The sequence below is a fragment of the Zea mays genome, chromosome 9 (genome assembly GCF_902167145.1).
Source record: "Zea mays cultivar B73 chromosome 9, Zm-B73-REFERENCE-NAM-5.0, whole genome shotgun sequence".
Lineage (NCBI taxonomy): Eukaryota > Viridiplantae > Streptophyta > Magnoliopsida > Poales > Poaceae > Zea > Zea mays.
In genome coordinates, this window is record NC_050104.1 from 132,416,387 (window position 1) to 132,487,636 (window position 71,250).

A 71,250-nucleotide genomic window follows, 5' to 3' on the forward strand; every position below is an offset into this window, starting at 1 on the left:
GCGCCGGCTCCTGTCTTCATCAGCGACCCGTCGAAGAACATGGTCCAGAGCTCCGGTTGGATCGGAGCCGTCGGTAGCTGGGTGTCGACCCATTCAGCTACGAAGTCCGCCAAGACCTGGGACTTGATGGCCTTCCGAGGAGCGAACGGGATCGTCTCGCCCATGATTTCCACCGCCCACTTTGCAATCCTACCCGAGGCCTCTCGGCACTGGATGATCTCCCCCAGGGGGAAGGATGACACCACAGTTACCGGATGAGACTCGAAGTAGTGTCGCAGCTTTCGCCGCGTCAGGATCACCGCGTACAGCAGCTTCTGAACTTGTGGGTAGCAGATCTTGGTTTCGGACAGTACCTCACTGACGAAGTAGACTGGCCTCTGAACGGGCAACACATGCCCCTCTTCTTGCCTCTCGACCACAATCGCGGCGCTAACCACCTGAGTGGTCGCGGCGACGTAGACCAGGAGGGCTTCTCCAGCAGCTGGGGGCACCAAGATAGGCGCCTTTGTGAGGAGCGCCTTCAGGTTCCCGAGGGCTTCCTCGGCCTCGGGGGTCCAAGTGAAGCACTCGGCCTTCCTTAACAGGCGGTACAGAGGTAGACCTCTTTCGCCGAGGCGTGAGATGAAGCGGCTCAGAGCCGCGAGACATCCCATGACCCTCTGTACGCCTTTCAAGTCCTTGATGGGCCCCATGCTGGTGATGGCTGCGATCTTCTCCGGGTTGGCTTCGATGCCCCGCTCGGAGACGATGAATCCCAAGAGCATGCCTCGGGGCACCCCGAAGACACACTTTTCGGGATTAAGCTTGACGCCTTTCGCCTTGAGACATCGGAATGTCACTTCAACGTCGGAAAGGAGGTCGGAGGCTTTCCTCGTCTTGACTACGATGTCATCGACGTAGGCCTCGACCGTGCGGCCAATGTGTTCGCCAAACACATGGTTCATGCACCGCTGGTACGTCACGCCCGCATTCCTCAAGCCGAACGGCATGGTGACATAGCAGTACATGCCGAAGGGTGTGATGAAAGAAGTCGCGAGCTGGTCGGACTCTTTCATCCTGATTTGGTGATACCCTGAGTAGGCATCGAGGAAAGACAGGGTTTCGCACCCAGCAGTGGAATCCACGATTTGATCGATGCGAGGCAGAGGGTAGGGAACCTTCGGACATGCTTTGTTCAGACCAGTGTAGTCTACACACATCCACCATTTCCCCCCTTTCTTTCTCACAAGCACAGGGTTGGCAAGCCATTCGGGATGGAATACCTCTTTGATGAACCCTGTCGCCATTAGCTTGTGGATCTCCTCGCCTATGGCTCTGCGCTTCTCCTCGTCGAATCGGCGCAGTGGCTGCTTGACGGGTCGGGCTCCGGCTCGGATGTCCAGCGAGTGCTCGGAGACATCCCTCGGTATGCCGGGCATGTCCGAGGGACTCCACGCGAAGACGTTGGCGTTCGCGCGGAGAAAGTCGACGAGCACTGCTTCCTATTTGGGATCGAGCCCGAAGCCGATCCGGATCTGCTTGGAGGTGTCGCCTCTAGGGTCGAGGGGGACGGACTTGACCGTCTCCGCTGGTTCAAAGTTGCCGGCATGACGCTTCACGTCTGGCACCTCCTTAGAGAGGCTCTCCAGGTAGGCGATGAGGGCCTCGGACTCGGCGAGGGCCTCGGCGTACTCCACGCACTCCACGTCGCATTCGAACGCGTGTTTGTACGTGGGGCCGACGGTGATGACCCCGTTGGGGCCCGGCATCTTGAGCTTCAGGTAGGTGTAGTTGGGGACGGCCATGAACTTCACGTAGCATGGCCTCCCCAGCACCGCGTGGTAGGTTCCTCGGAACCCAACCACCTCGAACGTCAGGGTCTCCCTTCGGAAGTTGGAGGGTGTTCCGAAGCAGACGGGAAGGTCGAGCTGTCCGAGGGGTTTGACGCGCTTCCCGGGAATGATCCCATGGAAGGGTGTAGCGCCTGCCTGGACAGAGGACAGATCGACACGCAGGAGCCTGAGGGTCTCGGCGTAGATGATGTTGAGGCTGCTGCCTCCGTCCATGAGGACCTTGGTGAGCCTGACGTCGCCGATGACGGGGTCGACGACGAGCGGGTATTTCCCCGGGCTCGGCACATGGTCGGGGTGATCGTCTCGGTCGAAGGTGATGGGCTTGTCGGACCAGTCTAGATAGACTGGCGCCGCCACCTTCACCGAGCAGACCTCCCAGCGCTCTTGCTTGCGGTGCCGAGCCGAGGCGTTCGCCGCTTGCCCACCATAGATCATGAAGCAGTCGCGGACCTCGGGGAACTCTCCTGCCTGGTGATCTTCCTTCTTGTCGTCGTCACGGGCCTTGCCACCCTCCGCGGGTGGCCCGACCCAGTGGAAGTGGCGCCGAAGCATGACGCACTCCTCAAGGGTGTGCCTGACGGGCCCCTGGTGATAGGGGCACGACTCCTTGAGCATCTTGTCGAAGAGGTTGGCACCTCCGGGGGGCTTCCGAGGGTTCTTGTACTCGGCGGCGGCGACAAGGTCCGCGTCGGCGGCGTCACGTTTCGCTTGCGACTTCTTCTTGCCCTTCTTCTTGGCGCCGTGCTGAGTTGACGCCTCAGGAGTATCTTCCGACGGGCGGCCCTGGGGCTGCTTGTCCTTTCGGAAGATAGCCTCGACCGCCTCCTGGCCGGAGGCGAACTTGGTGGCGATGTCCATCAGCTCGCTCGCCCTGGTGGGGGTCTTGCGACCCAGCTTGCTCACCAGGTCGCGGCAGGTGGTGCCAGCGAGGAACGCGCCGATGACATCCGAGTCGGTGATGTTGGGCAGCTCGGTGCGCTGCTTCGAGAATCGCCGGATGTAGTCCCGGAGAGACTCTCCCGGCTGCTGTCGGCAGCTTCGGAGGTCCCAGGAATTCCCGGGGCGCACGTACGTGCCCTGGAAATTGCCGACGAAAGCTTGGACTAGGTCGTCCCAGTTGGAGATCTGCCCCGGAGGCAGGTGCTCCAACCAGGCGCGAGCGGTGTCAGAGAGGAACAGGGGGAGGTTGCGGATGATGAGGTTGTCATCGTCCGTTCCACCCAGTTGGCAGGCCAGACGGTAGTCCGCGAGCCACAGTTCCGGTCTCGTCTCCCCTGAGTACTTTGTGATAGTAGTCGGGGGTCGGAACCGGGTCGGGAACGGCGCCCGTCGGATGGCTCGGCTGAAGGCTTGAGGACCGGGTGGTTCGGGCGAGGGACTCCGATCCTCCCCGCTGTCGTAGCGTCCCCCACGCCTGGGGTGGTAGCCTCGGCGCACCCTCTCATCGAGGTGGGCCCGTGAAAGGGAATTAGGCTTACACCTAGTTCCTATATAATTTTGATGGTTGAATTGCCCAACACAAATCTTTGGACTAACTAGTTTGCCCAAGTGTATAGATTATACAGGTGTAAAAGGTTCACACTCAGCCAATAAAAAGACCAAGTTTTGGATTCAACAAAGGAGCAAAGGGGCAACCGGAGGCACCCCTGGTCCGGCGCACCGGACTGTCCGGTGTGCCACCGGACATGTCCGGTGCACCAGGGGGACTCAGACTCAAACTCGCCACCTTCGGGAATTTCCAGAGGCGACTCGGCTATAATTCACCGGACTGTCCGGTGTACACCGGACAGTGTCCGGTGCGCCAAGGGAGGTCGGCCTCAGGAACTCGCCAGCTTCGGGAAACTCCAACGGCTAGTCCACTATAATTCACCGGACTGTCCGGTGTACACCGGACTGTCCGGTGTGACTCCGGAGCAACGGCTATCTCGACGCCAACGGCTACCTGCTGCGCAATAAATGCGCGCGCAGCGCGCGCAGATGGCAGGCGCGCCCATGCTGGCACACCGGACAGCAAACAGTACCTGTCCGGTGTGCACCGGACACCCAGGCGGGCCCACAAGTCAGAAGCTCCAACGGTCAGAATCCAACGGCAGTGATGACGTGGCAGGGGGCACCGGACTGTCCGGTGCGCCATCGAACAGACAGCCTCCACCAACGGTCATGTTTGGTGGTTGGGGCTATAAATACCCCAACCACCCCACCATTCATGGCATCCAAGTTTCCAGCTTCCAACCACTATACAAGAGCTAGCATTCATTGCAAAGCACACCAAAAAGAGATCAAATCCTCTCTCAACTCCACACAAAGCCCTAGTGACTAGTGAGAGTGATTTGTAGTGTTCATTTGAGCTCTTGCGCTTGGATCGCTTCTTTTCTTTCTTGATTCTTTCTTGTGATCAAACACTCACTTGTAATTGAGGCAAGAGGCACCAATTGTGTGGTGGCCCTTGCGGGAAGTTTGATTCCCAAGTGATTTGAGAAGAGAAGCTCACTCGGTCCGAGGGACCGATTGAGAGAGGGAAGGGTTGAAAGAGACCCGGCCTTTGTGGCCTCCTCAACGGGGAGTAGGTTTGCAAGAACCGAACCTCGGTAAAACAAATCCGCGTGTCACACTCTTCATTTGCTTGCGATTTGTTTTGCTCCCTCTCTCGCGGACTCGTTTATATTTCTAACGCTAACCCGGCTTGTAGTTGTGATTATTTTTGAGAATTTCAGCTTCGCCCTATTCACCCCCCCTCTAGGCGACCTTCAATTGGTATCAGAACCCGGTGCTTCATTAGAGCCTAACCGCTCGAAGTGATGTCGGGAGATCACGCCAAGAAGGAGATGGAGACCGGCGAAAAGCCCACTACAAGCCACGGGAGCACTTCATCGGAAGAGTCCCGCACCAAGAGGAAGGAGAAGAAGAAGAGCTCCTCCAACCAAGGGAAGGAGAAGAAATCTTCTTCGCACCACAAAGAGAAGAAGGAGAGATCTTCCTCCCACAAGCCACATCGGAGAGGGGACAAGCACAAAAGGATGAGGAAAGTGGTCTACTACGAGACCGACACTTCATCAACATCGACCTCCGACTCCGATGCGCCCTCCGTAACTTCTAAACGCCAAGAGCGTAAGAAGTTTAGTAAGGTCCCCCTACATTACCCTCGCATTTCTAAAAATGCACCTTTACTTTCCGTCCCATTAGGCAAACCACCAACTTTTGATGGTGAAGATTATGCTAGGTGGAGTGATTTAATGCGATTTCATCTAACCTCACTCCACAAAAGTATATGGGATGTTGTTGAGTTTGGTGCACAGGTACCATCCGTAGGGGACAAGAATTATGATGAGGATGAAGTGGCCCAAATCGAGCACTTCAACTCTCAAGCGACAACAATACTCCTCGCCTCTCTAAGTAGAGAGGAGTATAACAAAGTACAAGGGTTGAAGAGCGCCAAGGAGGTTTGGGATGTGCTCAAAACCGCGCATGAGGGAGACGAGCTCACCAAGATCACCAAGCGGGAAACGATCGAGGGGGAGCTCGGTCGGTTCCGGCTTCGCAAAGGGGAAGAGCCACAACACATGTACAACCGACTCAAGACCTTGGTGAATCAAGTGCGCAACCTCGAGAGCGTAAAGTGGGATGACCACGAAGTGGTTAAGGTTATTTTAAGATCTCTCATTTTCCTTAACCCCACTCAAGTTCAATTAATTCGTGGTAATCCTAGATATACCAAAATGACCCCCGAGGAAGTTATCGGGAATTTTGTAAGTTTTGAGTGCATGATCGAAGGCTCAAGGAAGATCAACGAGCTTGATGATTCCACCACATCCGAAGCTCAACCCGTCGCATTCAAGGCGACGGAGGAAAAGAAGGAGGAGGCTACACCAAGTCGACAACCAATCGACGCCTCCAAGCTTGACAATGAGGAGATGGCGCTCGTCATCAAGAGCTTCCGCCAAATCCTCAAACAAAGGAGGGGGAAAGACTACAAGTCCCGCTCCAAGAAGGTTTGCTACAAATGTGGTAAGCCCGGTCATTTTATTGCTGAATGTCCTATATCAAGTGACAGTGACCGAGGCAACGACAAGAAGGGGAGAAGAAAGGAGAAAAAGAAGTACTACAAGAAGAAGGGCGGCGATGCCCATGTTTGTCGGGAGTGGGATTCCGACGAAAGCTCAAGCGACTCCTCCGACGACGAGGACGCCGCCAACATCGCCGTCACCAAGGGACTTCTTTTCCCCAACGTCGGCCACAAGTGCCTCATGGCAAAGGATGGCAAACGGAAGAAGGTTAAATCTAACTCCTCCACTAAATATGAGTCTTCTAGTGATGATAATGGTAGTGATGAGGAGGATAATTTGCGTGTTCTCTTTGTCAATCTTAACATGGAGCAAAAAGAAAAATTAAATGAATTGATTAGTGCTATTCATGAAAAGGATGACCTTTTGGACTCCCAAGAGGATTGTCTAATTAAAGAAAACAAGAAACATGTTAAGGTTAAAAAGGCTTATGCTCTAGAAGTAGAAAAATGTGAAAAATTATCTAGTGAGCTAAGCACTTGTCGTGAGATGATTGACAACCTTAGGAATGAAAATGCTAGTTTAAATGCTAAGGTTGATTCTCATGTTTGCATTGTTTCAACTTCCAATCCTAAAGATAATAATGATGATTTGCTTGCTAGGATTGAAGAATTGAATATTTCTCTTGCTAGCCTTAGAGTAGAAAATAAAAATTTAATTGCTAAGGCTAAAGATTATGATGTTTGCAAAGTTACAGTTTCCGATCTTAGAGATAAAAATGATATTCTTCATGCTAAGATTGTTGAAATTAATTCTTGCAAACCCTCTACATCTATTGTTGAGCATGTATCTATTTGTACTAGATGTAGAGATGTTGATGTTAATGCTATTCATGATCATATGGCTTTAATTAAACAACAAAATGATCATATAGCAAAACTAGATGCTAAAATTGCCGAGCACAACTTAGAAAATGAGAAATTTAAATTTGCTCGTAGCATGCTTTATAATGGGAGACGCCCGGGCATCAAGGATGGCATTGGCTTCCAAAAGGGAAACAATGACAAACTTAATGCCCCTCCTAAGAACTTGTCTAACTTTGTTAAGGGCAAGGCTCCCATGCCTCAGGATAACGAGGGCTACATTTTGTACCCTGCCGGCTATCCTGAGAGCAAAATTAGGAGAATTTATTCTAGGAAGTCTCACTCTGGCCCTAATCATGCTTTTATGTATAAGGGTGAGACATCTAGCTCTAGGCAACCAACCCATGCTAAGTTGCCTAGAAAGAAAACTCCTGGTGCATCAAATGATCATAACATTTCATTTAAAACTTTTGATGCATCTTATGTTTTGACTAACAAATCCGGCAAGGTAGTTGCCAAATTTGTTGGGGGCAAACACAAGGGTTCCAAGACTTGTGTTTGGGTACCCAAAGTTCTTGTTTCTAATGCCAAAGGACCCAAAACTGTTTGGGTACCTAAAGTCAAGAACTAAAATTGTTTTGTAGGTTTATGCATCTGGGGGCTCAAGTTGGATACTCGACAGCGGATGCACAAACCACATGACAGGGGAGAAAAGGATGTTCTCCTCATATGAGAAAAACCAAGATCCCCAAAGAGCGATCACATTCGGGGATGGAAATCAAGGTTTGGTCAAAGGACTGGGTAAAATTGCTATATCACCTGACCATTCCATTTCCAATGTTTTTCTTGTTGATTCATTAGATTACAATTTGCTTTCTGTATCCCAATTATGTCAAATGGGCTACAACTGTCTATTCACTGATGTAGGTGTCACTTTCTTTAGAAGAAGTGATGATTCAATAGCATTTAAGGGAGTGTTAGAGGGTCAGCTATACTTGGTAGATTTTGATAGAGCTGAACTCGACACTTGCTTAATTGCTAAGACTAACATGGGTTGGCTCTGGCACCGCCGACTAGCCCATGTTGGGATGAAGAATCTTCATAAGCTTCTAAAGGGAGAACACATTTTAGGATTAACAAATGTTCATTTTGAGAAAGACAGGATTTGTAGCGCATGTCAAGCCGGGAAGCAAGTTGGAACCCAACATCCACACAAGAACATCATGACGACCGACAGGCCGCTTGAGCTACTCCACATGGATCTGTTCGGCCCGATTGCTTACATAAGCATCGGCGGGAGTAAGTATTGTCTTGTTATTGTGGATGATTATTCTCGCTTCACTTGGGTATTCTTTTTGCAGGAAAAATCTCAAACCCAAGAGACCTTAAAGGGATTCTTGAGACGGGCTCAAAATGAGTTCGGCTTAAGGATCAAGAAAATAAGAAGCGACAACGGGACGGAGTTCAAAAACTCTCAAATCGAAGGCTTCCTTGAGGAGGAGGGCATCAAGCATGAGTTCTCTTCTCCCTACACACCACAACAAAATGGTGTAGTGGAGAGGAAGAATCGAACTCTATTGGACATGGCAAGGACCATGCTTGATGAGTACAAGACTTCGGATCGGTTTTGGGCCGAGGCGGTCAACACCGCTTGCTACGCCATCAACCGGTTATATCTTCACCAAATCCTCAAGAAGACATCATATGAACTCCTAACCGGTAAAAAGCCCAATATTTCTTATTTTAGAGTCTTTGGTAGCAAATGTTTTATTCTTGTCAAAAGGGGTAGAAAATCTAAATTTGCTCCTAAGACTGTAGAAGGCTTTTTACTTGGTTATGACTCAAACACAAGGGCATATAGAGTCTTTAACAAGTCCACTGGACTAGTTGAAGTCTCTTGTGACGTTGTGTTTGATGAGACTAACGGCTCTCAAGTAGAGCAAGTTGATCTTGATGAGATAAGTGAAGAACAGGCTCCATGCATAGCGCTAAGGAACATGTCCATTGGGGATGTGTGTCCTAAGGAATCCGAAGAGCCTCCACATGCACAAGATCAACCATCCTCCTCCACGCAAGCATCTCCACCAACACAAGTTGAGGATGAGACTCAAGATGTTGAACAAGAAGACCAAGAAGATGAGCCACCTCAAAATGACGGCAACGATCAAGGGGGAGATGCAAATGATGAAGACAAGAAGGATGAAGAACCAAGACCGCCACACCCAAGAGTCCACCAAGCAATCCAACGAGATCACCCCGTCGACACCATCCTCGGCGACATTCATAAGGGGGTAACCACTAGATCTCGTGTTGCACATTTTTGTGAACATTACTCTTTTGTTTCCTCTATTGAGCCACACAGGGTAGAGGAAGCACTACAAGATTCGAATTGGGTGGTGGCTATGCAAGAGGAGCTCAACAACTTCACTAGAAATGAGGTATGGCATTTGGTTCCACGTCCTAACCAAAATGTTGTAGGAACCAAATGGGTCTTCCGCAACAAGCAAGACGAGCATGGTGTGGTGACAAGGAACAAAGCACGACTTGTGGCCAAGGGATACTCCCAAGTCGAAGGTTTGGATTTCGGTGAAACCTATGCACCCGTAGCTAGGCTTGAGTCAATTCGCATATTATTAGCCTATGCTACTTACCATGGCTTTAAGCTTTATCAAATGGACGTGAAAAGTGCCTTCCTCAATGGACCAATCAAGGAAGAGGTCTATGTTGAGCAACCTCCCGGCTTTGAAGACAGTAAGTATCCTAACCATGTCTATAAGCTCTCTAAGGCGCTTTATGGGCTCAAGCAAGCCCCAAGAGCATGGTATGAATGCCTTAGAGATTTCCTTATTGCTAATGGCTTCAAAGTTGGAAAAGTCGATCCTACACTCTTTACTAAAACTCTTGAAAATGACTTGTTTGTATGCCAAATTTATGTTGATGATATCATATTTGGGTCTACTAACGAGTCTACATGTGAAGAGTTTAGTAGGATTATGACACAGAAATTCGAGATGTCTATGATGGGGGAGTTGAAGTATTTCTTAGGATTCCAAGTAAAGCAACTCCAAGAGGGCACCTTCATTAGCCAAACGAAGTACACTCAAGACATTCTAAACAAGTTTGGGATGAAGGATGCCAAGCCCATCAAGACTCCCATGGGAACAAATGGGCATCTCGACCTCGACACGGGAGGTAAGTCCGTGGATCAAAAGGTATATCGGTCGATGATTGGTTCATTGCTTTATTTATGTGCATCTCGACCGGATATTATGCTTTCCGTTTGCATGTGTGCAAGATTCCAATCCGACCCTAAGGAATCACACCTTACGGCCGTAAAACGAATCTTGAGATACTTGGCTTATACTCCTAAGTTTGGGCTTTGGTACCCTCGGGGATCCACATTTGATTTAATTGGTTATTCGGATGTCGATTGGGCGGGGTGTAAGATTAACAGGAAGAGCACATCGGGGACTTGCTAGTTCTTGGGAAGATCCTTGGTGTCATGGGCTTCAAAGAAACAAAATTCGGTCGCTCTTTCTACCGCCGAAGCCGAGTACATTGCCGCAGGCCATTGTTGCGCGCAACTACTTTGGATGAGGCAAACCCTGCGGGACTATGGTTACAAATTAACCAAAGTCCATTTGCTATGTGATAATGAGAGTGCAATTAAAATGGCCGACAATCCCGTCGAGCATAGCCGCACTAAGCACATAGCCATTCGGTATCATTTTCTTAGGGATCACCAACAAAAGGGAGATATCGAGATTGCATACATTAACACTAAAGATCAATTAGCCGATATTTTCACCAAGCCACTTGATGAACAAACTTTTACCAAACTTAGGCATGAGCTCAATATTCTTGATTCTAGAAATTTCTTTTGCTAGTTTGCACACATAGCACACAAGTATACCTTTGATCATATCTCTTTTGTATATGCTATGACTAATGTGTTTTCAAGAGTATTTCAAACCAAGTCATAGGTATATTGAAAGGGAATTGGAGTCTTCGGCGAAGACAAAGGCTTCCACTCCGTAACTCATACTTCGCCATCACTCCAAGCAACTCTCTATTCTTTGGGGAGAAATGAGCATCAAAGAAAAGGAGTTCGTCTTTGGGAGAGAGTAAGAGCCCAAAGCTAAAGGACCGGACTTCGCCTTTGGTATAATCTTAACACATTTGTTTATGACCAAAGGGGAAGATAGCACTTCGAGGGCTCTAATAATTCCGTTTTTGGCGATTCATGCCAAAAAGGGGGAGAAATGAGCCCAAAGCAAAAGGACCGCACCACCACCAATTTCAAAAAAAATTAGTGTTTTCCAAGAGTATTTTTCATTTGGTATCTTTTTGAGTTCAAAAGGGGGAGAAAATAGTACTTCAATTTGAATCATCAAAACCCTCTTGAACACTAAGAGGATGATTTCATTTAGGGGGAGTTTTGTTTAGTCAAAGGAAAAGTATTTGAAACCGGGGGAGAAAATTTCAAAACTTGAAAATGCTTCTCAAAATCTTATTCATTTGCCTTTGACCATTTGCAAAAGAACTTTGAAAAGGATTTACAAAAGAGTTTGCAAAAACAAAACATGTGGTGCAAGCGTGGTACAAAATGTTAAAAATGAAGAAACGATCCATGCATATCTTGTAAGTATTTATATTGGCTCAATTCCAAGCAACCTTTGCACTTACATCATGCAAACTAGTTCAATTATGCACTTCTATATTTGCTTTGGTTTGTGTTGGCATCAATCACCAAAAAGGGGGAGATTGAAAGGGAATTAGGCTTACACCTAGTTCCTATATAATTTTGATGGTTGAATTGCCCAACACAAATCTTTGGACTAACTAGTTTGCCCAAGTGTATAGATTATACAGGTGTAAAAGGTTCACACTCAGCCAATAAAAAGACCAAGTTTTGGATTCAACAAAGGAGCAAAGGGGCAACCGGAGGCACCCCTGGTCCGGCGCACCGGACTGTCCGGTGTGCCACCGGACATGTCCGGTGCACCAGGGGGACTCAGACTCAAACTCGCCACCTTCGGGAATTTCCAGAGGCGACTCGGCTATAATTCACCGGACTGTCCGGTGTACACCGGACAGTGTCCGGTGCGCCAAGGGAGGTCGGCCTCAGGAACTCGCCAGCTTCGGGAAACTCCAACGGCTAGTCCACTATAATTCACCGGACTGTCCGGTGTACACCGGACTGTCCGGTGTGACTCCGGAGCAACGGCTATCTCGACGCCAACGGCTACCTGCTGCGCAATAAATGCGCGCGCAGCGCGCGCAGATGGCAGGCGCGCCCATGCTGGCACACCGGACAACAAACAGTACATGTCCGGTGTGCACCGGACACCCAGGCGGGCCCACAAGTCAGAAGCTCCAACGGTCAGAATCCAACGACAGTGATGACGTGGCAGGGGGCACCGGACTGTCCGGTGTGCACCGGACTGTCCGGTGCGCCATCGAACAGACAGCCTCCACCAACGGTCATGTTTGGTGGTTGGGGCTATAAATACCCCAACCACCCCACCATTCATGGCATCCAAGTTTCCAGCTTCCAACCACTATACAAGAGCTAGCATTCATTGCAAAGCACACCAAAAAGAGATCAAATCCTCTCTCAACTCCACACAAAGCCCTAGTGACTAGTGAGAGTGATTTGTAGTGTTCGTTTGAGCTCTTGCGCTTGGATCGCTTCTTTTCTTTCTTGATTCTTTCTTGTGATCAAACACTCACTTGTAATTGAGGCAAGAGGCACCAATTGTGTGGTGGCCCTTGCGGGAAGTTTGATTCCCAAGTGATTTGAGAAGAGAAGCTCACTCGGTCCGAGGGACCGATTGAGAGAGGGAAGGGTTGAAAGAGACCCGGCCTTTGTGGCCTCCTCAACGGGGAGTAGGTTTGCAAGAACCGAACCTCGGTAAAACAAATCCGCGTGTCACACTCTTCATTTGCTTGCGATTTGTTTTGCTCCCTCTCTCGCGGACTCGTTTATATTTCTAACGCTAACCCGGCTTGTAGTTGTGATTATTTTTGAGAATTTCAGCTTCGCCCTATTCACCCCCCCCCCCCTCTAGGCGACCTTCAGCCCGACGGTCGCGGTGATGGTGCTCGTTGCTGAGGCGACCCGGGGCCGCAGGCGCGGTGTTGCGCGTGCGCCCGGTGTAGACCGAGGCTTCCCTCGTGAATCGGGAAGTCGCGGCATGAGGTTCCGAGGGGTACCCCTGCCTTCGGGAGGCGGAGCTCTCGGCCCGTCGGACCGCGGCGCCTTCCAGGAGATCCTTGAGCTCTCCCTGGATTCGCCGCCCCTCGGTGGTTGATGGCTCCGGCATCGCGCGAAGAAGCATTGCTGCTGCCGCCAGGTTCTGGCCGACCCCACTGGATGCGGGTGGTGGCCTGACCCTGACGTCGTCGGTGATGCGGTGCTGGAAGCCCTGGGGTAGATGACGTATTTCTCCGGCCAGAGGTTGGCCCGCCCATGCCTGCCCGACGTCCCGACGGATCGGCTCAAGCGCTCCTGCTCCCTCGTCGAGCCTGGCCTGCACCCCGCGGATTTGCTCGAGCTGTGGGTCATGACCCCCCGCCTGAACGGGGACCACAGATAGCTCCCGTGGGATGTCAACGCGAGGCACCGGCCTAGGGAGGTCACCGTCCTCCGGCATGCCGAGATGGTTGCCTTCGGGGGGACCCCCTAGTTCGACGTGGAAGCATTCGCGACTTGGGCCGCAGTCCCCGTCGCCGAGGCTACGGCTACCGTCGGAACAGTTGGAAAGGCAGTAGTCGCATGCGGTCACGAAGTCCCGCATGGCACTGGGATTGCCAAGTCCAGAGAAATCCCAACAGATGCTGGGCTCGTCGTCTCCCTCAGACCCAGAGGGCCCGTAGGTCGAGATGTCCGTCAGTCGGTCCCAAGGTGACCGCATACGAAAGCCCAGAGGGTTTGGACTCGCCATTACAAGAGCGCCCGCCAAAGCGGGGCCGCTAGGCGGGTCGAGGTTGAATCTGAAAGACGTGGGATGGGAATCGGTCGGTACCTTTTGGTCGACGGGCGGTGATAAGGTCACGTCGGGGACTGACTGCGCCATCATCTCAGGTACGAGGGCGACGTCCAGCAAGCTTTTCGCGAGCGTGCTGGCGTCGTCCGCTTGCTCGGGATTGGCGTGTCGCGGGGAGGCGGCGCTCGCCTTCGTCTCAAACGCAAGGTCGACGCCAGGTGCGCCCCCCGTTGGGGCGCTGGGGCCGTCGACTCGCTCGACAGCCGACGAGGCGCTGTCTCCTGCTTGGCCTTGGTTGCCCCGCCTCCTCCTCCGTCGGCGGGGGAGAGGACGGGGTGAGCTCGAATGTTGTTCTTCCACCATGCGGGGAAGACGTCGTCGATTCCGCCGCCGGCGGGCGGGTTGTCGGCCGCCACTGTCGTTGTCGCACGGCGGTGGGAGGAGTATCATGTCGTAGCTGCCGTCGAGGGACATGAACTCAAGACTCCCGAAACGGAGCACCGTCCCGGGTTGGAGAGGTCGCTGGAGACTGCCCATCTGGAGCTTGACGGGAAGCTGTTCGTCAACACGCAGCAGGCCCCTACCTGGCGCGCCAACTGTCGGCGTTTCGAGACCGGGGGGTCCCTAGGCCGACGAGTGAATGTCGCCGCGTGCCCCAGCCCAGATGGGTCGAGCGCGAGGCCGAGCGCGAAGGGGGGAGAGCGAGGCGGCCGGAGACCGGCGTGAGAGAGGTGGGAATCTCGCGGCCTTCGTGTTCGTCCCGCGCCCAGGTCGGGTGCGCTTGCAGTAGGGGGTTACAAGCGTCCACGCGGGAGAGGGAGCGAGCGGCCTCCAGCGAGCGCCTGTCTCGTCCTCGTCCCCGTGCGGCCAACCCTCTCTAAGAGGGCCCTGGTCCTTCCTTTTATAGGCGCAAGGAGAGGATCCAGGTGTACAATGGGGGGTGTAGCAGAGTGCTACGTGTCTAGCGGAGGAGAGCTAGCGCCCTAAATACATGCCGTTGTGGCAGCCGGAGAGATTTTGGCACCCAGCTGGTGTGATGTCGTGGCCGTCGGAGGAGCGATGGAGCCTGGCGGAGGGACAGCTGTCGAAGCGGTTGAATCCTTGCTGACGTCCTCTTGCTTCCGTAAGGGGGCTGAGAGCCGCCGTCGTCACAGAGTATGCAGGGCGCCATCATTGCCTATCTGGCGGGGCGAGCCAGATGGGACGCCGGTCTTGTTCCCTGCGGCCCGAGTCAGCTCGGGGTAGGGTGATGATGGCGCCTCCTGTTGACGTGGCTGGTCTACGCCCTAGGTTGGGCGATGTGGAAGCTCCTCCGAAGCTGAGGTCGAGTCTGTCTTCCGTGGCCGAGATCGGGTCCGAGCCCCAGGTTCGGGCGAGGCGGAGATCGCCGGCTGGTGCCGGGGCAGAGTCCGAACCCTGGGGTCGGGTGAAGCGGAGTTCGTCGTCTTCTGGGGCCGAGCCCAAGTCCGAGCCCTGGGTCGGGCGAGGCGGAGATCGTCGTCTTCTAGGACTTAGCCCGAGTCTGAGCCCTGGGTCGGGCGGAGTTCGCCGTCTTCCGGGACTTAGCCCGAGTCCGAGCCCTAGGTCGGGCGGAGTTCACCGTCTTCCGGGACCTAGCCCGAGTCCGAGCCCTGGGTCGGGCGGAGTTCGTCGTCTTCCGGGTCTTAGCCCGAGTCCGAGCCCTGGGTTGGGCGGAGTTCGCCGTCTTCCGGGACTTAGCCCGAGTCCGAGCCCTGGGTCGGGCGGAGTTCGCCGTTGTCGGCGTTTCGAGACCGGGGGGTCCCTAAGCCGACGAGTGAGTGTGCCGCGTGCCCCAGCCTAGATGGATCGAGCGCGTGGGCGAGCGCGAAGGGGGGAAAGGAGCGAGGAGGCCAGAGTCCGGCGAGAGAGAGGTGGGAATCCCGCGGCCTTCGTGTTCGTCCCGCGCCCAGGTCGGGTGCGCTTGCAGTAGGGGGTTACAAGCGTCCACGCGGGTGAGGGAAGCGAGCGGCCCCAAGAGAGCGCCTGTCCCCGTCCTCGTCCCCGCGCGGCCAACCTTCTCTAAGAAGGCCCTGGTCCTTCCTTTTATAGGCGTAAGGAGAGGATCCAGGTGTACAATGGGGGTGTAGCAGAGTGCTACGTGTCTAGCGGGGGGAGAGCTAGTGCCCTAAGTACATGCCAATGTGGCAGCCGGAGAGATCTTGACACCCTGCTGGCGTGATGTCGTGGCTGTCGGAGGAGCGACGGAGCCTGGCGGAGGGACAGCTGTTGGAACGGTTGTGTCCTTGCTGACGTCGCCCTGCTTCCGTAAGAGAGCTGAGAGCCGCCGTCGTCATGGGGCTAGCGGGGCGCCATCATTGCCTATCTGGCGGAGCTAGCCAGATGGGACACCGGTCTTGTTCTCTGCGGCCCGAGTCGGCTCGGGGTAGGGTGATGATGGCGCTTCCTGTCGACGTGGCTGGCCTGTGCCCTAGGTTGGGCGACATGGAGGCTCCTCCGAAGCCGGGGTCGAGTCTGTCTTCCATGGCCGAGGCCGAGTCCGAGCCCCTGGGTCGGGCGAGGCGGAGGTCGTCAGCAGAGGCCGAGTCCGAGCCCCTGGGTCGGGCGAGGCGGAGGTCGTCAGCAGAGGCCGAGTCCGAGCCCCTGGGTCGGGCGAGGCGGAGGTCGTCAGCAGAGGCCGAGTCCGAGCCCCTGGGTCGGGCGAGGCGGAGGTCGTCCGCAGAGGCCGAGTCCGAGCCCCTGGGGTTGGGCGAAGCGGAGGTCGTCCGCAGAGGCCGAGTCCGAGCCCCTGGGGTTGGGCGAAGCGGAGTTCGTCATCTTCCGGGGCCTTAGCCTGAGTCCGAGCCCTGGGTCGGGTGAAGCGGAGTTCGTCGTCTTCCGGGGCTTAGCCCGAGTCCGAGCCCTGGGTCGGGCGGAGCGGAGTTCGCCGTCTTCTGGGGCTTAGCCCGAGTCCGAGCCCTGGGTCGGGCGGAGCGGAGTTCGCCGTCTTCCGGGGCTTAGCCCGAGTCCGAGCCCTGGGTCGGGCGGAGCGGAGTTCGCCGTCTTCCGGGGCTTAGCCCGAGTCCGAGCCCTGGGTCGGGCAGAGCGGAGTTCGCTGTCTTCCGGGGCTCAGCCCGAGTCCGAGCCCTGGGTCGGGCGGAACTTCCTATGGTGCCTTTGGCAGGGCCTGGCTTCCTTTGCGTTAAATGCTCCTGCGACTTGGCTGGTCGGTGCGGCGATTCAGTCAGGGTTGCTTCTTAGCGAAGGCAAGGCCTCGGGCAAGCCGGAGATGTGTCCGCCGTTGAAGGGGGGCCTCGGGCGAGACGGAAACCCCTTCGGGGTCGGCTGCCCTCGCCCGAGGCTAGGCTCGGGCGAGGCGTGATCGAGTCGCTCGTATGGACTGATCCCTGACTTAATCGCACCCATCAGGCCTCTGCAGCTTTATGCTGATGGGGGTTACCAGCTGAGAATTAGGCGTCTTGAGGGTACCCCTAATTATGGTCCCCGACAGTAGCCCCCGAGCCTCGAAGGGATTGTTAGCACTCGCTTGGAGGCTTTCGTCGCACTTTTTTGCAAGGGGACCAACCTTTCTCGGTTGCATTTGGTTCCGGTGGGTGCGCGCGAGCGCACCCGCCGGGTGTAGCCCCTGAGGCCTCGGAGGAGTGGTTTCACTCCTTCGAGGTCTTAATGCCTTGCGTAATGCTTCAGCTGGTCTGGTTGTTCCCTCATGCGAGCTGGCCGTAGCCTGGGTGTACGGTCGGGGCCCAAGTTCTCGGGCTGGTATGTTGACGCTGTCAACGGTTCGGCCGGAGCCGGGTTTGCGAGAGCAGCCCCCGAGCCTCTGCACAGGGCGAGAGGGCGATCAGGGACAGACTCGGCTTTTTTACATACGCCCCTACGTCGCCTTTCCGCAAGGAGGAGGGGGAGAGCGCCATGTTACCCTCGATGGGCACCGAACATGGTGTCTCCGGTGAGCTGCAAGCGGGTAATCCGAGTGGACGTCCGTGCCCCGTTCATTAGGGGTCGGCTAGGGGCCCAGAGGCACGCCCAAAAGTACCTGCGGGTGATCTGCCGGACCCGGTCCCCTGGCGACGGGGTCCGAGGGCTCGATGCCTCCCTCCGATGGGATTCCGTTACAAGATCGCTCCCGCTGGTCTCGGAAATGTCCTAGGGTACCTCGGGAGCGTAGCCCGAGCCTCGGTTATGTATCGAACGTACCCCTGGTCATCCCTCGCTCGGCGTCTGAGGCGACTGTGAACCCTTCGGGGGCCAGCCTTCGAACCCCTGATCAGTAATGGGCATGGAGCCCGAGTAGCCTGAGGCGGCCGTGGAACCCTTCGGGGGGCCGGCCTTCGAACCTCTGACCAGTAGTGGGTGTAGGGCCCACGCGATCTGAGGCGGCTGTTGAACCCTTCGGGGGGCCAGCCTTCGAACCCCTGATCAGTAAGGAGGCTCGGAGCCTGGTTCCTTCACGGGGAAGGATCCCTTTCGGGGTATCCCCCTTTCCCGGTCCCTATTGCAAGAGATAGAGAAAGAGGAAAAAGGATACGAAACCGAACGACGCGGCGTACCTTTTTTGGTGCGGTTGTTTCGGCGAAGGCGAAGCGTCGCCCGTTGCTCCTGCCAGAAGCGCCACCTGTCCAGCCGCGGAGTTAATGCGACGGGGCGAGTAGTTGGCGGGGCAGCCTTTGCGCGTGCGCGAGCCGTTCGAGGGACGGATCACGGGCGCGTTGTCTTCACGTCGTGAGAGGGGGCTCTCTCGCTGCCCCCGGATGGGACGTGAGCTTGGCTGTCGACGTGCCCGCTGCTCCCGCGCGTCTGCCACTGTCATCACTGCCGGCCCTCCTTTGGCCGCGTTGGCCGCCGTGTCAGGCTGGCGCCGCTAGGTCGCCTCGAGTCGCGGTATTGGTTCCGCAATCGTGGAGGCACGGTGGTGGCGCAGGCGATGCAGTTGCTTGCATGCAGCATTCGGCGCGCCGGTTGCGCGACGCGTGGGCCTGGGCTTCCATGCGGGCGTGTCGGGAGTCGGAGAAGTGCGTCCACTTGGCGCGGTTGCATGCCGCCTGCATGGCTGCCCGCCTCTCTCGCCCGTTGGTCTGGGCAAAGGTGGAGGATCACTTGTAACCGCTGGGCGGTTGCGTGCACCACGCGCGGCGGTTTGGCTTCTTCTGCTCGGAGCCGGTCTGCATGACATGCGGGACCCAGCCCCCGCGCCGCAGGGGAGGGCTTTGAAGCGTGTTGGAGAAGACTCAGCCCGCGACGGTTGGGAGCGCAAGCAGGGAGAGTTGCCTTTAAAAGGAGGGCAACCCCTTTCGTAAGGCGACCATGTCTTCTTCCTCCCTCATGCGCCGCATCTTTCCACCTTCCATGCCCCCGGATGGGGGAAACCGCCGTCTTTTCGCCTCATCGTTGGAGGAACGCAACTCCGTGGGAGTTGGTACCTTTCAGCCATCGTTCGGCTTCAAGGATTTTCATCATGCAGCCCGGCCGCACCCCTCCACCGGCGGTCACCCAAGACGATGACCTCCGGCTTGATGGTGGGGGAAAGCGAGCCGGGCTGCGGCCTCTGCCCCTACCTCGGCCTCAAGGATTTTCGTCGTCCAGGCCAAGATGGAGGATGAGGCGAGTCGGGGGGCTGCCTCCGTGGGGGTCGGTTGCCCTCTTCTTCCCCGGGCGTCTGGGGGAGAACGACATCCTCCAGCTTCACGGAGACTTCCTCCAGCCATGCCGGGAGAGGCGGGCCGCCGTCACTCAGCCAGGGCGCAGCACCACATCCTTCGTCCGGACGACGGTAGCCCCGGGTCTCCGTCAGTAGCCCTGGGGCTCCGTCTCCCGGCCTGAATGGCTGGCTCTCGTCCTCGGTGGGTGAGAGTCCTTCTGCCGCAGCACCCGCCCCGAAGCCGCTGCTGAAGCTGCTTCGTCGCTCGGGGCGAGGGTGGTTATCGCTGTCGCCGGATCGGGTGGCGGCGGGCCACCTGTCGGCCCGCGATCGTTCCGCGGGCTCCCCAATCTTGTGGGGTTGTTCGTGCCCATGGGGACGGGACCGGAGTTCCGTTTGAGACGGCACTTCGAATGCCGGTATTTTCGTTCATTACGGCTTTCGGAGCCTGAACATGTATGTAACGTCGGCACGGAGCCGTGTTTTTTCTTCATCTTTGAGCGCTAAGACTCGTCTGTTGATTATCTGAACCGCTTCACCAAGCGTGAGTCGCCCCGTGTCAAGGTGACGAGTGAGGTATCCGTATCCCGGAGGCGTAGGAGTCCCTCGGCTCGGTCGGCCTTGCTGTCCGAGGCTCCTCTAGCTCAGTTAAAGGGACCCCTCGGCCGCTCTTCGATGAGCCGAGGCCAGGGGTAGCGATATCAGTATGAACAGAGGCGGAGTCGGCTCGAAAATGAAACCTGGTCGGCCGGAGCCTAGCCGGGTTGTCCGTCAGCGGGACTGATGCCGGAGTTGATCAGCCGAGGCCTCAGGTCGGGCTGGCACCCTCGGGAGATGGTCGGCCGAGGCCCCAGAGGCGACCGGCCGAGCCGCCTGCTCGGGTCGGATTCCCGAAGGAGTCCCAGGCAGCGATTGCCCGAGCGTGGTGATGACGTCGTCCTTCGGAGCAGAGAACCTCGGACCGCGTCGCCGTCCGAGGCTAAGTCGGGCCTCGCCGGAGGTGTCGTCGATGCCGAGGGTGTTGCTGTCTCCTTCCAGCGTCAAGACCCGAGCCTGCAGGGTCAAAGTGTCTTGTAGCGTGTGCCTTGTGTGGCCACCGAGGCCGGAACACACACCCTCGCTGCGTTGTAAAGTTGCGTCTCTTTTCCTCTTGTTTCAAGTATCTGGACTTTTTGTCGGTAACAGGGATGTTTGTGCGAGCGAAAGTTGCTTCTCGCGGAAGGTGATGAGTGAGGTATCCGTATCCCGGAGGCGTGGGAGTCCCTCGGCTCGGTCGGCCTTGCCGCTTACGCGTACTTTCACCCGTCCGCGAGGCCCTGTCACCGACTCGGTCGAGAAGGCTCGAAGGATCGCTTCGGCAGAAGGGCTTCCGAACGTAAAGACTTGTCCGATCCGCGGAGCCACTTTATCCGAACGCGAGTTACTTATCGCAGAAGGTGATGAGTGAGGTATCCGTATCCCGGAGGCGTAGGAGTCCCTCGGCTCGGTCAGCCTTGGCTGCTTACGTGTACTCCGTCGTTTCCAGGACCCACTTTTCGAAGTAGTCAAAAAGCATGGAAGATATTCTAGCGAAAGAGATCTTTTTTCGAGGAAAATTTCGACGCAGAGGGGGTTTCCCCCCTTTTAGCCCCCGAGGGAGGGTCGGGCTTTGCCGAGGCGAGGCCGACCCTTCCTTGTTGACTAAACTTTGCGTGGGTGCGAGGTATATGCACAACTTGAAAACATCTTAAGGGTAAAAGCGACGTAGCTGTTGGATGTTCCAAGCGTTGCCGTAGACCTCGCCTTGGCTGTTGGCCAGCTTGTACGTTCCGGGCTTCAGAACTTTGGCGATGACGAATGGCCCCTCCCAGGGGGGCGTGAGCATGTGCCTCCCTCGGGCGTCTTGCCGCAGCCGAAGCACCAGGTCGCCCACCTGGAGGTCTCGGGGTCGGACCCCTCGGGCGTGGTATCGTCGCAGGGACTGCTGATACCGCGCCGAGTGTAGTAAGGCCCTGTCCCGAGCCTCTTCCAGCTGGTCCAGCGAGTCTTCTCGCCTAGCTTGGTTGCTTTGATCGTCGTAGGCCCTCGTCCTCGGGGAGCCGTATTCCAGGTCAGTGGGCAAGACAGCCTCGGCCCCGTAGACCAGGAAGAACGGCGTGAAACCCGTGGCTCGGCTCGGCGTTGTCCTCAGGCTCCAGACCACCGAGGGGAGTTCCTTCATCCATCGCTTGCCGAACTTGTTGAGGTCGTTGTAAATCCGAGGCTTGAGCCCCTGTAGCCCGAGCCTCGGCTTGGTCGAGGGGTAGCTCTCCTTGGCGGAGAAATTGCAGGTACGGGGTTTGCCAGTCTCTGCCAGGCGTGACCCCGCTCTGCTCCTCCTCGATGCGCAGCGCCTCGCCCTCGGGGGCCGAGGGTACCTCGGGCTGAACCGAGGATGCCTCGGGATGGGCCGAGGGTACCTCAGGCTGGGCCGAGGGTACCTCGGGCTCGGGCACGTCGTTGATCTTGACGGAGGGTTGGTGCAGATCCCGGGAGAAGACGTCCGGGGGAACCGTCGTTCTCCCCGAGGCTATTTTTGCCAGCTCGTCCACAGTCTCGTTGTAGCGCCGAGCGATGTGGTTAAGTTCGAGCCCATAGAACTTGTCTTCCAGGCACCGAACCTCATCGCAGTAGGCCTCCATCTTCGGGTCGCGGCAGTGGGAGTTCTTCATGACTTGGTCGATGACGAGCTGCGAGTCGCCGCGAGCGTCGAGGCGTCGGACCCCTAGCTCGATGGCGATTCGCAATCCGTTGATCAGAGCTTCGTACTCGGCCACATTGTTGGACGCCGGGAAATGGAGGCGTAGCACGTAGCGTAGGTGTTTCCCGAGGGGTGAGATGAAGAGCAGGCCCGCGCCGGCTCCCGTCTTCATCAGCGACCCGTCGAAAAACATGGTCCAGAGCTCCGGTTGGATCGGAGCCGTCGGTAGCTGGGTGTCGACCCATTCGGCTACGAAGTTCGCCAAGACCTGGGACTTGATGGCCTTCCGAGGCGCGAACGAGATGGTCTCGCCCATGATTTCCACCGCCCACTTCGCAATCCTGCCCGAGGCCTCTCGGCACTGGATGATCTCCCCCAGGGGGAAGGATGACACCACAGTTACCGGGTGAGACTCGAAGTAGTGTCGCAACTTCCGCCTCGTCAGGATCACTGCATACAGTAGCTTCTGAACTTGTGGGTAGCGGATCTTGGTTTCGGACAGTACCTCGCTGACGAAGTAAACTGGCCTCTGAACGGGCAATGCATGCCCCTCTTCTTGCCTCTCGACCACAATCGCGGCGCTAACCAACTGAGTGGTCGCGGCGACGTAGACCAAGAGGGCTTCTCCATCAGCTGGCGGTACCAAGATAGGTGCCTTTGTAAGAAGCGCCTTCAGGTTCCTGAGAGCTTCCTCGGCCTCGGATGTCCAAGTGAAGCACTCGGCCTTCCTTAAGAGGCGGTACAGAGGCAGGCCTCTTTCGCCGAGGCGTGAGATGAACCGGCTCAGGGCCGCGAGACATCCCATGACCCTCTGTACGCCTTTTAAGTCCTTGATGGGCCCCATGTTAGTGATGGCTGCGATCTTCTCCGGGTTGGCTTCGATGCCCCGCTCGGAGACGATGAACCCCAAGAGCATGCCTCGGGGCACCCCGAAGACACACTTCTCGGGATTGAGCTTGACGCCTTTTGCCTTGAGACACCGGAATGTCACTTCAAGGTCAGAGAGGAGGTTGGAAGCCTTCCTCGTCTTGACTACGATGTCATCGACGTAGGCCTCGACTGTGCGACCAATGTGTTCGCCGAACACATGGTTCATGCACCGCTGGTACGTCGCGCCCGCATTCCTCAAACCGAACGGCATGGTGACATAGCAGTACATGCCGAAGGGTGTGATGAAAGAAGTCGCGAGCTGGTCGGACTCTTTCATCCGGATTTTGTGATACCCTGAGTAGGCATCGAGGAACGACAGGGTTTCGCACCCAGCAGTGGAATCCACGATTTGATCGATGCGAGGCAGAGGGTAGGGAACCTTCGGACATGCTTTGTTGAGACCAGTGTAGTCTACACACATCCGCCATTCCCCCCTTTCTTTCTCACAAGCACAGGGTTGGCAAGCCATTCAGGATGGAATACCTCTTTGATAAACCCTGCTGCCATTAGCTTGTGAATCTCCTCGCCTATCACTCTGCGCTTCTCCTCGTCGAATCGGCGCAGAGGCTGCCTGACGGGTCGGGCCCCGGCCCGAATATCCAGCGAGTGCTCGGCGACTTCCCTCGGTATGCCGGGCATGTCCGAGGGACTCCACGCAAAAACGTCGGCGTTTGCGCGGAGAAAGTCGACGAGCACTGCTTCCTATTTGGGGTCGAGCCCGGAACCGATCCGGATCTGCTTGGAGGTGTCGCCACTGGGGTCGAGAGGGACGGCCTTAACCGTCTCCGCTGGCTCGAAGTTGCCAGCATGTCGCTTCACGTCTGACACCTCTTTTGGAGAGGTTCTCCATGTCGGTGATGAGGGCCTCGGACTCGGCGAGGGCCTCGGCGTACTCCACGCACTCCATGTCGTATTCGAACGCGTGTTTGTACGTGGGGCTGACGGTGATGACCCCGTTGGGGCCCGGCATCTTGAGCTTCAGGTAGGTGTAGTTGGGGACGGCCATGAACTTCGTGTAGCATGGCCTCCCCAATATCGCGTGGTAGGTTCCTCGGAACCCGACCACCTCGAACGTCAGAGTCTCTCTTTGGAAATTGGAGGGCGTTCCGAAGCAGACGGGAAGGTCGAGCCGTCCGAGAGGCTGGACGCGCTTCCCAGGAATGATCCCGTGGAAAGGCGCAGCGCCTGCTCGGACGGAGGACAGATCGACGCGCAGGAGCCTGAGGGTCTCGGCGTAGATGATGTTGAGGCAGCTGCCCCCATCCATCAGGACCTTGGTGAGCCTGACGTCGCCGATGATGGGGTCGACGACGAGCGGGTATTTCCCCGGGCTCGGCACGTGGTCGGGGTGGTCAGCTTGGTCGAAGGTGATGGGCTTGTCGGACCAGTCTAGGTAGACTGGCGCCGCCACCTTCACCGAGCAGACCTCCCGGCGCTCTTGCTTGCGATGCCGAGCCGAGGCATTCGCCGCATGCCCACCGTAGATCATGAAGCAGTCGCGAACCTCGGGGAACTCTCCTGCTTGGTGATCTTCCTTTTTGTCGTCGTCGCGGGCCCTGCCACCCTCCGCGGGTGGCCCGGCCTTGTGGAAGTGGCGCCGAAGCATGACGCACTCCTCGAGGGTGTGCTTGACGGGCCCCTGATGATAGGGGCACGACTCCTTGAGCATCTTGTCAAAGAGGTGGGCACCTCCGGGGGGCTTCCGAGGGTTCTTGTACTCGGCGGCGGCGACAAGGTCCGCGTCAGCGGCGTCGCGTTTCGCTTGCGACTTCTTCTTGCCTTTCTTCTTGGCGCCGCGCGGAGTAGACGCCTCGGGAGCTTCTTCCGACGGGCGGCCCTGGGGCTGCTTGTCCTTTCGGAAGATGGCCTCGACCGCCTCCTGGCCAGAGGCGAACTTGGTGGCGATGTCCATCAGCTCGCTCGCCCTGGTGGGAGTCTTGCGACCCAACTTGCTCACCAGGTCGCGGCAGGTGGTGCCGGCAAGGAACGCGCCGATGACATCTGAGTCGGTGATGTTGGGCAGCTCGGTGCGCTGCTTCGAGAATCGCCGGATATAGTCCCGAAGAGACTCTCCCGGCTGTTGCCGGCAGCTTCGGAGGTCCCGGGAATTCCCGGGGCGCACGTACGTGCCCTGGAAATTGCCGGCGAAGGCTTGGACCAAATCATCCCAGTTGGAGATCTGCCCCGGAGGCAGGTGCTCCAACCAGGCGCGAGCGGTGTCGGAGAGGAACAGAGGGAGGTTGCAGATGATGAGGTTGTCGTCGTCCGTTCCACCCAGTTGGCAGGCCAGGCGGTAGTCCGCAAGCCATAGTTCCGGCCTCGTTTCCCCCGAGTACTTTGTGATAGTAGCCGGGGGTCGGAAACGGGTCGGGAACGGTGCCCGCCGGATGGCCCGGCTGAAGGCCTGCGGACCGGGTGGCTCGGGCGAGGGACTCCGATCCTCCCCGCTGTCGTAGCGTCCCCCGCGCCTGGGGTGGTAGCCTCGGCGCACCCTTTCGTCGAGGTGGGCTCGACGGTCGCGACGATGGTGCTCGTTGCCGAGGTGGCCCGGGGCCGCAGGCGCGGTGTTGCGCGTGCGCCCGGTGTAGACCGAGGCTTCCCGCATGAATCGGGAAGTCGCGGCATGAGGTTCCGAGGGGTATCCCTGCCTCCGGGAGGCAGAGCTCTCGGCCCGTCGGGCCGCAGCGCCTTCCAGGAGATTTTTGAGCTCTCCCTGGATTCGCCGACCCTCGGTGGTTGATGGCTCCGGCATCGCGCGGATGAGCATCGCTGCGGCTGCCAGGTTCTGACCGACCCCGCTGGATGCGGGAGGCGGCCTGACCCTGACGTCGTTGGCGACGCGGTGCTGGAAACCCTGGGGCAGGTGACATATTTCTCCGGCCGGGGGCTAGCCCGCCCATACCTGCCCGACGTCCCGGCGGATCGACTCAAGTGCTCCTGCTCCCTCGTCGAGCCTGGCCTGCGCCCCACGGACTTGCTCGAGCTGTGGGTCGTGACCCCCCGCCGGAACGGGGACCACAGCTAGCTCCCACGGGATGTCGGCGCGAGGCACCGGCCCAGGGAGATCACCGTCCTCCGGCATGCCGAGACGGTTGCTTTCGGAGGGATCCCCTAGCTCGACGTGGAAACATTCGCGGCTTGGGCCGCAGTCCTTGTCGTCAAGGCTGAGGCTACCGTCGGAACAGTCGGAGAGGCAGTAGTCACATGCGGTCATAAAGTCCCGCATGGCACTGGGGTTGCCAAATCCAGAGAAATCCCAACAGATGCTGGGATCGTCATCTTCCTCAGACCCAGAGGGCCCGTAGGTCGAGACGTCCGTCAACCGGTCCCAAGGCGACCGCATACGAAACCCCAGAGGGGTTGCACTTGCCTCAACGAGAGCGCCCGCCAAAGCGAGGTCGCTAGGCGGGTTGAGGCCGAGTCGAAATAATGTAGGATGGGAATCAGTCAGTACCTTTTGGTCGACGAGGAGCGACGTAGTCACGTCGGGGGCTGATCGCGCCGTTGTCCTAGGTACGAGGGCGACGTCCTGCAGGCCCTCCGCGAGCTCGCTGGCGTCGTCCACTTGCTCGGGATTGGCGTGTCGCGGGGGGACGGCGCTCGCCTTCATCTCAAACGCGAGGTCGACGCCCGACGCGCCCTCCGTTGGGGCGCTGGGGACGTCAATTCGCTCGACAGCCGACGAAGCGCGGCCTCCCGCTCGGCCTTGGTTGCCCCGCCTCCTCCTCCGTTGGCGGGGGAGAGGACGGGGCGAGCTCGAATGTCGTTCTTCCATCACGCGGGGAAGATGTCGTCGATTCCGCCGCCGGCGGGCGGGTTGTCGGCCGCCATTGTCGTTGTCGCGCGGCGGTGGAAGGAGTATCATGTCGTAGCTGCCGTCGAGGGACATGAACTCAAGACTCCCGAAACGGAGCACCGTCCCGGGTTGGAGAGGTTGTTGGAGACTGCCCATCTGGAGCTTGACGGGAAGCTGCTCGTCAACACGCAGCAGGCCCCTACCTGGCGCGCCAACTGTCGGCGTTTCGAGACCGGGGGGTCCCTAAGCCGACGAGTGAGTGTGCCGCGTGCCCCAGCCCAGATGGGTCGAGCGCGTGGGCGAGCGCGAAGGGGGGAAAGGAGCGAGGAGGCCGGAGTCCGGCGAGAGAGAGGTGGGAATCCCGCGGCCTTCGTGTTCGTCCCGCGCCCAGGTGGCCAGGTCGGGTGCGCTTGCAGTAGGGGGTTACAAGCGTCCACGCGGGTGAGGGAAGCGAGCGGCCCCAAGAGAGCGCATGTCCCCGTCCTCGTCCCCGCGCGGCCAACCTTCTCTAAGAAGGCCCTGGTCCTTCCTTTTATAGGCGTAAGGAGAGGATCCAGGTGTACAATGGGGGTGTAGCAGAGTGCTACGTGTCTAGCGGTGGGAGAGCTAGTGCCCTAAGTACATGCCAATGTGGCAGCCGGAGAGATCTTGGCACCCTGCTGGCGTGATGTCGTGGCTGTCGGAGGAGCGACGGAGCCTGGCGGAGGGACAGCTGTTGGAACAGTTGTGTCCTTGCTGACGTCGCCCTGCTTCCGTAAGAGAGCTGAGAGCCGCCGTCGTCACGGGGCTAGCGGGGCGCCATCATTGCCTATCTGGCGGAGCTAGCCAGATGGGACACCGGTCTTGTTCTCTGCGGCCCGAGTCAGCTCGGGGTAGGGTGATGATGGCGCTTCCTGTCGACGTGGCTGGCCTGTGCCCTAGGTTGGGCGACGTGGAGGCTCCTCCGAAGCCGGGGTCGAGTCTGTCTTCCATGGCCGAGGCCGAGTCCGAGCCCCTGGGTCGGGCGAGGCGGAGGTCGTCAGCAGAGGCCGAGTCCGAGCCCCTGGGTCGGGCGAGGCGGAGGTCGTCAGCAGAGGCCGAGTCCGAGCCCCTGGGTCGGGCGAGGTGGAGGTCGTCAGCAGAGGCCGAGTCCGAGCCCCTTGGTCGGGCGAGGCGGAGGTCGTCAGCAGAGGCCGAGTCCGAGCCCCTGGGTCGGGCGAGGCGGAGGTCGTCCGCAGAGGCCGAGTCCGAGCCCCTGGGGTTGGGCGAAGCGGAGGTCGTCCGCAGAGGCCGAGTCCGAGCCCCTGGGGTTGGGCGAAGCGGAGTTCGTCGTCTTCCGGGGCCTTAGCCCGAGTCCGAGCCCTGGGTCGGGCGAAGCGGAGTTCGCCGTCTTCCGGGGCTTAGCCCGAGTCCGAGCCCTGGGTCGGGCGGAGCGGAGTTCGCCGTCTTCCGGGGCTTAGCCCGAGTCCGAGCCCTTGGTCGGGCGGAGCGGAGTTCGCCGTCTTCCGGGGCTCAGCCCGAGTCCGAGCCCTGGGTCGGGCGGAGCGGAGTTCGCCGTCTTCCGGGGCTCAGCCCGAGTCCGAGCCCTGGGTCGGGCGGAGCTTCCTATGGTGCCTTTGGCAGGGCATGGCTTCCTTTGCGTTAAATGCTCCTGCGACTTGGCCGGTCGGTGCGACGATTCAGTCAGGGTTGCTTCTTAGCGAAGGCAAGGCCTCGGGCAAGCCGGAGATGTGTCCGCCGTTGAAGGGGGGCCTCGGGCGAGACGGAAACCCCTTCGGGGTCGGCTGCCCTTGCCCGAGGCTAGGCTCGGGCGAGGCGTGATCGAGTCGCTCGTATGGACTGATCCCTGACTTAATCGCACCCATCAGGCCTCTGCAGCTTTATGCTGATGGGGGTTACCAGCTGAGAATTAGGCGTCTTGAGGGTACCCCTAATTATGGTCCCCGACAGCCGTCTTCCGGGACTTAGCCCGAGTCCGAGCCCTGGGTCGGGCGGAGCGGAGCTTCCTATGGTGTCTTTGGCCCGGGCCTGACTGCTTGTCAGTCTCACTCTATCAAGTGGCACCGCAGTCGGAGTGGCGCAGGCGGCACTGTCCTTCTGTCAGGCCGGTCAGTGGAGCGGCGAAGTGACGACGGTCACTTCAGCTCTGCCGGCTGGGGGGCGCGCGTCAGGATAAAGGTGTCAGGCCACCTTTGCATTAAATGCTCCTGCGACTTGGTTGGTCGGTGCGGCGATTTGGTCAGGGTTGCTTCTTAGCGAAGACAGGACCTCGGGCGAGCCAGAAATATGTTCGCCGCTGAAGGGGGGCCTCGGGCAAGACGGAAATCCTCCGGGGTCGGCTGCCCTTGTCCGAGGCTAGACTCGGGCGAGGCGTGATCGAGTCCCTCGAATGGACTGATCCCTGACTTATTCGCACCCATCAAACCTTTGCAGCTTTGTGCTGATGGGGTTACCAGCTAAGAATTATGAGCCTTGAGGGTATCCCTAATTATGGTCCCCGACAGAGTTGCTCTTGGTATCTCACTACACAAACCCGTATGGCTTATGTTGAAATATGGATATTTTACTTCAGCATGTCAATATCTATAAAATGATCTCTTGCAACAATATAATTAATGTTTGCCTTTTGAGAAGATTAGGTGATCACTATGTCTCACTGCACGAGCCAGCAACAATGTGTGGCTATGGCATTAGCGCTATGACTAGATCTGAAAGTTTGGACCGTGCTGTTTTGGGTCTCCGATCATGATCCGATACGAAATATAATAGGTCGTGCCAGTACGGCACAAATACATGGCTGGGCTAGTCTTTGATTTTCAGCCCATGGTGTCGCTCGGTCGGCACGAGTGATTGGGCCGTACTCGGGCCGGCCCGACAGTGAAAAGGCTTGTAAAAGCGTGACAACGAAAATATATTGGGCTGCTGTATATATCTATTGTTCTCCTCAAGATGGCTTGCTTGGTTGTGGGTCATGACTGGGCTGGCTCCGTAGGGCGTGCTTTAAGGTGTGTTTGGTTTGGCTTTTGGCTTTGGCTTTGGCCCACTAAAAGCCAAATCAAAGGGCTGGATTCAGAAAAAACAGCTTTTTCTAAAAGCTGACTTTCTTGCAGTGTAAAATTAAAAGCACACATGGACCTGCTTTTAGTAGCTTTTGGATGGAACTGTGAAAACATATATCGAAGAATTTTTAACGGCTTTTATTGGTTTCCACCAAACGGTTTTTTTTTACCTTTTTAACAGCTCACAGCCTATAACAGTTTTTTCCACAACTCACAACCCACAACAGTTTTTTTCACAGCTACAGAGTAACCAAACAGACCTTTAGTACTGTGTCGAATTTAGATTTTAAGTGTTTACGTAACATGGTCGGGTCAAAAATATTAAAGACCACTGTCGGGCTGAAGACTTAAGGCCCAAGTACGATGGGCTGTGCCGCGGCTCGAGTTTTAGGTTTAGCTATGACCACCTCTAAATTCGATGTCCAATGGAAGCTCGACCAACGGGGCATGATGACCGGGTTGTTGTCACACGTCGAGCATGTCCACTAGTTCTACTCTGGCTGTGTCATCTCCATGATTAAAGGAGTTCGTTCCTGTTGTAGGGCCGAGGGACTACTGGACCTGGTCCATGGCGACCTATGCGTCCAATCACAGTAGCAACACTCGGTGGTAGTAAGCAGTAGTACTTTCTTTTGTTGGTTGATGACACTGACAGTGAGGGTGAGTTCACCTTTGTTGAGTTCGAATAGTATTGCATCGAACACGACATCTAACGACGGCACACGACATCGGTAGAACAACATCGTCGAGTGGTGGAACCAGACCGTCGTCACCATTTTGCCCAAGTCTACTAAAAGAGTCCAAACATGCCGTCGGTGTTCTAGGACAAGGCAGTCTCAACTCAACCACCGGTTTCCTGCTGTCTTTGATGATCTGAATTGTTACAGTACTGCTAGCTTATAAGGGACTAGAACCCGGTTTATTCCAAGACATTTAAAAGTCATTACCACCACAGACTTCCAAGACAAAAAAAAGTTATTAACACAGACACGTACGGTAGGATGTGTGGACTGATAACCCCCGGCCAGCGTGCACTGCACCCACCGCCCTTTGTCTCATCATTATGTCGTCGTGTTGGATGGGCACGGCTTGACGCAGTAGCAGAGAATCCCGTCGAGCGGGATGGGAGAGATGAGGCACCTGCCGCCCGTGTAGCCCTTGCCCTCCGCCCTGCACCCGATCGCGCAGTAGTCCGACCGCACGCACAGGTGCCCCGGTAACCGGGTGCTCTGTGTCAGGCAGTCGCGTGCCTCAACCGCCCGCATGGCGGCCACCACGAGGAGCGTCGTCATCAGCAGGAGGACGGCGGCGGCAGACAGCTTCCCTCGTGAAGGCTCCATTGCCGGATTATTATTCGTTTGGGCGCCGACGATCCAATCCAATCCAAGGGAAATATATATGGAAGTAACGTGGTGGAACTATTGAAGCCGTTCGAGAGGCATGTGTATATATATAATCCTGTACGGTGGGAAGAGAGGAGGGAAAACATAACGCTTCGACCATTACTTGCAGTACCGTTACAGCTATTAATTGGTAGATGGTGCACCATTGCGCGCACGCAGGATGTTTATTAGCAGTAATTTGCATTCGGTCGTTCTACCATACGTTATGTAATTTGCATGAAAATGAATGTCAATAGAATAAAGATGGTGAGCTTCACTGTCATAAACATAGGTGCCAGATATACACGATATCGTAAGCTGCAACAATGGGAAATAAACATGATGGACGATGCAAAACACAGAGCAGTAGACAGATTGTTTGCAAAGGTAAACGGTCAGTCACAGCTAGCAGCCCTAATCACTAAATATGGCAGTCTGGAAGTCACTTCTTTATATACGTAGACTGCTAATAGGTTCATCTGTTCCATGAGAGATAAGTCTTCTGCGAATTCGGTTAATAAGATACATAATGCTGCAATCACCCAAACACGGAGCAGCTTGATCATCTTTTCGCTAGGCAGTTTGAAATCGGCTAAGATACATTTTTGGTCTACATATACATGTCTTGACATCCAGTTTCTTCTTGTACCCATACCAGCACAGATTCGGACATATATTATGGAAGAGCCAACAACGGTAAACACGATACAAGCTCTTGACATTGTTAATTGCTAATTGGTGGACGGTGGGGGTTGGCGGGCAAGTTTCATCGGTTACATTCTGTGTCTTCAGTACCAGAGCGCCATTTGACGTTCCAGTGCCATCGGTTGCCGATGATATGCTAGGTAAATATTCAATCCTGTTCTAGTTGTTTTCCTTACGCGACTAAGCATTGGCATTTGACATGCTTTGCTATTAGTGATGATAATCCAGGCTATTGCTGCTATATGATGACTTGCCTGAATGATGAAGAAGAATCCATGGTATTCTAGTCGTCCACTGTTTGAAACTTTGAATAATATAATGAACAGCTCGTACCGATCGTTCATGCTGCTGCACCTGCATACACGGTTTCAATTTCAACTGTCACGGGCGGGCGGGCGGGCAGGCAGGCAGGATGAATCAATACGGGAAAAAAAAACCAGGATGCTGCATCCTCCATTTCTGATTCCAAACCGGTAAATATATAATCCATCACTGTACTGAAGTTTTGTGTCGTGTCATACATACATATAAGCGTATATCCACATGCGCTCATCAGAACTACGGCACCCAACGCACACGCATACAGAGACATTCGCTTCACATTCACGGCACCTAAATAATACGTACAAATCTGACCTGACATCTACATGACATGACCAGTAGATCAACAACTAAGAACATGTTGCGGCGCGAGAGAAAAGGGATGTCTAGTCTCTGCATCGATGATTTGATTCACATCGCATCAATGGACGCGAGAAGCACGGCGACCGCAGCGGCGGACAGAGCCGTCAAGCTCAAGCCGGCGCGCGACAGCCCAGGGGCCCCGCCGTTGTAAGGGCTGAGCGTGCCGCTCGGCCCGAACGTCCCGGTGCCATTGAAGGAACCCGGCGGGGTGCCGAAGCCGCCTCCGTCCGGCGGGGTGAAGCCGGACAAAGGGGCGGTGCCGACCGCCGGGGGGCTAAACTCCGACGACGACGACGGGGGGCTGGAGCCGACTGGAGGTGCGAAGCCCGTCGGAGGGGAGAGGCTGGTCGGCGGGCTTGCGCCCACCGGCACGCTCGAGTTGGAGGAGCCTCCCGCTGTGGAGCTGCGAAGCGCAACCGCAACGACGGGTTACGAGATCACGTCAGGCTGTCAGAACAGAACAGAACGGGTGCGTTGTTTGAAATAAATAAATAAAGCATGCACGCTCACCTTCCCGCGAAAACGCAAGACCCTGAACCTGAAATGGATGAGCAGCCAACACGAAGGCGTTAATTAATCAGTGTCCACGAACGAACGCTCTGGCTGGACCTCCTTTGTGATGTAAGAAAAGAGAAGGGAAAAAGATAGCGCTTATTATGAGTTGCTAGCTAGATTATTACTTGGGTCATTGGTGGTGGTGGTGGCGGTGCCGTTGAAGGAGCAGGTGGCGCCGGTGCTGGCCATCTCCTGGTAGTAGTCGTTGTATGCGTACGACGCGATCGCCGGCAGGTTGTTCTGCTGGTAGCAGGCGCCGCCAGGCTGGATGGCCGAGCAGTCGGCGTGGCCCGGCCCGCACGCCCAGTTGAGCCCGGCCTGCAGCGCCGCGGGGTCCGCGTCCTGCAGCGCCACGCAGAACGTCCCCGTCGTCGCCAGCGACCGCCGCCGACCGTGACCGCCCGGGTAGCCGTAGCCGTAGTAGGAGTAGTAGTACGGCACGGCGTCGCCGCCGGCCGCGAGGTCCGTCGCGATCACGGGGACGCCCGAGACGCCCAGCGCGCGCATCGCGGCGTACGCGCGGCCGACCCTGGCGTCGCTGGCTTCTTCCGACGGGCGCGACGACGACTTGAGGAGCAGCGGCGAGCCGGCCGACTCGAGGAACCGCAGGACGTGGCCCACGACGCCGGACCACGCCGGCGCGGACAGCGCCTCGCCGGACATCGCGCTGGACACCTTGACGCGGCCGCCGAGGCCCGCGGCGACGAGCGCCGACCGGAGGTTGAGCATCGCCGGGACCAGGAAGTGGGCGCTGCCGGGGGAGTTCGCCGGCACGTCGTCGCCCGCCACGACGTGCGTGATCCTGGTCGACGGGAGGAACCGCGCGACGTTGGCGGCGACCCAGAGGTCGGCCTCCTCCTGGAACTCGGCCACGTGCTCCAGCTGCTCGTTGGGGATGGTGACCATGACCTCCGCGTCGCTGCCCGCCAGGGAGCTCAGTAGCTCAGAGTCCGCTCCGCACAGCCGAGCTTGCCTCGTCTGCTTAGACTGAACGATCTTGGCAAACTCTGACGAAGAGCTTTCTGAAGCCATCAGTACGCCTGCGGGTTTGTGAGGACTGTAAGTAAATCCGGATAAATATTCACAGCAGCAGACAGAGGTACACGTTTACTGAATGCACATGAAACAAAGGGCGGCACATTGACCTCTGCGTATAGTTAGTTAGTGCACCTAACAGCAATGCAGTCCCATACACAGTAAGTAGTTCAGGATTCAGTGTTTCAGAGCAGAATTTTCGACAGTTACACGTGCCAAACAGCATCTTTGATTTTCAAAACGAGATAATAGCGAGAAGATGGTTCAGATAAACCACTTGGAAATGGCACACGTGTCCACCGCGCACTTACGCCTTTGTTGACTCAAGATAAGGCATGGAAAAAGGTGTAAAAAGCACAGGCATATCCTACTCCTACCCCTTTGTAGCTTATCAAGAAGTTGCAATCCTCTACACTTTCATTGGCATACATTGCCCACGCATGCATTTTCCAGCGAAGTAAAGAATCTCACTAAAGAAAGTTGTTTTGGAGGGATGACAGAAAAAAAAAAGGGATAAAGAGAAGTGAGGAAAAAGCAACTAGAAAACCCGGTGCCTCTGATTCTCTGAAGACTCAGGAAAAGGCGTCAGGACCTGCGTAGAACCTCGAAGGCTCGAACGTATTCCCTCCATTATGAGTTATTCAGTATAAATATTATTGTTTTATTATATAAATTTAGTTAAGCGTGAGATTTTTTAACTTAAAAGTTAAAAAAAAAACTTATAATCTAGGATGAAGAAAAGCAACATACATACCTAACGCGCCTGAGAGAAGAAGGAAGAAGATGCATCCCTTCCATCGTTTCTGCAACATCCTCCCACCCCAATACGTGCAATCGAAGGCCCTGTGTTGTGGTGCTAGCGACTCCTCCGATAACTGAAATCATCAGCCCCGACGGTTTCAGAGTTTAATGCAAAGACAAATAAATATATAAACCTTGTGCTGAATAATATACAATAGTTTTTTGTTTTGTCTCAAAACTCATTAACCAATAAAAATATAAGAGAATACACCAGTATCTACTACAGAATGAAATGAGTTTTTTTGTTGAATTTAACACGAAACATGTACACATGTTTTTTTTTGGCATTTCAGATATTAATATATTTTTTTCCTAAACATTGATCAAATTAGAAGAGTCTGACCTAAAGCAAAATTAAAATTTCATGTATCTTGGAACTTATGGAGTAATATTTACGTTCTGAAGGCATATACCAACCGCATAAAAGTACTTTTTCGACATATGCATGTACTTTTACATTTTCTTCGTCTAAGCCTATAGTTTATTTGAGAATTGACTTAAATTGGGTCAAACTTTTTCTAACTTTTTTTTTATTTCTTAGAAGTAATACTAACATCTACAAGTTCAAATACATGAGCTTGGAAAACATAATTTCATTGAGAATTTGGTATTATTCATTGTGTTGTATTTTTTTTTTGTAGAGGTTGTAAAAAAACTAGAAAAGTTGCACTCCCTCCACCCCAAAAGAACCCAAGCCTAGGTTTAAAACCAAAAAAAAAGTACAACAATTTCATAGAATAACAGCAAACATTTATGCCACCAAACACGCATACTCGTAGTTGTTAGTATTTTTTATATAAATATCTGATAAAACTCAAAACTGGTTGACACTTGAGAGCTGGGATTTTTTTAAGCAAATGAATAACATCATCATTTGACCAAAATTCCTTTCACAGAATAACATAAGCATTTATGCCGCCAAAGTATGTTTACCATAAAACATACTACTCACTCCGTTCACAAATATACTACCCCTATAAGATTGATTATGATTTGAAGCGGAGAGAGCGGAGCAGTTTTTGTAGAGAGTCGTATGACGCCAAAACAGTGCTACCATTAAAGACTAATCAGTCTACCGTGACAGCGTGTCAAGGCTCAATCATAGGGATGTTAGGTTGCAGAGGTTTCGAGTTCTTCTGTGCAGAGGTGGAACTGTCCAACAGCAGGGTGTCTCACTATCAACGCGCGCAGTGTGTGCGACGTCGCAGCGGAAGCGGAAGCGGAAGGAAGGAAATAATTGAGATGCGAATCCGGGACCGGGACTCGCTCGCTGCTGATATGCTTTGCACACTCTCCTGTTGTCAGTGTCGTCGGCCGAGAGCATCGCCCAAGTGTCGTCAAACTGTGGAAGGGGAGCGCACAAGTACCGGTGGCTGTCACTCACACACAGGCTGGACTGTCAGCACCACGCGGCTCAACAGAATCTGGATGCGAGCGGATTGAAGGAAAAGCAGACGACAGAGAAGCAAGCTGACGAAGGACGTCTCAACAGGAAGAAGCACGGTAACGTCCGAGTAACTGGGCCTGAGTGGGCCGTGTAAGTGAATGGGGGCTAGTCAGTAGTGTGGAGTTGTAGCTAAGGGATAAAAAGGAAACGACGCCCTGCTCCCTTCTTCTCCAAGTGTTCTTCCCAGCCGAGCACCTTCCTCTCCCGATCCCCCCTTCCTAGGTGCTAACATGGACCCCCCACGTCCGTCGTCTAATCCAGGTGGTTGGTGAGCTAAAACACCTAAATCCGACGGTAGTTTGTGAGCAGTGACCTGTCGCGTCGCCTATATTATGGGTATGGAATGGAGAAGATGACAGGCGAAGGATCTGATGGAAGGTGCTGTCCTGCTTGCCAGCATGCACGGTGACTGCTACCGGGAGAGAAGATTAGTAAAGATTCATCTCTGATTTGGTTTTGCGGTTGGGCAAGGCAAGCGGCCAGTGTAGTGCTCTGACCAGCAGCGCTGGCTGGCAGTGCACGCACGGGTTGGGTTGCAGCACCGGCCGGGGGAGAGATCGTCGAACGATGAACGAAGGCGCAGCCGCAGCGCAGTGCAAGCTGATCGAGTTTAGTTAATGGGAAAACAGAGCAGGAGCGATCCTGGTTCCACAACTATAAACGGGAATAAGCATGCATGAGCACGTACGTACCTCGAGCTGAGGCTTCTTCCGTTCCGTTCCGTTCCCGATGGCCTCCGATCCGATCGCCTTCCTTTAGCTTGCTTCTTCCGGACGAAACGAAAGCCTAGCCTGCCTCGATCCGAATGCCTACGAAAACTTGGTACAGGACTACAGGGCCTGAACCGGGAGGGAATGAACGAGGGAAGGAAGCTCACGCCGTGGCTGCTGCCTTGGCTTTAATATACGCACAGCAGCGCCAAGTGCAGGCACACGAGCAGAGCAGGAGGCGTGATGATTAGGACGTTGGTTACGCGCGCTAACCGACGCCACAGCGGCGGGGTGACGCGGCGGGTTAGCCTCTTTAAAGTTAAGCTACAGAGTGGACGTGGAGATGAGGAGGTGGGTGCAGCGGCCAGAGAAAACGAATTCTAGCATGTACGCTTAACTTTAATATATACCAACTTATACTACTTTTTATATTGTTTTGTCTCTATGTATTACAACTGCTACAATTTCAACAGTTAACTTTAACCTAAAGCGAATAACTCCGAAACCGGTGTCTAGCTTTTCTCTCGCGATACCACAGTCCACAACATGTGTCTATTGGAGATTTGGAGGTCAGCTATGTTGACCGTGTGATCGCCTTTTTTATTTTATCATATTTTTTTAAAAAAATCTCATGTTTGCAATATAAAACCACGGTAGGACTGGGCACGGAAGCCAATGCTTTGTACTCCGGTAAACCCTAGCCGCAACATTGGCAGAGATGACCCAATCTTCTAGGCACTTCTGCCGCAACGTTGGCAGAGATGACCCGATCTTCTAGGCACTTCTGATCAGTGACTAGAAACGCATCAACCTATGACGATATCGGTCAATGGAGCCCACGTCTCCATTGTTGCCGGGTTCCAAGGAGCCACCAGCAAGGCAAAAACTAATCATGGATCGGATGGCATCGGTGGCCAGCGACATGATGTCACCATACATCAACAAAGATGGAGGAACACCGATGCAGGACATGACTGTGTTGGCGATCACGACCATCAACATGGCATAGGAAGGTAGGACTCGTGTTTTCCTCTCCCCTCAACCTCTCAGATTAGGATTAAGCCTTGTACATCATCGATCCCAAGGGACTTAGACCGGTCCCAAGGGTCTTAGAAATATATCAATAGCATCGGAGCCACCAAAGTCCGTATTTCACATACATAAGAAGCTAGAGTTAAGAACAGAGCTCGTGTCAACAAAAGGGATATAGGGTCCAAAAATACCTATTATATCCATAACCCGATAATAGACCATGGAGAGGAACTAGACTGCAGAAAATAATGGGATTAGGGTGGTAGCCTTAAACCTGAACTCTCAAATCTAACAAAAAAAGGATTTAGGTTAGGTAACCCTAACTCTAATCTACAAATCAGAAGAAAGCGCAAGAACAAAAAGAGGTTCGGATAAGTTAACCATAACCATAATCCCCAAATTATAGAAGAAAGGAAAAGAACATAGTGGATTTGGGTTAGGTAAACCCTAATCCTAACCCACCCATAACGGGATTGGGCTCATGATAAAAAAAAAACATAACTCTAATATCAACTGTGAATTGGTCAATTCACATATAAGATAGAAAAATACATATCAAAGAAAAGAATACAAGTAGGTCAGAGAGGACGTCTTCGGTTAGCTGAAGAAGATGAAGAACAGAACGGCCGCGATGTGTGGAGGAGAAAGAAATGACTTAGGGTTTTTAACATCGTCCGATTTTTTATATGCAGGGGGCGGAGCTAAAGCTTAGTACATGTGTCAGCTGACATCGATGAATTCGGAAAAATCCAGTGTAGAATATTATTTAAGCACTGGTTATAGTATTGATGAGATCCGTTATAAACGATAGTGACACCAGCAAACTTGGATGCTATGCTTCAACCCTGTTTATATGTTAACAGTAACCCGTCGGACCCCGACGCGACGGCCACAGTAGGTGCGGACGAATGACGCGCACGAGTGGTGCTGAATTGGCGGCTCGGATACGCCTCCGAGGCTTCAGGCAACCACCAACGAGGCCATAATATTCGGACGGAGAGAGTAGCACGTGCTGAATACGCGGTGTCCAATTTGGAGTCGAGCAAGAGCTGGCTGGCTGGCTGGTCGCCAACGGAAACTCCCCTAGCTAAAAGTGTAAAGTCGACGACGAGTACCAGGCACGCGCTGCAGACTACTCCAACGAAAGACGATTCGGCTTGGTGCAACTCCGAGCTGAAAGCACACCGGAGACGGAGAAAAAACGGACACCATCACCATCCCGGCCCATCCCCCATCCACGTACGTATACATGTGGCCGGCCGGCCGGCCACCGCATCTATCGGCCGTTCCGAGCAGGTGGCCACCCCGTTCATCTTCTAACCAAACTTGGGTCCGGCTCCGTTTTCTTGTTTCCCCGTCTCCCCTCCCGCTTCTGCTCCACACCGAAAAGAAGTCATCAACTGCCGATCCGCCCGCCCACTGGTCTTCGCGATCAGGTGACGGCGCGACGCCAGAAGCCACCCACCCCACACCCACCCGAACGGGCTAACTTTAGATTGCATCGATCATAAGTGGAATCCAAAGGCTAGCTTCCCTATTAACACACCCGCCTTTCCGCTGGATTAGTGGATAAGGCTCAGTCAGCCTCATGTAGAGCGCCACGGGTGCTTTTGCTGCGTCCTGCCTTTCGACTGCTGACGGGGTTCTTCTCACATGCACGCACACAACAAAGATTGCACACTCACTCACTCACTCTGTCGGCCCCTACTCCACATTTACATCCTTTCCTTTGCACTGTATATATTATCAGCTCCATATCGGCACTGCGCATCCATCTTATCTTGTACAATTATTAACTAACCTTACGATCATTAAACGAGGGGCTTTGTGCGTTAGAGCGTCACCTTAACCTTAGGGCATGTACTGTTAGAATCTATACTGCATAGGATCGATTCCTAAGTCCCTAGAAAACCAATCCGTAACTGGAACTGGAAGTATAATCTTGATGACGAGTAGTTCTGATCTACTAAGAGGAATAGAGGAATACACACTTTTGTTGTTGTTGCTATCTTCGTACCGTCGCCCTGCAGAGAAGCAGCAGGCATCGGGATCCGAGCTGCTGTAGGTTGTCGCGTTTCCAAACACTCCGACGCCTAGGCGATGGGGGTCGCCCTGCAGAGAAGCAGCAGGCATCGGGATCCGAGCTGCTGTAGGTTGTCGCGTTTCCAAACACTCCGACGCCTAGGCGATGGGGGCCTCTGAGGACTAGGGTTTTGGGGCGAGGTACTAGCGTTAGTCTTTCCTGCGACCCCTTAGTCCTATATATATAGCGTCGTGTGTCTGGGGGCTCCAACCGAGGTTAGCGTGGGCCCTCCCGATCAAGGGCCCGATTAAAGGAACGATAGTTGGGTTAAGCCCAATCCAGTCTCTATTGACCGGCTGTAGAGGACACACCCAACAATCTCCCCTTTGTTCTCTACATTCCTTGTACTCAACTTTTCTGGATTCCATCCCTCGACAAGTTTACACATAGAGACCAATACGTGACAATAACCGATTAAGTATCATCGCACTCATTGACTACAACATGCTCTCCTGCTTCAGAACGAAAAGAGACTTCATTTGGTTGCAATCTGTAGCCCCTTTGATTCAAGATCATAGGTACTCCCTTAAACCCATGCCGGCTGCGTGCTTACTAAACACGCTGGGTGGAAGACCTTTTGTGAGCGGATCCGCTAGCATCTGCTATCTTCTGTTATGCTCATCTTTTATAATTTGATCCTGAATCTACTCCTTAACAACATAATACTAAAAGTCAATGAACTTGGCAGCGCCACATGACTTGCTGTTATAGGAGTACGGTACCGCTGGCTCATTATCGCAGTAAATTCTCAGTGGTCGCTCTATGCTATCAACCACTCTTAATCCGGGTACAAATTTCTTTATCTTTATTGCCCGCCCATTTGCCTCATGCATGGTTACAAACTCAGTGTGCATTGTCGACGATGCTCTCGCTGTCTGTTTGCAACTTTTATAAGAAATAACTCCCCCAGATATAGTAAATTTATACCTCGAAATAGGGAACTAGATCTTATGTTTGTTAGCATGAGGCCATTTTCGTACCTTGGAGGTACATTAGAGCCTTCTTAACTGCTTAACAGTGTTCTATGCTTGGGTTGATCTGATATCTCCCAAGCATCCCGGTAGTAAATTCTAAGTCAGGGTGAATATATATTTGAGCATACAAAATGCTTCTGATAGTAGAAGCATATGGTACTGACTTTATCTGATCTTTCTGACACTGAATCTGGGGACACTGATGATTCCCAAACTTATCACCCTTGACTTTTGGCGCAGGCGCGGCCTTACACTGATGCATACTGTACTTCTTTAGTGCTTTTCTATGTATGACTTCTGTGAGAGTTCTAATACTTCATTATGTCTATCTCTGTGAAATTCTATTTTAAAACATAAGAGGCTTCTCCTATGTCTTTTTATATCGAAGTTCGAGGAACAAAAACTTTCTGTTTCCGCCAGTAGATCTTTATCACTACTAGCTAAACATATGTCATCGACATACAGAACAAGGAAGATATACTTTATTTTTCCTTAGATTTCGCATAAATGCAATTGTCTTCCTCGTTATCCTCGAAACTAAACTTTCTGATAGTCTGATCAGACTTGACGTACCACTATCTGGAGGAATGTTTTAATCCATAAATGGACCTCCTTAAGTGACATCTCTTGTTTTTCTTTTACTGCTCACAACAAAACCCTTTGGTTGTGTCATGAACACGTTTTTCTGTTAACTCTCCATTTAGTGATGTTGTTATTACATCCATCTGATGGAGCTCTGGATCAAAAAGAGCCAATAATGCCATAATGATCTGAAATGAATCTTTTGTTAGGACAAGTGAGAAGGTTTTATGGTAGTCAATGCCTTCTCACTGTGTGAACGCCTTGGCCACATGTCCTTGTATCTTTCTATATTTCCTTTGGAGACACGCTTGGTCTTCTAGACCCACTAATTTGTGCTTCTCGTAGCTGTTTCATATGTAATGGGATCACTTTCTGCTTCAATGTCCTCACACATATAAATCTCATCGCTTTCTATGTCTACACTTGTGTAAACTCCATAATCATCAGGAATCGCAGATCGTCTAGACCTTTGAGACCTTCATAAACTTGTCTCTAGTTCTGGTTCGTTATGAGGCTCCTGCATTGGTGCGTCACTTGGCACAACACTACCACTCTCATGTGAGCTCTCCTGTGCAACCGATTCAGAAGAGCCAGACTGTGCAGAAGGTGAATTGACTTACTCTGTGGTAGTTGCACTTGGTGATGCAATATTTGCAGCAGGGGTTTCACCTCGAGTCGTTACAACTGTTGGTGGAACCACAGCGGGTATCGAGAAGTATGGTTCTTCAACCATCAGAATTGGGACATACGTCCTCTTTTCCTGAAGGTCAACCTCTCTAAGTACCTTACTCCCCTTGATCATGTCATTTTCTAGGAAAATGGCATGTCTAGTTTCTATAAACTTGGTTTGTCTGCCTGGACAGTAGAATCTGTAACCCTTCGATCTCTCAGGGTAGCCAATAAAATGGTAGCTAGTGGTTCTCTCGTCTAGCTTTTCCTGTCCAGGATTAAATATTCGAGCTTCTGCTGGACAACCCCATATGTTGAAGTAGTTGAGAGTGAGCTTTCTGCCAGTCAACAACTCATATGGAGTTTTAGCCACTGATTTACTAGGAACTTTATTGAGTATTTGCATAGCGGTTTTTAAAGCCACCATCCATAAACCCAATGGTAAGTTAGAGTAACTAAGCATACTCATTACCATGTCCATCAGTGTTCTTCTTACGCCTTTAGGAAACCACATTCTGTTGCGGTTCACCAGGTGTTGAATACTGAGCTACAATACTGTTTTCACTTAGGAACCTCGCGAAAGGATCCTGGGACCTGTCCATACTCAGTATGGTGCCCACATTACTCCCCCACACGATTTGATATGACAATCTTTGTGTTCAAATCGTGTTGTTTTTCTACATCACCCTTGAACTATTTAAACTTATCTACATCTTATGATCTGTCCCTTAAAAAAAGGGTAAATATAATTGCAGCGAGAGTAGTCATCTGTGAAGGTTATGAACAAGTCAAACCCATCTACTGTCCTAACTGGAAAAGGACCACATATATCTATATGAATAATTTCTAACACTCTCGTACTATGCATGCAATCTCTGCATTGCTCTAAGTCTGTGAAGTCTAGGTGATGGAGAATCCGTCCCTTAACGAGACTTCTTTTCTCCCCCTCGAAATATGGCCCAAACGATAGTGCCATAATTTCGACGAGGTTTCTCCATCACATTGTTTTCTTACTCCTGCCAATGTTGTCTAGTTTGTTTTCTGGTGTATCTAGCACCACTGTGCGAAGATAAATAAAGCATGTCTCGTCAGATGGCGAGACCAACATCTTTATTATCAAAACTGAATAACACACAGTCTCTGTCACTGAAGTGATAGTGGATGTGCTGATTGTCTAATCACGAAGCTGAAGTTAAAGTGTCTGCTTGCTTTCCGTTAACCACTGTAACTGTTTTCAGCCCTCTGGGAGCCTTAGGTTTGTACGGAATTGCATTCTGTAGCATCTATTGCAGGAATTCTGGACACTTTCTATTGTATGCCCTGTCTTCTTGCAATAGAGGCAGGTCTCAGGGGATCTGAGAAACAGTCTGATTGCTGCATGTAGAAAACATCGTGATCATGTTTGATCTTATTCTTGAACCTTTCTTAGAGATCTTATTCTGTCTGAGGATTCTTAGTTTGGGAAGATTGATAGAATCACTTATTTGACTTATCAACCTTTCCTCCTAGACACACTGTGTCATGAGTTGATCTATATAACACTTGTCCATTTAGACAGGTGTTTTACTGATCATGAAATGTCTCATATTCTGGAATAGCACCCTCGATAGGATCCTGGATGAGACTCTTATTGTGACCAAGTACATTACACTTGGATCTTTTTCAGTTGACCTTATAGATGCTGTACTGCGCCGTCTTAAGGTCATCCTAAGGTGAGCCTACTGTAGGCTTAGTGGGTTTCTTAAACCACAGTGAGGAATCTATTTCATTCACTGTAGTTATCATTTCAATCTTTTCTGGCCATAAGTGACAATAAATACCACATAGCGGTTTAATCTACCTTATCTGACCAACTAGTAGGCCAATATGTGCACTTTTGCAAAGTAAAACAGAAAATATTTAGGACAGCTGAAGTAAATACTGAAAACATAGAACTTGCATGAATTAAATATTCGACGTTGGTCAAATAATAACCATGCCTGATCTACAAAATTTCTGGTTCTAAAATTCTAAACCATCGTTGGATGATCTAGAAAACTTAATTCTTGTATAAAATGTGGCAACAATATTCGACGTTGGTCAAAATATTCAATCACCACAAAAAAATCTGAATTTCTATGCACTTAAAGAGAATTAATCCACGTAGGCTTCATAATAAACAATAATGCATAGAAAAACAAATAATAATCTGGTTCTAAAATTCTAAAATCATCGTTGGATGATCTAGAATATATATACTTCTGTTCAAAATGTGGTAACAATATCTAACGTTGGTTAAAATATTCAATTACCACAAATTTTCTGAATTCTATGCAATTCAAGCATTAATTAATCTACGTTGGTTTCATAATCAACTGAGAATTGCATAAAAAAATATATAAATAAAGGTACCAAAGTACGCAGCGGAATAAAATAGTCCATAAATATGTCTGTAATTTTCTATAACTGAAAAAATATGCCTGAATTTTCTTTACAATTTTCTTATTTTCTTTTACTGTTTCTGATTTCTGGAAAAAAAATCCAGAAAAAAAATAAGCCATTTTGGCCCTGGTCGGCCTGTGTGGCTCAGCCCACATGGCCTTTCGGCCTGCTTAGAAGGGCGGCCGCGCGCGCAGGCCGCAACCTGGGCCTGGGCCGCGCATCTGGCTCAGCCGCGGCGCGCCCCCTTCCACCCGCCGAGATCCTGGCCGTCGAGCCGATCTGAAGGTTCAGATTTCTCACGCGCTTTATAAAAGGCGGAGAACTCGGACAGAGGGAAACCCTAGCTCATTTCTGTTTTAGCCGCACAAAAACACCGGCCGCCAGTGCCATTTTCTCCTGGCCGCCGGCTCCAGGCCGACTCTCCTCTCTCTGTTTGGTTCTGTTGTTACACCGCCAGGCCATGCCCCTTCTCACTGATTTTTTTTTATTCTCTCTTCTTCATTTGTATTACGTGATGTCTTGTACTTATTTTTTTTATTTCTTGCCACACTAGTACTCGGCCGCCAGGGAGAACTGGATATTTGCAATGTGCATTTGAACTGACCGGCACTGTCTTCTCTCTTTCTGTTTTTTTTTACTGTTGCCAATAGCCAAAACCGGCTGCCAGGAAGCACCGGCGGCTGGCCACTCCATTTTTTTTCTTCCTATCGCCCGTAGGATCAGGCCACTGTTCGGCCGACGGCTCTACACTGTTCTTTTGGCCGCTCCTGTGTTCGGCAAAGTGGAACCCCGCGGGCCCCTCGGGAGGGCGCGTCGCCGTCTGTCTAGGTGCCGACGTCGGCGGTACGACCGGTTAAAAAAACGGATGTTTTCTGTGAACTGTATTCGACTGGTTTCTATCTTTTTCAACTCAATCCCAACTCTCTGTGTAAATGCTTGTCAGGAATGGATATGATGTAATACGTGGGATCGAGTTGAGACATTTTCTATCGCGGGTTTATATGGGCAGTGTTCTGTTCACTTGAATCCAAGTCGGATTTGGGGGAAAAACAGTTAGGGTTTTCTATCCCTAATCTGTTCTGCGAGTTCCTATTCTTTATAAACTTCTTGGCTGCGGATACACAGATCCTTAGCCCTTAAACAATCTATGTGATTCGATCTGTATACTAGGGTTAGGTAATAAAACCCTAACCGTATACAAAGATGAACTGTCGCTTTTGAGTTATGAGTATGGCCCAGACCCTGTGTCTCTTTACTGTAGCCAAACCTAAATCTTAGGGTTAGGGAGAGACCCCAATCCGAGAGCATCGACTTCTTTCTGTTCTATTCTAATCTCTCTGTTCTCGATGATGAACAATGATAAAAAAATGAGTACATTCACATAGATCTGAGACCTTTATGTGATCTCATAAAACCGAATGCGGATTAGGAGATCTAGGGTTCTTAGAACTTGGCTCCGATACCATTGTTAGAATCTATACTGCATAGGATCGATTCCTAAGTCCCTAGAAAACCAATCCGTAACTAGAACTGGAAGTATAATCTTGATGACGAGTAGTTCTGATCTACTAAGAGGAATAGAGGAATACACACTTTTGTTGTTGTTGCTATCTTCGTACCGTCGCCCTGCAGAGAAGCAGCAGGCATCGGGATCCGAGCTGTTGTAGGTTGTCGCGTTTCAAAACACTCCGACGCCTAGGCGATGGGGGTCGCCCTGCAGAGAAGCAGCAGGCATCGGGATCCGAGCTGCTGTAGGTTGTCTCGTTTCCAAACACTTCGATGCCTAGGCGATGGGGGCCTCTGAGGACTAGGGTTTTGGAGCGAGGTACTAGCGTTAGTCTTTCCTGCGACCCCTTAGTCTTATATATAGCGTCGTGTGTCTGGGGGCTCCAACCGAGGTTAGCGTGGGCCCTCCCGATCAAGGGGCCGATTAAAGGAACGATAGTTGGGTTAAGCCCAATCCAGTCTCTATTGACCGGCTGTAGAGGACACACCCAACATGTACAACCTAGACACTGATGCACGGTACTCCAAGTATAAGATACAACTAAAACACAACATAATACAGTGAGCATGTCTAAAACATGTGTCTTACCATATTCATTGTATCAATCAGAGCATTCAATAAATTAAAGTGACCAATCAGCTAGTCTTCTGTCTCGAACATAGAGATAAGACATTGTGTTTTCGTCAAGATACATGTCTTGAGTTTTTTTACATTCACCCCATGAACACACTTGAAGACACAACTCAAGACACTCATTGTGCCCTTAGATTGCATCGATGATAAGTGGAATCCAAAGGATAGCTTCCGTGTTAACACACTACATCATTTCCGTTCCTTTGCACTGTATCAGAGACGACAGATCCGACCGGGCAGCCGGCAACCTGCCTCTTTCAGCTCCATATCCGCACTGATCACCCATCTTATCTTGTACAATTATTAACTAATCTTACGATGATTAAACACGAGGGCTTTCTGCGTTAGACCGTGATCTTAACCTTTAACTGTCTTGTCTTACTGTTACCGGTTGGTGCTTTCCAATAGAACCTCGCATTATCGTCCTTTAATAACTGTCTTATCCATCCGAACCGTTTTTAGATTTTCGTATGTTTTTAACTTGGCCTGCCAATATACAGGAAGCGACATAGATTGGTAGCATGCATGCATGTAGCTGACGTCATAGAGTAATCATATAAAAAAGGTTATATATATATATATATATATATATATATATATATATATATATATATATATATATATATATATATATTGTATATTAGGAGCCCTGAGCTTACTTTAGTTATTGAAAGCCTAGGTCAGACAGTGCAATTCGGTCGAGTCGGACCAGGTCAAGATGTCTATAAAAGAAAATCCGTAGTGCTAGGGATCAGTTTTTCACGCCCCATCTCGATTCATTAGCGACGGCGGTTGCCCGATAGTGCGCGCGGCGGTGGCCGCGGCTCCCCGACCTCGACATGCGGTGGCGGTGGTTCCCAGGCCGGCGGTGGCGGCCCCCGATCCAGAGGGCGAGCGGCGGCCGCGCCCTTGTGCGGTGGCGACGGTTCCCAGGCCGGCGGTGGTGACCCCCGATCCAGAGGGCGAGCGGCGGCAGCACCCTTGTGCGGTGGCGGCGGTTCCCAGGCCGGTGACCGCAACTCCATTACCTCAACGCGCGGTGGCGGAGGTTCCTCGATCCGCAGTGGGCCCTTGTGCGGGCAAGCGGCGGCGTCCCCGAAGCTCCGAGGAGGCGGCACTTCCATGGCCGACGAGCAAGCGACGCCCGTCGACGTGCGAGTAGCGACGGCGACGCATGAGGCGCGATGTTCGAGCGAGCGACGTCACGGAAGGCGCGAGATGCGCGCAGCGATGATCACGCGTGATATTCTCCGATCCGGCGCAGTTTTCTTTTTTGATTATTGTGTTTTATGTCTACCACATGTACTATTTACCGGTTGGTGCTTTCCAATAGAACCTCGCATTATTGTCCTTTAACTGTCTTATCCATCCGAATCGTTTTTAGATTTTCGTCGCACGTTGTTTTTAACTTGGCCTGCCAATATACATGAAGCGACATAGATTGGTAGCATGCATGTACCTGACGTCGTAGAGTAATCATATAAAAAAGATTATATATATATATATATATATATATATATATTATTTAGAGCCATGTGCTCTCTCTAACTATTGGAAGCCCCGACCAGCAACCGATCAGGTGCGCGGACCGCACCGTACCGACCAGGTGCGCAGGCTTTTTGGCTCACTGTACCACCTACTTACGTTAATTATAACTACGTGTTATGCTCAATCGTGTTACGGTTTACACACTTTTTGGTATGCGCATGTTGTACACAAGTTTACGCTTATTTTGTCATACTGTCTGAAACCGCTTCTACTATCATATAAAACCGACAACGACGACTGCTTTGCCCGAGAGGACTAGGGTTTCAGCGGCGGCGGCTGCCGAGCCCCATTCCTGATCTGAAGCACCTCAAACCACCGCTCTGCCCCAGATCCAGATCCACCCAGCTACTGCGGCGAGCCCGTGGGGACGGTGGCGGCGGAGGACCCGAGTGCACGGAGATGCTCAACTACGACCAGGTCTTCATCAGGGACTTCGTGCCCTCCGTGCTCGCCTTCCTCATGCACGGCAAGACCGAGATCGTCCGCAACTTCCTCCTTCACACCCTCCAGCTTCAGGTGACCTGATCCTGATCCTGCTTAATAGTTTCTCGTCTGGACCATTCCTTGCTACCTTTCGGAAACCATTTGTGATGCTGCCGTGAAAGCACCCAACCTCAAATCTGTGTGCGCCCACAGTTTTGGAACAGCAGCAGCCATAGTCGCCTGGGGGCTCAGGTGTGACCGTCGTCGCGGGGCCCGTCCCCAGCCACGGGCTCGGTCGCGAGCCGCGGACGCTCTGCCACCAGCCGCGGGTCCGACCGCCTACGGGTGCGCATCCGGCCGCCGCCGTCGAGTCCATCTTGGAGGCAAGGAGTGAGCAAGGCATCGAGCTTCCCCACCAAATTATTCTCTGACGGTGCACGGGAATGGCCAGGGAAATCCATGGTCGCCAGATCTGCGCCTACTTATTCCTCTCCAGTCCCCAACGAGAGATTCAGGTAAGGACTATTTGCTTATTTCAGTACCATATTGGTTTTGGTCAAGATTAGAGACTAATATGCAGTGGTTTAGAAACTATTGTATTATTATTTTTATTACTTCAGATTTAGTTTTTTGATTGTTTTTATCTAGACTTGGGGCCCTCATTTAATCTCATTACTGATCTGTGGCCTGCACATCAATAGAGTCCCTAATGTCTATTGTATTGTTCTGATTCTATAAAGTGTACAATGGTTCACAATATCTGTGTGAACAGGTGAAACGTGAAGAGCTGCTTGAGTATGCCCAAAGTATCATTTCAGGATTGAAGAGAAATGATGAAATTGTGAGGTGATATAATAGAATCAGCTAATTACCTGTGAATATATTATAACGATATAATAGAATTTTGAGGTAATACTACTTTTGTTACATCTAGTGCTTCCTGTTTTGGACATACATGTGGTCAGGCTTTCTAATTTTTTGCTACCAATATAGTTCTGGAAATTAGTTGGAAAATATGATAATTGCATGTAGATTTGTAATTTGAAGTACTATTATACAATTTCAAGTTATTAAATTTAAACCTTCCTTTGTAATAGTGCATACATATGCTACACCCACCTCCGCCAGCATTTAGCATCATTGTATTATCATAAAACCATAATTTCTAGGTAGTATTTAGTTGTGCTAGTCTATTAGGTGAATGCTTTTAATCATTATACCATTTTCTGTTGAGCTTTACTAAGGAAAGTAGTGACTCGACTCGTGAATAGCTGAACAAGATTGATCTGAGTATGCTGGCGAAAAAATGGTGAATTAGAGTAATCAATCATATTATCTTCCATATTTGCATATAATTATACTTTTGCAGGTGGTATTAATGGAGAAAGATCAGAAATAGCTGAAATTGAAGCAGCATCAACAGGTGAAGCTGATCGGCTTAGAGCTGCTCTCCGGCGTGCTCCACCCGGCGCTATTCGGCAACATCACCAGATTTATACAGGCTTACACAGACCTGTTTTGATAAGAGCCGAGCAGCGATTCTTCCATTTTGGACCACGACCTAGCTAAAGGCTAATGGTTCCAAATGTTCGAAGTACCGAAGACAGGGCTAGCTCCTCGTTTTTTGTCATGTCAAATAAATCGTGTATGATTGCAACAATATTGGCAAAATATCGTTGTGCTTTATATTTTGATATACTGTGAACAAAACAAGTGTCCTATGAGACCATCATGATTTATGCATTTTCAAACTAAATTTTACGACACTTCTTTTTTTGTGTTTTATGCTTCCATTAAAAAACAGTCTTACTGCGTTTTACGCCAAATTTATGACACTTTTTGATGTGTTTTTACAGCAATCTCTTGCAAAGTGAGATTCTGCGCGTGTTTTATACTAAATTTCGTACTCATTTACGATGTTTTAGCTCACGTTTTACGCTGAAATCATTCGAGCCAGAACCCGCGCACGATCGGCTTCACGCGATTTTCACGCCGTAATTTTGGGCTCCGTTTGCTGTTACAAAACAGATATAGGATTTGCGCTAAATTTCGTACTCATTTGCGTTGTTTTAGCTCACGTTTTACGCTGGAATCGGCCCGAGCCAGGACCCCGCTCACGATCGGCTGCACGCGATTTTCACGCCGTAATTTTAGGCTCCATTTGCTGTTACAAAACAGATATAGGATTTACGCTAAATTTCGTACTCATTTACACTGTTTTAGCCCACGGTTTACGCTGGAATCCGCCCGAGCCAGAACCAGAACCACATACTGCATGATTTATGCTATCAAGTACATGTCATTATGCAGTCGTAAACGCTGTCCACAGTGTCATATTCGTTCCACGTGATTCGGGCTTCAAAAGATTCTTTTATGCATGTTTTACGCATCTTTATCCATATATATATATATATATATATGCATTCGTATATTGCGTTACGTTTATCGTCCCAGAATATTGGTTGTTGACTGCATGGCTGACGCAAGCACGTGGGTGCTGAGTCGACCGCGTCCTGGCTGAGGCTTCTATTAGTAGGGGAAGCCCAGGGCTTCCATTACCTCTTCCCTATATATATATTGTATAATAGGAGCCTTGAGCTTCCAATAACTAGAGTAAGCTCAAGCCAGACTGTGCAATCCGGTCGAGCCGGACAAAGTCCAGGCGTCTATAAAAGAAAATCCCGAGTGCTAGGGTTCAGTTTTTCATGCCCCATCCAGATTCATTAGCGACGACGGCGGTTGCCCGATAGCGTGCGCGGCGATGGACACTCGGCCAGCGGTTGCGGTGGCCGCGGCTCCCCGACCTCGACGTGCGGTGGCGGCAGTTCCTCAATCCGGAGTAGAGGCGGTGGTTCCAAGGTCGGCGGCGGCGGCTCCCTGGTCCAGAGGGCGAGCATGGGCAAGCGGCGGCGTCCCCGGGACCCCAAGGCGGCGGCACTTCCAAGGCCGGCGAGCAAGCAGCGCCCCTCGATGTGTGAGTAGCGACGGCGACACACGAGGCGTGAGGTTCGAGCGGCGTCACGGAAAGTGCGAGGTGCGCGCAGCGACGATCGCGCATGACATCCTTCGATCCAGCGCAGTTCGGGCGGCCCGAATGACGACATACATATGTGCTTATGTCGTCGACGACGTCCTCCGGCGACTACCTCTCCGATTTGTTTTTTCTTTTCGATTATTGTGTTTTATGCATACCACATGTATTATTTACACTAAAAATTGTACGATTTTATGCTTAAACACGAAGTTCGTATATCAATTTGCTGCATGCATATTTTTTGCATGCACATTGGAAAGGCAATATCTTGATTTATGATGTTCGTAATTACCATAAAAAATCAAATCATTTATGTTCGTAAATGCCAGATTTGTAAGTATTTATGCAACGTTATATGAGAATTTATGCTCTATGTGACTCATGTTATCCATTATTTTGCGCGCATGAACTGGAAAGGAAAATATAATCCAAAATTTGAGCGCATGCAATGGAAACTCCCACAATTTGCCATAATTTTTGGATCTGTATAAAAATAGAAATCGCATGCATGCGACTGCCATGTTTTTCGGATCTACCATAAAAATAGGACCGTAATAACAACCTACTAGAGCTATCAACCTTTCACATTGGCTCGGTATTTACGCTTATAATTGAGAGATTTTATGCTCAAAACTTAAGGTTTTTATGCTCCAACCTGGAGATGCGTCTACCAATGAACAACATGCCAGATTTTTACGCAGTGTACTGAAAGGGAAATGTGCCCATGGACCATTTCGATATTGTTTTGGTGATTAAGTGCCCAACACACATTCTCTAAGTGTTGAATTGTGCCGAAGATTGAAGAAGTGCAAATCATGTAACAAGGTACGTTTCTAGACTCAGTACATTGATTTAGGTACTAATGTATTGTGTCTAAGTGCTAGAAACAATAGAAAAGCGATTGGAAATGAGTTGGTTATGTCCTGCTCGGTCTGGGTGCACCGGACTGTCCGGTGCGCCAGACCAGTCTCGGTGAACAGGCCACTCTCGGGACTCAACGATGGCGTACGACTATATATCACCGGACTGTCCGGTGGTGCACCAGACTGTCCGGTGAGTCGTCCACGGCGAAGTCGTCGCTCTCGGGAAACGTTCAACAGCGTACGGCTAAAATTCACCGGACTGTCCGGTGGTGCACCAGACTGTCCGGTGATCCAACGGTCGACTGCGCCAACGGTTGGCCGCACAATCCGCGCGCGACGCGTGGCCGCGCCAACGGTCGGCAGGGGGCACCAGACGGTGTCCGGTGCGCCAACTGCCACGAATCTGCAACGGTCGGATGCTCCAGAAAAGGAAGGAGATCGCGCACCGGACAGCTACAGGGACTGTCCGGTGGTGCACCGGACTGTCCGGTGCGCCACCCGACAGAAGGTAAGATTTGCCTTCCAAGAATGCCTCCAACGGCTCCTAGCTGCCTTGGGGCTATAAAAGGGACTCCTAGGCGTATGAAGGAGTCACCCAAGCATACTTTGAGCATTCTAAGTCTTCCACACTGTCTCCACGCACTTGATCGACCGTGTTAGTGATTTGAGCTTCGTTCTTGTAGTGAACTCGTTGTCCTTCATTTTGAGCTCAAGTCTTGGCTTGTGTGCGTGTGTATTGCAGCGGATTTGTGTGTGTTGCTTCCCATCCTTACTCTTGTGCTTTCACCGTGATATTTATTGTAAGGGCGAGAGACTCCAACTTGTGGAGATTCCTCGCGAATGGGAAAAGAGATAAGTAAAGAAAAGCCGTGGTATTCAAGTTGATCATTGGATCACTTGAAAGGGGTTGAGTGCAACCCTCGTCCATTGGGACGTCACAACGTGGAGGTAGGCAAGTGTATACTTGCCGAACCACGAGATAAACTCGCGTGTCTTTTGTGATTGCTTTTTCTGTGATACTTGTGTTCGCAAGATCTCGCTACTTAGCCATACTAACACTTAACCAAGTTGTGTGGCTATTAGTTGTTGAATTTTACAGGATCACCTATTCACCCCCCTCTAGGTGTTCTCAATTGGTATCGGAGTCTTTCTCTTCACGAAAGGGACTAATCACCCGAAGAGATGGATCCTAAGGGAAAGGGGATGGTGGTCAACGATAAGGAGAAGGAGTCCATCTTCAACGAGCCAAGGGACGACAAGCCCACTGACTCTGGCTCGAGTCATAAGAAGAAGGTCGGGAAGAAGAAGAGGCGCATCAAGAAGATCGTCTACTACGATAGCGATGAGTCTTCTTCTTCCCCAAGAGACGACGACGAGAAAAGGAAACCAGTTAATTCGAATTTTTCATTTGATTATTCTCGTATTCCTTATAATTCCAATGCTCATTTGCTTTCCATTCCTCTTGGTAAACCTCCACACTTTTATGGAGAGGACTACGCTTTTTGGAGTCACAAAATGCGTAGTCACTTATTTTCTCTCCATCCTAGTATATGGGAGATAGTAGAAAATGGAATGCAATTCGACAGTACCGATAACCGTGTGTTTATCAATGAGCAAATCCATAAGAATGCACAAGCTACCACTGTTTTGCTAGCATCCTTGTGCAGAGACGAGTACAACAAGATGAGCGGCTTGGACAACGCCAAGCAAATATGGGACACCCTCAAGATATCGCATGAGGGGAACGACGCCACCATGATCACCAAAATGGAGTTGGTGGAAGGCGAGCTAGGAAGGTTTGCCATGATCAGGGGAGAGGAGCCGACGCAAATGTACAACAGACTCAAGACCCTAGTCAACAAGATTAGGAGCTATGGAAGCAGGAGATGGATGGACCACGACGTTGTCCGACTTATGCTCAGGTCTTTCACAGTTATTGACCCTCATCTTGTGAACCTCATACGTGAAAATCCCATGTACACAAAGATGACGCCCGAGGAGATACTCGGAAAGTTTGTTAGCGGGCGTATGATGGTCAAGGAAGCAAGATATGTTGATGATGCATTAAACGGCCCCATGTCCGTCTATGAGCCTCAACCCATTGCTCTCAAAGCAACAAGTAGCAGGGTGGGGCTACCAAGCAAGGTGGCACAAGTTGAGGTGGCCGGGCTAAACGAAGATGAGATGGCTCTCATCATCAAGCGCTTCAAGACTGCATTAAAAGGACGCAAGGACTACCCCAACAAGAGTAAAGCAAAGGGAAAGCGCTCCTACTTCAAATGTGGTAAGACAGGTCATTTTTTTGCTCAATGTCCCGATAATGAAAATGACCAGGGAGAAGAAAGACATGGGAATAAGGAGAAGAAGAAAAGCTATAGGAAGGCTAAAGGCGAGGCGCATCTTGGCAAGGAATGGGACTCAGATTGCTCGTCATCCAACTCCGATGATGAAGGATTGGCAGCCTCGGCCTTCAACAAATCTTCTCTCTTCCCCAACGAACGCCACACCTGCCTCATGGCAAAGGAGAAAAAGGTAAGCGTTCGAGAAACCCCTAAGTACTCTACTTCTAGTGATGAAGATTCTAGTGACGATGAAGTAGATTATACTAGCTTGTTCAAAGGCTTAGATAGAGCAAAGGTAGAAAAGATCAATGAATTGATTGATGCTTTAAATGAAAAAATAGACTACTAGAGAGGCAAGAGGACATTTTGTATGAGGAACATGACAAATTTGTTAGTGTTCAAAAGTCTCTTGCCTTAGAAATTAAGAGGAATGAATTACTATCTTCTGAGTTATCTACTTGCAATGAATCTATCTCTAGCTTAAAGACTTTGAATGATGATTTGAGTACTAAGCTAGAAGTAGCCAATAGATCAAGTTCATGTGTTGAACATGTTGCTATTTGCAATAGATGCAAGGATTTTGATATCAATGCTTGTGATGAACATCTTGTTTCTATTGCTAAATTAAATGATGAGATGGCAAGTCTTAATGCTCATCTTAAGACTTGCAAGGTTGATTTTGACAAACTAAAATTTGCTAGGGATGCCTACACTATTGGTAGACACCCCTCAATTAAGGATGGACTTGGCTTTCGAAAGGAAGCCAAGAACTTAACAAGCCAAAGGACTTCCATTTCCAACAAGGAGAAAGGGAAGGCCCCTATGGCTAGTAGCATTCAAAGAAATCATGCTTTTATTTATGATAGAAAGTGTTCTAAAAATGCACATTATAATAGGAGTTATGTTGATTATAATGATTCACATGCTATGTTTGCTTCTAGCTCTACTTTTGTGCATGGTAGACCTAGGAAAAGTAATATTGTGCATCATGTGCCTAGGAGAGTATGTAATAAACCTTCTATAATTTATCATGCTTGCAACACTTCATTTGCACTTGTATGTAAAAATGAAAAAGTAGTTGCTAAAAAATTGGGATCCAAATGCAAGGGAGACAAGACTTGTATTTGGGTTCCAAAGACCATTGTGACTAACCTTGTAGGACCCAACAAGAGTTGGGTACCTAAAACCCAAGTGTAAATTGCCTTGCAGGTTTATGCATCTGAAGGCTCAAGATGGATTATCGACAACGGATGCACAAACCACATGACGGGGGAGAAGAAGATGTTCACCTCCTATGTCAAGAACAAAGATTCCTAGGATACGATTATCTTTGGAGATGGGAACCAAGGCAAAGTCAAAGGCTTGGGCAGGATAGCCATCACAAATGAGCACTCTATTTCTAATGTATTTTTAGTAGAGTCGCTAGGCTATAATCTCCTGTATGTTAGTCAATTGTGCCACATGGGCTACAATTGTTTGTTTACAAATGTTGATGTATCTGTCTTTAGAAGGAGTGATGGTTCATTAGCGTTTAAGGGTGTACTAGATGGCAAACTCTACTTAGTTGATTTTTCGAAAGAGGAGGCCGATCTAGATGCATGCTTAATCGCTAAGACTAGTATGGGCTGGCTGTGGCATCGCCGTCTAGCACATGTTGGGATGAAGAACCTCCACAAACTTCTAAAGGGAGAGCATGTGTTAGGACTAACCAATGTATGTTTCAAAAAAGATAGACCTTGTGCAGCTTGTCAAGCAGGGAAACAGGTGGGAAGCACTCATCACAACAAGAATGTGATGACTACATCAAGACCACTGGAGCTTCTCCACATGGACCTCTTCGGACCCATCGCCTACCTAAGCATCGGGGGAAGTAAGTATGGTCTTGTTATTGTTGATGATTTTCCCGCTTCACTTGGGTATTCTTTCTGCAGGATAAATCAGAAACCCAAGGGACCCTTAAGCGCTTTCTAAGGCGGGCTCAAAACGAATTTGAGCTCAAGGTGAAAAAGATTAGAAGCGACAATGGGTCCGAGTTCAAGAATCTGCAAGTGCAGGAGTACCTTGAGGAGGAAGGCATCAACCACGAGTTCTCCGCTCCCTACACACCACAACAAAATGGTGTGGTAGAGAGGAAGAACAGGACGCTTATCGACATGGCAAGGACGATGCTTGGAGAGTTCAATACGCCTGAGCGGTTTTGGTCGGAAGCTGTGAACACAGCTTGCCACGCCATAAACCGACTCTACCTTCATCGCCTCCTCAAGAAGACCTCGTATGAACTTCTTACCGGTAACAAACCCAACGTATCATACTTTCGTGTATTTGGGAGCAAATGTTACATTTTAGTGAAGAAAGGTAGAAATTCCAAATTTGCTCCCAAAGTTGTAGAAGGGTTTTTACTAGGTTATGACTCAAATACAAAGGCGTATAGAGTCTTCAACAAATCATCGGGTTTGGTTGAAGTCTCTAGCGATGTTGTATTTGATGAAACTAATGGCTCTCCAAGAGAGCAAGTTGATCTTGATGATATAGATGAAGATGATGTTCCGATGGCCGCAATACGCACCATGGCGATTGGAGATGTGCGACCACAGGAACAACAAGAGCAAGATCAACCTTCTTCCTCAACAATGGTGCACCTCCCAACTCAAGACGATGAACACGTTTATCAAGAAGAGGCGTGTGATCAAGGGGGAGCACAAGAAGAACAAGTTATGGAGGAAGAAGCACAACCAGTCCCTCCAACTCAAGTCCGAGCGACGATCCAACGGAATCACCCCATTGACCAGATTCTGGGTGACATAAGCAAGGGAGTAACTACTCACTCACGTTTAGCAAACTTTTGTGAGCATTACTCTTTTGTCTCTTCTATTGAGCCTTTCAGGGTAGAAGAGGCCTTGCAAGATTCGGACTGGGTGTTGGCCATGCAGGAAGAGCTCAACAACTTCAAGCGAAATGAAGTTTGGAGCCTGGTGCCATGTCCAAAGCAAAACGTTGTGGGAACCAAGTGGGTGTTCCGCAACAAGCAAGACGAGCACGGGGTGGTGACAAGAAACAAAGCTCGACTTATGGAAAAAGGTTATGCCCAAGTCGTAGGTTTGGATTTTGAGGATACTTTTGCTCCTGTGGCTAGGCTAGAGTCTATTCGCATTTTGTTAGCCTATGCCGCTCACCATTCTTTCAGGTTGTTTAAAATGGACGTGAAGAGCGCTTTCCTCAATGGGCCAATCAAGGAGGAGGTGTACATGGAACAACCCCCTGGCTTTGAGGATGACAGGTATCCTGGCCACATCTTTAAGCTCTCTAAAGCGCTCTATGGACTTAAGCAAGCCCCAAGAGCATGGTATGAATGCCTTAGAGATTTCTTAATTGCTAATGCTTTTAAGGTTGGGAAAGCCAATCCCACTCTTTTCACTAAGACTTGTGACGATGACCTTTTTGTGTGCCAAATTTATGTCGATGACATAATATTTGGTTCTACTAATCAAAGGTCTTGTGAGGAGTTTAGCAGGGTGATGACACAGAAATTTGAGATGTCGATGATGGGTGAGTTGAACTACTTCATTGGGTTCCAAGTTAAGCAACTCAAGGACGACACCTTCATCTCCCAAACAAAGTACACTCAAGATCTTCTCAAGCGGTTTGGGATGAAGGACGCCAAGCCCGTGAAGACGCCAATGGGAACCGACGGACATGTCGACCTCAACAAAAGAGGTAAGTCCGTTGATCAAAAGGCATACCGGTCTATGATAGGATCCTTGCTTTATTTATGTGCTAGTAGATCGGATATTATGCTAAGCTTATGCATGTGTGCTAGATTTCAATCTGATCCAAGGGAGTGTCACCTTGTGGCCGTTAAGCGAATTCTTAGATATTTAGTTACTACGCCTTGCTTCGGGATCTTGTATCCAAAGGGGTCTACCTTTGACATGATTGGATACTCAGACTCCGATTATACTGGATGCAAGATTGATCGGAAGAGTACATCAGGGACGTGCCAATTCCTAGGAAGGTCCCTCGTGTCTTGGAGTTCTAAGAAACAAAACTCCGTTGCCCTATCCACTGCTGAGGCCGAGTATGTTGCCGCAAGACAGTGTTGCGCGCAACTACTTTGGATGAGGCAAACCCTCCGGGACTTTGGCTACAATCTGAGCAAAGTCCCACTCCTATGTGACAATGAGAGTGCAATCCGCATGATGGATAATCCTGTTGAACACAGCCGCACTAAGCACATAGACATCCGGCATCACTTTTTGAGAGACCACCAGCAAAAGGGAGATATCGAAGTGTTCTATATTAGCACCGAGAACTGAAAGGGAATTAGGCTTACACCTAGTTCCTATATAATTTTGGTGGTTGAATTGCCCAACACAAATCTTTGGACTAACTAGTTTGCCCAAGTGTATAGATTATACAGGTGTAAAAGGTTCACACTCAGCCAATAAAAAGACTAAGTCTTGGATTCAACAAAGGAGCAAAGGGGAAACCGAAGGCACCCCTGGTCTGGCGCACCGGACTGTCCGGTGTGCCACCGGACATGTCCGGTGCACCAGGGGGACTCAGACTCAAACTCGCCACCTTCGGCAATTTCCAGAGGCGACTCGGCTATAATTCACCGGACTGTCCGGTGTACACCGGATAGTGTCCGGTGCGCCAAGGGAGGTCGGCCTCAGGCCTCGCCAGCTTCGGGAAACTCCAACGGCTAGTCCGCTATAATTCACCGGACTGTCCGGTGTGCACCGGACTGTCCGGTGCGTCTCCGGAGCAACGGCTAACTCCGCGCCAACGGCTACCTGCAGAGCAATAAATGCGCGCGCAGCGCGCGCAGGAGTCAGAATCGCCCATGCTGGCACACCGGACAGCAAACAGTACATGTCCGGTGTGCACCGGACACCAAGGCGGGCCCACAAGTCAGAAGCTCCAACGGTCAGAATCCAACGGCATTGATGACGTGGCAGGGGGCACCGGACTGTCCGGTGTGCACCGGACTGTCCGGTGCGCCATCGAACAGACAGCCTCCCAACGGCCACTTTTGGTGGTTGGGGCTATAAATACCCCAACCACCCCACCATTCATTGCATCCAAGTTTTCCCACTTCTCAACCACTTACAAGAGCTAGGCATTCAATTCTAGACACATACAAAGAGATCAAATCCTCTCCAATTCCACACAAGGCTTTAGTGATTAGCGAGAGAGATTTGCCGTGTTCTTTTGAGCTCTTGCGCTTGGATTGCTTCTTTTCTTTCTCACTTGTTCTTGTGATCAAAACTCCATTGTAATCAAGGCAAGAGGCACCAATTGTGTGGTGGCCCTTGCGGGGAAGTTTTGTTCCCGGCTTTGATTTGAGAAGAGAAGCTCACTCGGTCCGAGGGACCGTTTTGAGAGAGGGAAGGGTTGAAAGAGACCCGGCCTTTGTGGCCTCCTCAACGGGGAGTAGGTTTGAGAAAACCGAACCTCGGTAAAACAAATCCGCGTGTCTCACTTCATTATTCACTTGCGATTTGGTTTCACGCCCTCTCTCGGACTCGATTATATTTCTAACGCTAACCCGGCTTGTAGTTGTGTTTATATTTGTAAATTTCAGTTTCGCCCTATTCACCCCCCCTCTAGGCGACTATCAATTGGTATCAGAGCCCGGTGCTTCATTAGAGCCTAACCGCTCGAAGTGATGTCGGGAGATCACGCCAAGAAGGAGATGGAGACCGGCGAAAAGCCCACTACAAGCCACGGGAGCACTTCATCGGAAGAGTCCCGCACCAAGAGGAAGGAGAAGAAGAAGGACTCCTCCAAACGGAAGGAGAAAAAGTCTTCCTCTTCTCACCACAAAGAGAAGAAGGAAAAGTCTTCTTCCCACAAGCCGCATCGGAAAGGCGACAAGCACAAAAGGATGAGGAAGGTGGTCTACTACGAGACCGACACTTCATCAACATCGACCTCTGACTCCGATGCGCCCTCCGTCACTTCTAAGCGCCAAGAGCGCAAGAAGTATAGTAAGATCCCCCTACGCTACCCTCGCATTTCCAAACATACACCTTTACTTTCCGTCCCATTAGGCAAACCACCAACTTTTGATGGTGAAGATTACGCTAGGTGGAGCGATTTAATGCGATTTCATCTAACCTCGCTCCACAAAAGTATATGGGATGTTGTTGAGTTTGGTGCACAGGTACCGTCGGTAGGGGATGAGAACTATGATGAGGATGAGGTGGCCCAAATCGAGCACTTCAACTCTCAAGCAACAACAATACTCCTCGCCTCTCTAAGTAGAGAGGAGTATAACAAAGTACAAGGGTTGAAGAGCGCCAAGGAGGTTTGGGATGTGCTCAAAACCGCGCACGAGGGAGACGAGCTCACCAAGATCACCAAGCGGGAAACAATCGAGGGGGAGCTCGGTCGGTTCCGGCTTCGCAAAGGGGAGGAGCCACAACACATGTACAACCGGCTCAAGACCCTGGTGAATCAAGTGCGCAATCTCGGGAGCGTAAAATGGGATGACCACGAGATGGTTAAGGTTATTCTAAGATCTCTTATTTTCCTTAACCCCACTCAAGTTCAATTAATTCGTGGTAATCCTAGATACACTAAAATGACCCCCGAGGAAGTTATCGGGAATTTTGTAAGTTTTGAGTGCATGATCGAAGGCTCGAGGAAGATCAACGAGCTTGATGATTCCACCACATCCGAAGCTCAACCCGTCGCATTCAAGGCGACGGAGGAAAAGAAAGAGGAGGCTACACCAAGTCGACAACCAATAGACGCCTCCAAGCTCGACAATGAGGAAATGGCGCTCGTCATCAAGAGCTTCCGCCAAATCCTCAAGCAAAGGAGAGGGAAAGACTACAAGTCCCGCTCCAAGAAGGTCTGCTACAAATGTGGTAAGCCCGGTCATTTTATTGCTAAATGTCCTATATCTAGTGACAGTGACCGAGGCAACGACAAGAAGGAGAGAAGAAAGGAGAAGAAGAGGTACTACAAGAAGAAGGGCGGCGATGCCCATGTTTGTCGCGAGTGGGACTCCGAGGAGAGCACTAGCGACTCCTCCGACGACGAGGACGCCGCCAACATCGCCGTCACCAAGGGACTCCTCTTCCCCAATGTCGGCCACAAATGCCTCATGGCAAAGGACGGCAAAAAGAAGGTAAAATCAAGATCCTCCACTAAATATGAAACCTCTAGTGATGAGGATAATGCTAGTGATGAGGAAGATAGTTTGCGTACCCTTTTTGCCAATCTTAACATGGAACAAAATGAAAAATTAAATGAGCTAATTAGTGCCATCCATGAGAAGGATGATCTCTTGGACTCCCAAGAGGACTTCCTAATCAAAGAAAATAAGAAACATGTTAAGGTTAAAAATGCTTATGCTCTAGAAATTGAGAAATGTCAAAAATTATCTAGTGAGCTAAGTACTTGCCATGAAACAATAGACAACCTTAGAAATGAAAATGCTAATTTGTTAGCTAAGGTTGATTCTCATGTTTGCAATGTTTCAATTCCCAACCCTGGAAATGATAATGATGATTTGCTTGCTAGGATTGAAGAATTGAACATTTCTCTTGCTAGTCTTAGATTAGAAAATGAAAATTTGATTGCTAAGACTAAAGATTTTGATGTTACTATTTCCGACCTTAGAAGTAAGAATGAAATATTGCATGCTAAGGTTGTAGAACTAAAATCTTGCAAACCCTCTACATCAACCGTTGAGCACACTTCTATTTGTGTTAGATGTAGAGATGTTGATATTAATGCTATTCATGATCACATGTCTTTAATTAAACAACAAAATGATCATATAGCTAAATTAGATGCTAAAATTGCCGAGCATAACTTAGAAAATGAAAAGTTTAAATTTGCTAGAAGTATGCTCTATAATGGGAGACGCCCTGGCATCAAGGATGGCATTGGCTACCAAAGGGAAGACAATGTCAAACTCAGTGCCCCTCCTAAAAGATTGTCAAATTTTGTTAAGAGCAAGGCTCCCATGCCTCAGGATAACGAGGGTTACATTTTATACCCTGTCGGTTATCCCGAGGACAAAATTAGGAAAATTCATTCTAAGAAGTCTCACTCTGGCCCTAATCATGCTTTTATGTATAAGGGTGAGACATCTAGTCCTAGGCAACCAACCCGTGCTAAGTTGCCTAAGAAGAAAATTCCTAATGCATCAAATGAACATAGCATTTCATTTAAGACTTTTGATGCATCCTATGTTTTGACTAACAGATCCGGCAAGGTCGTTGCCAAGTTTGTTGGGGGCAAACACAAGGGGTCAAAGACTTGTGTTTGGGTACCCAAAGTTCTTGTTTCTAATGCCAAAGGACCCAAAACAGTTTGGGTACCTAAAGTCAAGAACTAAATTTGTTTTGTAGGTTTATGCATCCGGGGGCTCAAGTTGGATACTCGACAGCGGGTGCACAAACCACATGACCGGGGAGAAAAGGATGTTCTCCTCATATGAGAAAAACCAAGATCCCCAACGAGCTATCACATTCGGGGATGGAAATCAAGGTTTGGTCAAAGGACTTGGTAAAATAGCTATATCTCCTGACCATTCTATTTCCAATGTTTTTCTTGTTGATTCTTTAGACTACAACTTGCTTTCTGTTTCCCAATTATGTCAAATGGGCTACAACTGTCTCTTTACTGATGTAGGTGTCACTGTCTTTAGAAGAAGTGATGATTCAATAGCATTTAAGGGTGTGTTAGAGGGTCAGCTATACTTAGTAGATTTCGATAGAGCTGAACTCGATACATGCTTAATTGCTAAGACTAACATGGGTTGGCTCTGGCACCGCCGACTAGCCCATGTTGGGATGAAGAATCTTCACAAGCTTCTAAAGGGAGAGCACATTTTAGGATTAACAAATGTTTATTTTGAGAAAGACAGGATTTGTAGCGCATGCCAGGCGGGGAAGCAAGTTGGAGCCCATCATCCACACAAGAACATCATGACGACCGACAGGCCGCTTGAGCTACTCCACATGGATCTATTCGGCCCGATTGCTTACATAAGCATCGACGGGAGTAAGTATTGTCTTGTAATAGTGGATGATTATTCTCGCTTCACTTGGGTTTTCTTTTTACAGGAAAAATCTCAAACCCAAGAGACCTTAAAGGGATTCTTGAGACGGGCTCAAAATGAGTTCGGCTTAAGGATCAAGAAAATAAGAAGCGACAACGGGACGGAGTTCAAGAACTCTCAAATCGAAGGCTTTCTTGAGGAGGAGGGCATCAAGCATGAGTTCTCCTCTCCCTACACGCCACAACAAAATGGTGTAGTGGAGAGGAAGAATCGAACTCTATTAGACATGGCAAGAACCATGCTTGGTGAGTACAAGACACCGGACCGGTTTTGGGCCGAAGCGGTCAACACCGCCTGCTACGCCATCAACCGGTTATATCTTCACCGAATCCTCAAGAAGACATCCTATGAACTCCTAACCGGTAAAAAGCCCAACATTTCATACTTTAGAGTTTTTGGTAGCAAATGCTTTATTCTTGTTAAAAGAGGTAGAAAATCTAAATTTGCTCCTAAAACTGTAGAAGGCTTTTTACTTGGTTATGACTCAAACACAAGGGCATATAGGGTCTTTAACAAGTCCACTGGACTAGTTGAAGTCTCATGTGACGTTGTGTTTGATGAAACTAACGGCTCTCAAGTAGAGCAAGTTGATCTTGATGAGATAGGTAATGAAGAGGCTCCGTGCATCGCGCTAAGGAACATGTCCATTGGGGATGTGTGTCCTAAGGAATCCGAAGAGCCTCCAAATGCACAAGATCAACCGTCCTCCTCCACACAAGCATCTCCACCAACTCAAAATGAGGATGAGGCTCAAGTTGATGAAGGACAAAATCAAGAAGATAAGCCACCTCAAGATAATGGCAATGATCAAGGGGGAGATACAAATGATCAAGAAAAGGAGGATGAGGAAGAACCAAGGCCGCCACACCCAAGAGTCCACCAAGCAATCCAACGAGATCACCCCGTCTTTGGGGGAGAGAGTAAGAGCCCAAAGCAAAAGGACCGGACTTCGTCTTTGGTATAATCTTAACTCATTTAATTATGACCAAAGGGGAAGATAGTACTTAATGGGCTCTAATGATTCCGTTTTTGGCGATTCATGCCAAAGGGGGATAAAGTATGAGCCCAAAGCAAAAGGACCGCACCACCACCAATTTCAAAAACTTAATTTTTCAAAGAGTATTTTCAATTGGCATCCTATTACGTTCAAAAAGGGGAGAAAGTAGTATTTTAAAAAGGATATATCAAAACCCTCTTGAACACTAAGAGGTGGATCTCTTTTAGGGGGAGTTTTGTTTAGTCAAAGGAAAAGCATTTGAAACAGGGGGAGAAAATTTCAAATCTTGAAAATGCTTTGCAAACTCTTATTCATTTACCTTTGACTATTTGCAAAAGATCTTTGAAATGGATTTACAAAAGAATTTGCAAAACATGTGGTGCAAAAGTGGTCCAAAATGTTAAAAATGAAAGAAACAATCCATGCATATCTTGTAAGTATTTATATTGGCTCAATTCCAAGCAACCTTTACACTTACATTATGTAAACTAGTTCAATTATGCACTTCTATATTTGCTTTGGTTTGTGTTGGCATCAATCACCAAAAAGGGGGAGATTGAAAGGGAATTAGGCTTACACCTAGTTCCTATATAATTTTGGTGGTTGAATTGCCCAACACAAATCTTTGGACTAACTAGTTTGCCCAAGTGTATAAATTATACAGGTGTAAAAGGTTCACACTTAGCCAATAAAAAGACTAAGTCTTGGATTCAACAAAGGAGCAAAGGGGAAACCGAAGGCACCCCTGGTCTGGCGCACCGGACTGTCCGGTGTGCCACCGGACATGTCCGGTGCACCAGGGGGACTCAGACTCAAACTCGCCACCTTCGGGAATTTCCAGAGGCGACTCGGCTATAATTCACCGGACTGTCCGGTGTACACCGGACAGTGTCCGGTGCGCCAAGGGAGGTCGGCCTCAGGCCTCGCCAGCTTCGGGAAACTCCAACGGCTAGTCCGTTATAATTCACCGGACTGTCCGGTGTGCACCGGACTGTCCGGTGCGTCTCCGGAGCAACGGCTAACTCCGCGCCAACGGCTACCTGCAGAGCAATAAATGCGCGCGCAGGAGTCAGAATCACCCATGCTGGCACACCGGACAGCAAACAGTACATGTCCGGTGTGCACCGGACACCAAGGCGGGCCCACAAGTCAGAAGCTCCAACGGTCAGAATCCAACGGCATTGATGACGTGGCAGGGGGCACCGGACTGTCCGGTGTGCACCGGACTGTCCGGTGCGCCATCGAACAGACAGCCTCCCAACGGCCACTTTTGGTGGTTGGGGCTATAAATACCCCAACCACCCCACCATTCATTGCATCCAAGTTTTCCCACTTCTCAACCACTTACAAGAGCTAGGCATTCAATTCTAGACACATACAAAGAGATCAAATCCTCTCCAATTCCACACAAGGCTTTAGTGATTAGCGAGAGAGATTTGCCGTGTTCTTTTGAGCTCTTGCGCTTGGATTGCTTCTTTTCTTTCTCACTTGTTCTTGTGATCAAAACTCCATTGTAATCAAGGCAAGAGGCACCAATTGTGTGGTGGCCCTTGCGGGGAAGTTTTGTTCCCGGCTTTGATTTGAGAAGAGAAGCTCACTCGGTCCGAGGGACCGTTTTGAGAGAGGGAAGGGTTGAAAGAGACCCGGCCTTTGTGGCCTCCTCAACGGGGAGTAGGTTTGAGAAAACCGAACCTCGGTAAAACAAATCCGCGTGTCTAACTTCATTATTCACTTGCGATTTGGTTTCACGCCCTCTCTCGGACTCGATTATATTTCTAACGCTAACCCGGCTTGTAGTTGTGTTTATATTTGTAAATTTCAGTTTCGCCCTATTCACCCCCCCCTCTAGGCGACTATCAAGAACCAACTAGTGGATCACCAAAAAGGGGAGATTATCAAAAAGGGGGAGATTGAAAGGGAAATGTGCCCTTGGGCCATTTCGATATTGTTTTGGTGATTAAGTGCCCAACACACATTCTCTAAGTGTTGAATTGTGACGAAGATTGAAGAAGTGCAAATCATGTAACAAGGTACGTTTCTAGACTCAGTACATTGATTTAGGTACTAATGTATTGTGTCTAAGTGCTAGAAACAAGAGAAAAGCGATTGGAAATGAGTTGGCTGTGTACAGCCAACTCCTGCTCGGTCTGGGTGCACCAGACTGTCCGATAGGGCACCGGACAGTGTCCGGTGCGCTAGACCAGTCTCGGTGAACAGGCCACTCTCGGGACTCGACAGCGGCGTATGGCTATATATCACCGGACTGTCCGATGGTGCACCGGACTGTCCGGTGAGTCGTCCGCGGCGAAGTCGTCGCTCTCGGGAAACGTTCAACGATGTACGACTAAAATTCACCGGACTGTCCGGTGATCCAACGGCCGACTGCGCCAACGGTCGGTCGCGCAATCCGCTTGCGACGCGTGGGCGCGCCAACGGTCGGCAGGGGGCACCGGACTGTCCGGTGTGCACTGGACAGTGTCTGGTGCGCCAACTGCCACGAATCTACAATGGTCGGATGCTCCAGAAAAGAAAGGAGATCGCGCACCGGACAGCAACAGGGACTGTCCGGTGGTGCACCGGACTGTCCGGTGCGCCACCCGACAGAAGGCAAGATTTGCCTTCCAAGAATGCCTCCAACGACTCCTAGCTGCCTTGGGGCTATAAAAGGGACCCCTAGGCGCATGGAGGAGTCACCCAAGCATACTTTGAGCATTCTAAGTCTTCCACACTCCGTCTCCGTGCACTTGATCGATCGTGTTAGTGATTTGAGCTCCGTTCTTGTAGTGAACTCGTTGTGCTTCATTTTGAGCTCAATTCTTGGCTTGTGTGCGTGTGTATTGCTGCGAATTTGTGTGTGTTGCTTCCCATCCTTACTCTTGTGCTTTCACCGTGATCTTTATTGTAAGGGCGAGAGACTCCAACTTGTGGAGATTCCTCGCGAACGGGAAAAGAGATAAGCAAAGAAAAACCGTGGTATTCAAGTTGATCATTGGATCACTTGAAAGGGGTTGAGTGCAACCCTCGTCCATTGGGATGCCACAACGTGGAGGTAGGCAAGTGTTATACTTGCCGAACCACAGGATAAACTCGTGTGTCTTTTGTGGTTGTTTTTTCTGTGATACTTGTGTTCGCAAGAGCTCGCTACTTAGCCATACTAACACTTAACCAAGTTGTGTGGCTATTAGTTGTTGAATTTTACAGGATCACCTATTCACCCCCCTCTAGGTGCTCTCATGTGTATAACTAGTATCAGTATATATCATAAACTAGTTCTAATGTGTTTAGCTGCATGGCTGTTAGAAGGATCCTATATTTATGAAGGAAATAAAACATTAAATATGATTTTTTGTTTCTATACATGCAATTCATTTCCTTTCATTGCACATTTTTTCCATCATAAATTCACTTCAGCTGAGTTGAGCTTTCAACTCCAACTGAACTTCAACTTCAGCCGTGGACCTCTTTGACCATACTCCAGCTGAACTTGCCTCCGGGCAGTTGAGCTGGGGTTTTCTCTCCTAAACTCTCTGGTCTAGACCAGCTGAACTGGTCCTGGGGGGCAGTTCAACTGGTCTCTGACCCCTCTGACTTCTGACCTACAGTCTGCTAGTCAGACTGGCAGTCAGGTCACCAGAGTTGTCAGGGGGCGGTTCAATCGCCCTATGGGGCGGTTCAACCGGTCCTGTCATGCCTGACCAGCCTGCAGATCAGTCTGCTGACTTGTCAGGGGGTGGTTCAACCGGTTTTTAACGGGGTTCCTGGTCAAACGGCTAGTTTTTGAGCTGTGGCTATAAATAGAACCCTCCACCCCATTCTTCAATGCTGTTGTACACTTACACATTTATTGCTCACCTAACTTGAGACAAAGCACTCCTTTCTCCCATCTCTCTCACACTTAAATCTTCCTCAAGATTCAACCTTGTTGGAGGAGCTCTTGGGTGTGAGGTTTGTGCTTGTGCTCACGATTTGGTTTTCCTCTCCCATCTCTTTTAAAATCTTGAGCTTGTGCAAACACCTCTTGTGTATTCTTGGTGTTCTTGAAACCCTAGGTTTCAAGACCGTTTGAGGTTGCTTGGGAGTCTCCAAATTTGTGGACGACCCCAAGAAGTTTGTATCACCCGCTCTTTGAGCTAATATAAGAAGAGATTGCCTTGACCTTTGTGGTCGGCTTTTGGAGGATTAGGGTTGAAAAGACACGGCCCTTTGTGGGCTCCTCAACGGGGAGTAGGACACCTTTGTGGTGTGGCCGAACCTCGGGTTAAATCTTGTGTCTTGTGTTCTTGCTTGTCTTTAACTTAAGATATTTTTACTTGCAAGATTGACATATAGATTTTTCCGTAGAGTAGATCTAGAAGTGAAATAGCCTTTACATATTCATCTTCTCATTCTAACTTAGTTATACTTTACTTCTCAAAAGGACTCACGAAATACTTTTTCAAGTAGATTATAGTCTAAAGTTTATAAAACAGTTGGATTAGTTCAGAGTGGTTCAACTTGCGCACGTAGCTGTTGAACCGGCCTGCACTAGTTGAACTGTGTATTTAATAATCTTTTGAAGTTTGTTGTGAAAATTTTCAGATTAGCCTATTCACCCCCTCTATAGGCTACTTTCAATTGCTATTAGAGCTTTGTACCTCGTTTTACGCTTAACCGCATGAGGAAACGATCATGTCTACTCAAAGGGACCATGTGGATCCTCTCCTCGAGGAAATCCCTGTCACATCTTCTGGTGAGGAAGTGGACCCCAAGGTCCTCGACCTCGCCATGAAAATTGCCGAGAAGATGTTCCTCAAAATTAAAGAGGAAGATGCTAAGAAAAGGGCCGAAGAAGAAGAATAAAAAAGAAAGGTCGAAGAAGACAAAGGAAAGGGAAAATTTGAATACAATGATGATTTGGTAGAACTATTGGTGTCAAGGGTGATGAGCAAGGTAAGTATCACCACCGAAGGATCATCCACCAAAAGTAAAGGTAACGAGTTCAATAAAGTTCAATTTGATTATTCTAGAAATTTTATTCCCAACTTCTCTTCTGCCCCACTTGGAAAATTACCAACTCTTAGTGAGTTGAACTATGACGAGTGGACCGATAAGATGAAGTCGCATTTAATCGGTGTACATCCTAGTCTTTGGGAGTTTGTCAATATAGGTATGCATAAGCCCGTCCAAGGAGAAGAGATGACTCCAGAAATGATGCAAGAAGTGCACCGCAATGTTCAAGCGGTGAGCATAATAAAAGGAAGCCTTTGTCCAGAAGAGTACCGAAAAGTCCAAGGAAGAGAGGATGCACGTGACATTTGGAACATTCTCAAAATGTTACATGAAGGAGACCCCAAAGCTAAGAGACATAGAATTGAAGCTTTGGAGAGTGAGCTTGCCCGATATGATTGGACTAAGAGTGAGTCACTTCAATCACTCTTTGACCGGCTAATGGTGTTGGTCAACAAAATAAGAGTGCTTGGAAGTGAAGATTGGAGTGACTCCAAGGTTACTAGACTATTTATGAGAGCATACAAAGAAAAGGATAAAAGTCTAGCAAGAATGATAAGGGACCGTGATGACTATGAGGAAATGACACCTCACCAACTATTTGCTAAGATTCAACAACATGAGTTCGAAGAAGCCCCAATCAAGACAAGAGACAATCATGCCTTGATCTCAAATGAACAAGATTCCTCCAAGAAGAACAAAGATCACAAGACAAAGAAAGTGGTCGAAACATCAAGTGATGAAGATAGTTCAAGTGATGAAGACATGACTATGTTCATCAAAACCTTCAAGAAGTTTGTGAGGAAAAATGATAATTATCAACGAAAAGGAAAGAAGAGGGCATGTTATGAATGTGGCCAAACTGGTCATTTCATAGCGGATTGTCCAAACAAAAAGGAACAAGAAGCCAAGAAGGAGTACAAAAAGGATAAGTTCAAGAAGGGGCAAGAACAAGGGATATTTCAAGAAT

The 71,250-nt window shown here is 50.7% G+C and overlaps 2 protein-coding genes across 3 annotated transcripts; both read right to left on the bottom strand.

Moving 5' to 3' along the window:
- Positions 1-30,621: 30,621 nt before the first annotated feature.
- On the bottom strand, positions 30,622-31,208 carry LOC541798 (female gametophyte-specific protein ES1 precursor). The gene has a single exon (NM_001111480.2). The coding sequence runs from the start codon at positions 31,123-31,125 to the stop codon at positions 30,847-30,849; it is 279 nt and encodes a 92-aa protein (NP_001104950.1). The 5' UTR covers positions 31,126-31,208; the 3' UTR covers positions 30,622-30,846.
- Positions 31,209-32,297: 1,089 nt separating this feature from the next.
- On the bottom strand, positions 32,298-37,399 carry LOC103639107 (glucan endo-1,3-beta-glucosidase 1). 2 transcript variants are annotated; one of them, XM_008661903.3, is made up of 5 exons: positions 37,087-37,391; positions 34,901-35,021; positions 33,237-34,151; positions 33,067-33,094; positions 32,298-32,959 (listed from the first exon to the last, which is right to left on the bottom strand). In XM_008661903.3, exons 2-5 carry the CDS (start codon positions 34,956-34,958, stop codon positions 32,605-32,607), a joined length of 1,356 nt encoding a protein of 451 aa, XP_008660125.1. In that variant the 5' UTR covers positions 34,959-35,021; positions 37,087-37,391; the 3' UTR covers positions 32,298-32,604. The 2 variants fall into 2 exon arrangements, with proteins under 2 accessions (XP_008660125.1, XP_008660126.1); XM_008661904.3 differs by lacking the exon at positions 34,901-35,021 and having other exon boundaries at positions 37,087-37,399.
- Between the last annotated feature and the right edge of the window lie 33,851 nt (positions 37,400-71,250).

Coding starts and splice junctions, on each gene's coding strand:
- LOC541798 (NM_001111480.2), bottom strand. CDS start 31,125: ATGGAGCCTTCACGAGGGAAGCTGTCTGCCGCCGCCGTCCTCCTGCTG.
- LOC103639107 (XM_008661903.3), bottom strand. CDS start 34,958: ATGTTGCAGAAACGATGGAAGGGATGCATCTTCTTCCTTCTTCTCTCA. Junction 34,152..34,900: donor TCTTCTCTCAGGCGCGTTAG/GTATGTATGTTG, acceptor ACAAACCCGCAG/GCGTACTGATGGCTTCAGAA. Junction 33,095..33,236: donor CACCACCACCAATGACCCAA/GTAATAATCTAG, acceptor CATCCATTTCAG/GTTCAGGGTCTTGCGTTTTC.